Genomic DNA, 70888 nt, shown 5'->3' with positions numbered 1-70888 from the left:
CCACCATAACCAATATTTTAGTTGTATTAATCCACATCGGGAGATTAATAATGATTACAACCATTAAAGGTCTATCAAAGTTTAATCAATAAATAAATAAGAATTGGTGAGCTAGTTGTTCTAAGCATGGCTAAGCATTGCCTAAGCCTATTTCTAGTCAAATTAACCCTGGGATGGCAATAATAATGAGTGGGAATCAACGGGTATATTGGTAATTGCCCAATAGATAAGTAAAGTAAATAGATTTGCGTAAAACAATGCATGTTTGAATGTAAAGCGAGGAATTTTATAAACATTGGGACAATATGATCAAAGAAGGGTGCCACTTGCCTTGCTTAGACACACGAGGAACTTCAGCGACGACTTCGGGAACGGACGGCGCTGCGACGGGGTCAAAACGTACGACAAACAAGGCAAAACAAGAAAAAACAGGCTATAAAACTACTGAAACAGAGAAAGAAACTATTTTTAATGGATTCTTGGCATTTTTCTGGATTTAATGAAACTTGAATGGACCTAAACGGAGACTAGATGAATTACGTATGAATTTTAGAAGATTATCTGTGTTTTTTAACTAAACAGAAAACCTTAATTGAATTATTGCGCAATTAATGGGGCTGCTGACGTCAGCAAGGAGAGAGGAGGCGGCACTGACGGGTGGGGTTCACCAGTCGGTGAGGGAGAGAGGGGAGGAGAGGCTGATGGGTGGGACCCGCCGGTCAGTGAGGGGAAACAGGGGAACGGGGAAGGGAGGTTCGGCCGACGGCGGTGACCGGCGGGCGGCGGCAGCGGCTGCGCATGGTGACGGCGCACGGTGCTGCAGCGATGGCACGACGACGACCGGCGGGCGACGACCGATGACAGCGCGCGTCCGGCGGCAACAAACGCGGCGCACCGCGGCGGTGCGACGAGGATGTCGGCGACGGCGCACGGGACCAGAAGGTGACAACGAGCGTCGGCAGCAATGGCATGGCGGCCGCAAGGCGACGGCGACGACCGGTGGAGGCGCGGCGACGACGGGGTTGTGGCGCATTCGCCTGACGTCAATGCGATGAAAGGAGGCTCGACGGTGACGACACGGAAAGAGAGAGAGAGGAGAGGGGATGGCTCACCGACGACCACGGAGGGCGGCAGCAAGTTGACAAGGATGAGGCCGAGGTAGGGACACCGACGAGCGGCGGCTTGCGACGTTCGTTGGTGAGATCGGCCGACGGCGTCGAGACGACGGGGCACGGCGGCGGGAGGGACGAAGGGGGCGGCGACGATGCTCGGGTGCACACCGGCAGCGACGGAAGCCGGCGGGAGGTCAGCGAGGTCGAGGTGGCGGTGGCGACGCGGGTAGGCGGCGACGTCCGACGGCCGACGACGAGATCGGCGGCTGACGGGGACGGACGGAAGCTTCGGGCGGAGAGGGCGGGAAAGTGGCGGCGGGGCAGAAGCACGGGGATTTTATAGGGGTGGCGGTTATGGAGTCCACGGCGCGCACGCGCATGGCTTGCGGCGGCCGGTTCGGACACGGCGGTAGCGGCGGCGGCGGGCGGCGTCCGGCTCGGACTCGGCCAGTGCGGGGAGGCGGCGCGGACTTCGCACGGCACGGGCGCGGGCGCTGGGCCGAGCGGCTGGCGGCCCAGGCGGAGGGGAGGGCGCGCGGGAGGGGCCGCCGGTCGGTTGGGCTGACCGAGCGGGGAAGGCAGGACGGCTCGGCTGGGCTGGCCCAGGAAGGAAGAGGGAAAAAAAAAAGGGAAAAAGGAAAAGAGAGAGGAGGAAAATTGGACTTCGGCCCAATTTGGGAAGGAAGGGGAAAAAGAAAGAAAAAAGGAGGGAAAAAGGAAAGCCCCACTTTTGCCAAATTTTAAATTAATTTGTTTGGCCAAATTTTATACTTCTGCAATTTGAGTTTAAATCAAGTTAATCGATTTGTGAACCTCGATTTAATTAAATTAATTCCTTTAGAGGGATTTTTCCTGAGTTAATTAAGCCGATTGTTATTTACGAATTTCTTTTACAAATTTAGGCTTGGGATAAAACTCCGGGCGTGACACACCTCACCTATGTGCGATCTCCCCTCCTCCACCTGTAGTCATACTCCACCCCAACACCCGCCAGCTGTGTGCGTTCTCCCTCCCCTCCAAGCCGTGACAGCCTCACCTCTCCCCCTTCACGGTAAAATCGATTCCTTATCTATTAAGACTTCAATTCTTATCCCTTTGAAACCTTATCTGTTCCTTTTTAATAGAAGATGGATTCTAGATTTGATCTCTAGCTCTCTCCTATAAATACACCCCTAGAGCCATGCCTCTTTTCCTCGTCTCCCTCTCTCGTGCACCTCCAGTCGCCTCCTGCACCCCTACTGCATCCCTCTTCGCAGCAGCCCCGATCGGTTTTTTGCCACCAAATCCCAGGTTTGCATGTCTTTTCCTCGTGCGAATCAATCTAAATTAATCTACCGTTTAATTGTTTAAGTTTCCTAGCCAAACAACGAGGGAAAGCCGCAATCCGTCGCTGATCACTCCACCAAATCTCAGGTTCGCGTACGTTTTACTCATGCGAATCAATCTATCCTTGATCTACTGTTTAATTGCTTAGATTTTCTAATCTAATTAGCTAGCGTGAGATTGACCTAAAGTATGAAATCCAATTTCATACACGTAGATTGGTTTTACGTTAAAGTCATGAGATCCCTGTTTAGCAAGCCGTTAAATCTCAATTTAACGGGTCGTTAAATCCTGTCGCTATTCTGCTAACAGTTCATAGGTTTGCGTTTTAGTTCTGATTCGTCATACGAATCTTTGATTCGTGCATGATTTGGTTCTATCATGTGAATACGTGTGCTGTTCGCAAATTTCTCGAGCCACCGCCCAACCCGCGCTCGAAGTCCCCATCACCTCCCTCGGCCCGCTCCTTTCCCTCTCCACCCGGCCAGCAGGCCGCAGGCCTAGCCCGCCGGCCTGTCTCCCCTTCTTCTCCCTCCTTCCCTCTCCCCCACACCGGGCCGGCCGAAAGGCCATGGCCCAGCTGCCCAGCCGCTCCGGCCTCCGTCCTCTCTCTTCTTTTCCTCTCCGGGCCGAGCCAGGCTCTGGCCCATCGCGCTTGCGCCCAAGTCCTCTTCGTCTCCTCCCCTCCCGGGACACCAACAGGTGAGGCCCACCTGTCAGGCCCGTCTCCTTCCTCGCGATGCGTCCGCTCACCGCCTCTGCCGTGCCGCGCCCTAGCGCCGAGCTACGACGCCGCCTTGTGCACGCCGAGCCGCGTTGTCGCCGTGCAATGTTGCGCCGCCCTCCGCGTCGTGCGCCGCGCCACCGCGTCAGTGCGCTCGCTCGCCCGTGTGTGTCGCCGCCGCGCCGATGCGCCTTGTCGCCCGTGCCTTGTGCAACCACCGCCCCACATTTCCGGGCCGGCGCTGTGGCCACCTCGCCTCACCGCTCACGTCGCGTGAAGCCCGCAACCGCCGCCGTTTTCTCCGCGCCATCCGCCAACAACCTGCCCGCCTCATCTGCGTCGCACGCGCCGCCACCAACTGCCGCGTGCAACCGCCGGCTGCGATCCACGTGCCGCCGCGGCCAACCATCCCCGCCCTACGCGCTGGCTGCCACCCATAAATCCCCCTCTCCTCGAGCCACCACCACCTTTTTCCACACGTCCCTGAGCCGCCGCTACATCCATTGCCTCGCCGTCGCCGGCCGAGCTCACGCCTCACCACCGGTCGCCATCGAGGAGCCGCGTCATCGCCCATTCCCGCTCGATACCGACTCGCTGCCACCCTTCGCGCCGCCGGTGAGCATGCCCTTCTGTATCCCTCCATCCTCCTCTGCATTCCCGCGCACGCACCATGCCGCCAAGCCGTCGTCGCGCGCCGCTCCTCCATCATCTCCCCGGCCACGGTCGCCGCCGGCCATCGTCTCGCGTCACGCCACCTCACCGAGTCATCACCACCCTCGACGTCGCCGGTGAGCCGGGGACCCGTACTCCTCGCCCCCTCTTTTCCTCTTTTCGCCGCCGCCACCATCGGGCTACCCGCGCCATCGCCGGGCACCGAGAGCCACTCATTGCCGCTGCCTCACCTTTGCCCGCCGTCGCCGTCGCCTCGCGGTCGCCGCACCATCGCCACCGACCCACGCCATTGCCATCTCAGCCGCCGCGAGCCGCCATCGCCTCCCCACGCCTCGCCATCGGCCGCCATCGATGTGCCGCTCCGGCGCCGTCTCCTTCGCCTCGCCATCACCGACACGCTATCGTCGGTTCCCGTGCTTCCCCAGTACTCGCGCCCCGCTCGCTTGCTAGCCGCTGCGCCGCACACCTACTCGGCCGTGCGCCATCTTGCACCGCTGGTGTTCGTCCTCGCGCCGCTTGCCGCTGGTCTCCGTCCCCGCCGTTGGCCGGCCTTCGCTGCCGTCCGCCGCCGTAGACATGCCTCCAGCCGTTCACCACCACAGCCGCTCCCCGCTGCCGGCGGCCCTCCTCCCCTCCTCTATTCGGCCAACCCAGCCGGCCTTCCTCTCTCTGCTCCCTCTCTCTAGGCAACGGGGCCCGCCCGTCACTCTCTCCCTCCTCTCCCTTGTGTCACTGACAGCTAGGGCCCATGCTGTCAAGGGCTGTCCCCTCTCAGTCCCTTTCTCTCTCTCCTCATGTGCCCCACAGGTCAGTCCCTCTCCCTCTCCTCCCTGCCACTGATACGCGGGCCCCGCATGTCAGCAACACCTCTCCCCCTTGAGCCAGCCCGTGGACCTAGTCCACATTGCACCAACACACCCTTGAGTCACTGGTCAGTGGACCCGGTACGTCAGCACTCCCTCTCTCCTCGCTGATGTCATTGCCTTTGATTAATTGCATAATAAATCATTAAGGTTTTCTGTTTAGTTTAAAAACACAGTTAAACTTCTAAAATTCATAACTAATTCATCTAGTCTCCATTTTAGTCCATTCAAGTTTCATTAAATCCAGTGGTGTAACGTTGGCAGTGGTTTGGGTCTGTCGCAACATGGTGTAACGTTGGACAGAGGGTTGACCCTGTTGCTACGTGGTGTAATGATCGACAGCGGTTTGGGCCTGTTGCAACGTGTTGTAACGTTGGACAGTGGATGATTATTTTAACTGTTTACTTTACTATTGTTTCAGTCTATTTTATTTACCTGTTTTGCTAAATTACTGCCGCTTTTTGTGCACTTTGACCTTAACCTATCCTTGATACCCTATTGCATCTATTATTCTCCTCTCATGGGTGTTACTTATTGAGTACGGTGGTTTGTACTCAGCCTTTCATAGTTTTTCCCCCACCAGAGAAAGTGCCAGAGCCTGTGTCAGAAGAAGGTTGTTCCAAGGTTGAAGTGAGGTTCAGTCCACCATCAAGAATGCTTGTGGTGTGGAGTCGTCATCGCCAGCTGAAGCTGAAGATTAGATGGTTTAGTCTTGTTTCTTTTCGATAGATAATTGTTTTTATTTGTTTTTAAGTCGTGGAACTGTGTATTCATTTGTCATAGTGTGTACTCGGGCTGATTCCTGGACCGAGATTTAATACATGCTATTGTTAAGAAATTTGGTATAAATTTCTGGGCGTGACAGAAGGCCAATGCTGCAAGCGCCCCGCCCCCTGCGTCTACGGCCTAGACCAAGAAGGACACCGCCGCCCAGACCGAGAAGACCAACGTTGTCGCCGGCCGAAGCAAGAAGGCCACCGCCCGGAGCAAGGTCGCCGCCACCGCCCCCCGGAGCGAGAAGGCCCCCGCCACCGTCGCCGCCGCCCCGCAGAGCAAGAAGGCCACTGCCGTCACCGCCGCCCCCCAGATCGAGAACGCCACCGCCCCCCGGAGCAAGAAATCCACCGTCGGCGCTAGGTTTTTGCATCTAAACTTCATTTTCGGATTTTATTCCTGTTAGATAATTAGTTGCTTGCTATGATTTATATAGTTGTAAAAATTAGTTTCTTGCTATCATTCAAATAATTTTATGCTAAAATTAGTAATTGGAATATATAATTCGCTGTTAAACTAGTTTATTGCTGTCATTTCAATAATTAGTTGTTCAAATGAAATATCGGAATTTTCTGCTAGCTGTTAAATAATTAATTGCTTGCTGTCGTTCTAATAATAATTAGTTGCTTTTAAACTTTCACAATGCAAATTAGTATCTTGCTGTTAAGGTATATGACATGGTTTTTATTGTTAAATGTTAAGTTAATGAGATTTTTTTTGCATATTTTACTAGCTATTTATGAATCGCATGTGATGAATGGTTAACAACCGGATTATTTCCGGGTTTAGCAACATTTGTCTAGTCTCCTGAGACGTGTAACACATCTGGTCGCTGCCTTCGTGCGGTTTGACAGGCATGTCTTAGGCTGAAGTTGACTGGCACGCTAAGCCTGAGAAAAATGCTCTCTTGCTAACTATAAATTTTAGTTCTATGAATGTTGAGAAAACGGGCTTATCCGAGTTTAGCAACATTTGTCTAGTCTCCTGAGACGTGTAACACATCTGGTCGCTGCCTTCGTGCGGTTTCACGAGCATGTCTCAGGCTGAAGTTGACTGGAGCGCTAAGCCCAAGCAAAGTGGTCCCTTGCGATAGTCTATGTAGTCATGTTTATGTACTCATGTAAGTATGTTGTCAGGTGAGATTTAATTCGTACATCTCACTTGAACAACATATTTACTTACTTTGACTAAACAATATTGGTCTGGCAGTAACTACAGTCTAGTTAATGTACACTTCATGGGGAAAAAATCTATACCGTTCGCTTATTCGTGATGTGTTCTTAACGTATACATGTTGAGCAATGGTTTTATGTTTCCGCCTTTATTATTAGGAAAACTCATAGGACAAACAAGCTGACTGTGTCCGAAATGGCCGACCAACAGCCACAACCGTCCTCACCCACTAGTGCAACTACACCGTAGGTCGCAGAACAAACTTCCTAAGACCAAGTACACCATCACCGAGATCGATGGGACTGGAACACCCACAACAACTAAAATCGTGGCGAAGAAGTTTGCTAGTATTTGCGGCATTCTAGGTCAGCGGTACTTTAGTATAATCCACAAACACGTGGACCAGGTGACTCCGACGGAGAAAAACGAGGCCTGGGAAAGGTTCAAGGGATGTTATGACTTTCCCGAAGAAGCTGAGAGACCCCTGAAGGAAAGAGTGATGCAGAAGATGGGTACACTCTGAGTACGTGCTCAACCGCAAGTATAAGCTACACTCTGAGTACGTGCTCAACCGCAACAACCCAACCCCATTTGATGAGTACCCGCACATCACACCCGAAGTTTGGGAAGAATTTAAGCAATTGAAGAGCATGCCAGAGTTCCAAGCCATTAGTTCGGCTCACAAGGAGCTGCAAGCTAGGAATGAGCATCCGCACTGGTTAGGAACGGGAGGATACATAGAGAGAATGGACCAACAGCGCAAGGAGGACGAGGCCGCTAGAGATTCTAACATCCCGCCTCCTTTTGCTGACATCCCGGATGAGCGCGCGAGAAATTGAGCACTAGCACACGCAAAATCCAGTGCCGATGGGACGGTTTCCTTCCCGAACCCCACAGATGTGCCCCAGAACCTGTCACATGAACACTCAAGACAATCATCTGACTTAGCTGTTGATGAGAGCCAATCCACTACACCATTTCAAGGACAGATCAGACATAGCCGTGCAAAGAAATTACAACAAGAGGTCAACTCGTTACTAGCTGAAACATATTTTAATATTAATGAGAATTATATATTTCCTAAGTCGTCCATATTGCTAATGCTCAGGCTCACTAAGGAGGATGACAAGCACTAAGAAAGAGATGACTACAAAGAAGAGCAGCACTCGATGCAGTCCAGTCTATTTGAACCGATCAAAAGAAACAATCATAACTTTTGATTTCCAAAAGCTATGAAGTTCCATGAGGACTTTTTGGAAAGCTTATGAAGTCTAGTTTCCAATGGCACAAGTGCCAAGTGGTTTGCATTTATAATTTATGAGATCCAACTAGTTTAATACAGACTGGTCAGCAAGTCAGCAATCTGCATGATGGTCAACTTCTCATGTAAAACTGCATCATTATGCAATGTATCATGGTGCATGATGAACATGGTATGAAAGCCTATAAAGTTATCTTTCCAACACAATAAACGGCATGCCTTTTGGACTTTCTATGAAGGAGTTATGACCAAAACAATCAAGGCTGCGCTGAAGGCCAACAGCCACACAGAGAGCACCCAGGAAGGCATTTCGAGAAGACCTTTCACCTATTATGTCTTTTCATTTCTATTTTGTTTCTCTACCTATCTACGAGGGTTGTTTCTAATATAAATATCCCATTGCTTCATAGCTAAAGTGACTTTTTGACAGTGAGAATATTCAATCCTTTGTTTAGCTGTGTGCTAACAAAATCAGAAAGATCTCTACCCCTTTGCTCTTGTGATTTCTTTGTGAGATTGCAGAAGTGGCGTTCGACGCCTCCCAGTTGGTGCTCCTGGTCCCTTTGAGGATTTTTCCTTGATTGTTTCCAGGTTGTGTTGGTTGGTAACTTAGAGTGTGGTTGGGCGAACCCTCGATTCAGGTTGCCGTGATAGAGACGGTGGTTGGCTTTGAGTACGATCGTCAGGTTGCACTGTTATCTTGGCTGCTTGCAGCTAGTTATCTTGGTCTCTTTGAGGCTAGTAACGGTTCTTGATCCTACGACGTGAAGATCAGGACATCACCCTTACTTAGGTCATATCATCTGGTATCAGAGCCTTCGATATCACGGTATGATTTTTTATCCCTAGCTACATATATTTGTTTAATTCCTATCCAGAAAAAAAAAGTGCCTAAAAAATTTTCCATAGCCTTTGTTTGCATTTGTTATTCTAGTGACTTTGGTTAACTTTCAGTTCATTAGAGTCTTTGTTTAGTTGCTGATCTTATTTTCCTTTGCATGTCCTTTGAGCTGATCTACTATTGTCTGTAAGAAAATTCCCACAAAAAAATAGTAAAACCATATCTATCCTTTGCGTATACCTTGATCCTATTATATTTTAGTTGCTGGTTTTATATATTTTTTTTGGTTCAGTCCATCTTTTGTGCCCGTGTTATACATGTTATAGTGTTGTCGTTGGTGAAGAAAAAAAATGCAGCAAGAAAGGACTTGAGAAAAAAAAGTGAATAGATCAAAAAAAAAGAGGCGAAAAAAAAGGATTGTGAGAAGAGAAAGGTGGAAAGAACGATTTGTTTGTGTTATATGTGCTGAACCGTTTATGTGACATTGCAAAATCAGCTATTATATACTTTTGGTGCAAATTTTGACTAGGTCTGAAACGTAAGTCATCCATTCACTAGTCTAATCCTTTGTTTTGCATCAAAATATCCTATCTTTCTTCTTTTTCGCAATTTAATGAGCTGAGGCGGAATCTGGAGGCAAGACAAGATCAAATTGCACAAGATGTTCAAAATATTTTGGGTCGTTTGGAAAATATGAATCCTTCTGGTGGAGATGCAAGTGTACACAATGAAGAAGATGAGGAGGACAGGGAAGATGCTGCTGCACGGGCTGCTAGAGAAGCTCGAGAAGGAAGAAACCGTGTTCGTGGTAACAGAGGGAGAGGTGGTGCTCATGGTGGAGGCAGAGACCATGCTCCAAGAAACAATCACTATGCTGAATTTGATGAAGATGATGATGACGATGTGCACTATTGTTTTGATCGCATACCACGGCGAAGAAATAATGATGAAGAGAGGCTTGGTAAGCTGAAATTCACCATGCCAAAGTTTGATGGTGGATCTGATCCAGAAGCTTATCTTACAAAGGAATTGAATGTTGATAAAATATTTTGCATCCATAATTATTCCGAAGAGAAGAAGTTGGCAATGGCTTCACTTGAGTTTGTAGATTATGCTCTAATTTGGTGGGAGCAATTGATGAATGAACGGCAAGAGGCTGGTCAAGATGAAATTGCAACTTGGGCTGAAATGAAGGCTGCAATGAGAGCAAGATTTATTCCAAGGCATTATCGGCCTCATCTTTTTTATAGATTGCAGAATTTGAAGCAAGGTAATTGGTCTGTTGAGTATTATAAGGAGATGGAGAAGGCCATGATCCGAGCTAATATTTTTGAAGATGAAGAGCAATCAATTGCAAGGTTCATGTCAGGGTTACACTGGGATATTCAGCGGATTGTGGAATTTCAGCCATATCGTAATCTTGTCCAGTGTGTGCATCAAGCTAGCAAAGCTGAGCGTCAGTTGCAGCAAGATGCTAAGGCAAGAAAATCGGGTTCGTTCAGCACATGGGTTACCCCAAGTGGTAACAAATTTATGCCACGAGCCACTGTGAATCGAGGTACAACCGTAAACTTCAGTGGTGGTTTACGCTCAAATGTTTCTGGTTTTTATAGTGGTAAAGACGTTGCCATTTCAAGTGTGAAGAGCAAACCAACGGTGTCATCTACTACCTCAGTTCGCTCTACTTCTATGAGTCGAGATACCCAATGCTTCAAGTGTGGAGGCCGTGGACATGTCGAGAATGTCCAAACAATCGTGTCATTGTTGTGACTCAGCAAGGAGAGTATAATTCAGCTAGTGAGGTGGAAGAAGAATTTCTCGATGATGGAAATGAAGATGTTGGACAAGAGGATACCATGTGAGTTTGAACAAGGTGCTACACTTGTTGTGACTCAAGTTCTGAGTGTGCAACTTAAGGATGCTGAAAATGGATAGATGAAAAGGTGTGCAAGGTTATCATTGATGGAGGTAGCTGTCATAATCTTGCAAGCAAGGAGATGTGTGACAAGCTTGGTCTGAAATTATGGCGACACCCACACCCATATCATGTCCAATGGCTGAATGATAGTGGAGATATCAAGATTGGGCATCGGGTGAAAGTTTCTTTCAAGATTGGTGAATATAAAGATGAGGTTTTATGTAATGTTATGCCTATAACCGTGTGTCACTTGCTGCTGGGAAGACCATGGCAATTTGATCGATCATCACAACATTGTGGTCGAACAAATCAATTCTCTATCACGTGGAAAGGAAGGAACTTTGTGCTTAAGCCCATGACACCTCAACAAATCATGGCCGAGCATATGCAAAAGAGTTCTGAAGTTAGGATAGAAAGTGAGAAAAAAAGAGAGCAAAATAAATTGAGTGACATCCACAAATCGGTGAGTAAGAGCCACAAGCCGAATATGAGTGATAAAAAGAAAAGAGAGGGTGAGAACTTAGTGATGTTAGCCACCAAATTAGAAATGAGAATGTGAGAAATAACCCTGCTCAAGTACTGATTTTACTTGTGTACAAGGAAGTAACGCTTTCAGCTAATGACATAACATCTCTTCCAAGTATTGTTTCTCATCTTTTGTAGGAGTATGAAGACGTTTTTCCAAAAGAAACACCTGCTGGACTTCCTCCATTGCGTGGCATAGAACATTAAATTGATCTCATTCCTAGGGCTGCACTATCCAACCGAGCACCATACCACACCAACCCACAAGAAACAAAGGAAATACAAATGCAAGTAAAAGAACTTTTGGATAAAGGATATGTGTGTGAAAGCTTAAGCCCATATACTGTTCCTGTTATTTTGGTGCCCAAGAAAGATGGATCTTGGAGGATGTGTGTTGATTGTTGAGCCATCAATAATATCACCGTTCGATATCGTCATCCTATTCCAAGGTTAGATGATATGCTTGATGAGTTGAGTGGTTCCATGATATTTTCTAAAATTGATTTGAGAAGTGGGTATCATCAAATAAGAATGAAAATTGAAGATGAATGGAAAACTGCTTTTAAAACAAAATTTGGTTTATATGAATGGTTAGTTATGCCTTTTGGTTTGACTAATGCACCTAGTACTTTCATGAGATTGATGAACCATGTTTTGAGACCCTTCATTGGACAATTTGTTGTGGTTTACTTTGATGATGTTCTAATTTACTCCAAGTCTTTGAGTGAACATGCTAATCACATTAAACAGGTTTTGGATGTACTAAGAAAGGAGAAATTATTTGCTAACATTGAGAAGTGCACACTTTGTACAGAGAAGGTTGTTTTTCTTGGTTTTGTCATTTCAGGACAGGGAATTGAAGTTGATGAATCCAAAGTGGAGGCAATCAAGGATTGGTCAACCCCTGTGAATGTAAGTCAGGTGAGAAGTTTTCATGGTCTTGCTGGTTTCTATAGAAGATTTGTGAAAGATTTCAGCACCATAGTTGCACCCTGAACGAGTTAACAAAAAAAGGGAGTCAAGTTTCATTAGGGTGAATCACAAAATAATGCTTTCCAAAAATTAAAGAGATGTTTGACTGAAGCTCCTTTGTTGGTTTTGCCTGATTTCACTAAAACTTTTGAAATTGAATGTGATGCTAGTGGAATTGGCATAGGAGGTGTTTTAATGCAAGATAAAAAGCCCGTTGCTTATTTTAGTGAGAAATTGGGAAGCGCTCAATTGAACTATTCTGTTTATGATAAAGAATTATATGCTTTGGTGAGAGTTCTTGAACTTGGGAACATTACTTATGGCCAAAAGAATTTGTTATTCACTCTGATCATGAGGCTTTGAAGTACTTGAAAGGACAAGCCAAGCTGAACCGTCGCCATGCCAAATGGGTGAAATTTATTGAAACATTTCCATATGTTGTGAAGTATAAGAAAGGTAAGGAAAATGTTGTTGCTGATGTTTTGTCTCGAAAGAATGTTTTGTTGAATCAACTAAAGATAAGTGTGTTGGGACTTGAGAGTATAAAAGAATTGTACAAAGATGACGTTGAATTTTTAGAACCATATGCAAAGTGTCACCATGGAAAAGGTTGGGAAAAATATCATGTGCATGATAGATTCTTGTTTCGAGCTAACAAATTATGTGTTCCAAATTGCTCTATTAGACTCTTATTGTTGCAGGAAGCACATGCCGGTGGATTAATGGGTCATTTTGGATACAAAAAGACATACGAGGTTATGAGCGATCAGTTTTATTGGACAAAGATAAGAAGAGATGTTGAGAGATTTGTGCAACTCTGCACCACATGCCACAAAGCTAAGTCAAAACTGAACCCTCATGGTTTATATACTCCATTGCCTACTCCTAGTGTTCCATGGGAAGATATTGGCATGGATTTTGTTTTAGGATTACCTAGGACTAAGAGGGGGAGGGACTCAATTTTTGTTGGAGTTGATAGATTCTCAAAAATGGCACATTTTATACCTTGTCATAAAAGCGATGATGCTTCCCATGTAGCTACTTTGTTTTTTAGGGACATTGTGAGGCTACATGGAGTACCAAAGACCATTGTGTCTGATCGTGATGTGAAGTCCATCAATTACTTTTGGAAGATGTTGTGGGCAAAACTTGGACCAAGTTGTTGTTTTCTACAACTTGTCATCCTTAAACAGATGGTCAAACTGAAGTTGTGAACCGTACACTATCAACATTGTTGTACAATGATCAAGAAAAATCTAAAAGAGTGGGAGGACTGCTTGCCACATGTGGAGTTTGCTTACAACAAGGCAGTACATTCTACCACTAAAATGTGTCCATTTGAAATTGTTTACGGGTTCAAACCTACTGCACCAATCGATTTGTTACCTCTTCCATTGCAGGAAAGAAATAACATGGATGCTTTGAAGCGTGCTGCATTTGTGAAGAAGATTCATGAAAAGACCAAGGAAGAAATTGAAAAGAAGGCCCACAGTAATGCTGCAAAGGTGAACAAGCATCGAAAGAAAGTGGTCTACGAACCAGGAGATCTTGTTTGGGTTCATCTACGTAAGGAACGATTTCCAGAAAGACGCAAATCAAAACTGATGCCACGAGGAGATGGGCCATTCAAAGTGTTAGCCAAAATCAATGACAATGTAGATAAAATTGATCTTCCGGATGAATATGGTGTAAGTGCGTCATTCAATGTTGCCAATCTTACCCTATTTTATGCATTTGATGAAACAGAGTCGAGGACGACTCCTTTTCAAGAGAGGGAGGATGATGTGCCCTAGAACCTGTCACATGAACACTGAAGACAATCATCTGACTTAGCCGTTGATGAGAGTCAATCCACTACACCATTTCAAGGACCGATCTCACGTAGCCGTGCAAAGAAATTACAACAAGAGATCAACTCGTTACTAGCTGAAACATATTTTAATATTAATGAGAATTATATACTTCCTAAGTCGTCCATAGTGCTAATGCTCAGGCTCACTAAGGAGGATGACAAGCACTTAGAAAGAGATGACTACAAAGAAGAGCCGCACTCGATCCAGTCCAGTGTATTTGAACCGATCGAAAGAAACAATCATAACTTTTGATTTCCAAAAGCTATGAAGCTCCATGAGGACTTTTTGGAAAGCTTATGAAGCCTAGTTTCCAATGGCACCAGCGCCGAGTGGTTTGCATTTATAGTTTATGAGATCCGACTAGTTTAATACAGACTGGCCAGCAAGTCAGCAATCTGCATGATGGTCAACTTCTCATGTAAAACTGCATCATTATGCAATGTTTCATGGTGCATGATGCACATGGTCTGAAAGCCTATCAAGTTATCTTTCCAACGCAATAAACGGCATGCCTTTTGGACTTTCTATTAAGGAGTTATGACCAAAACAATCAAGGCTGCGCTGAAGGCCAAGAGCCACACAGAGAGCACCCAGGAAGGCATTTTGAGAAGACCTTTCACCTGTTGTGTCTTTTCATTTCTATTTTGTTTCTCTACCTATCTAGGAGGGTTGTTTCTAGTATAAAGACCCCATTGCTTCATAGCTAAAGGGACTTTTTGACATTGAGAATATTGAATCCTTTGTTCAGCTGTGTGCTAACAAAATCAGAGAGAGATCTCTAGCCCTTTGCTATTGTGATTTCCTTGTGAGATTACCGAAGCGACGTTCAACGCCTCCCAATTGGTGCTCCTGGTCCCTTTGAGGATTTTTCCTCGATTGTTTCCAGGTTGTGTTGGTTGGTAACTTAGAGTGTGGTTGGGCGAACCCTCGATTCAGGTTGCCGTGATAGAGACGGTGGTTGGCTTCGACTACGGTCGTCAGGTTGCACTGTTATCTTGGCTGCTTGCAGCTAGTTATCTTGGTCTCTTTGAGGCTAGCTATCGGTTCTTGATCCTACGACGTGAAGATTGGGACATCACCCTTACTTGGGTCATATCACCCGCGAATGCCCAAGTGTACCAAGATATAGTGAGTTTGCAATTTGATTAACATCACCTCCTCGTAGACATGCGTCGTTGAACTCACATTATCTAACCAAACTTGTCTTGTGTAGGTTACTCTAGTTACGGACTGTCACACCCAGAGTTTTGTCCTAAGCCTAAAATCGTAAAAGAAATCCGTAAATAATAATTGGCTTAATTAACTCAGGAAAAATCCCTCTAAAAGAACCTAATTTAGTTAAATCGAGGCTCGCAAATCGACTAACTGGATTTAAATTCAAATGGCAGAAGTATAAAATTTGGCCAAACAAATTAATTTAAAACTCGGCACAAATGGGGCTTTCCTTTTTCCCTCCTTTTTCCTTTCTTTTTCCCTTCCTTCTCAAATTGGGCCAAAGTCCAATTTTCCTCCCTTCCTTTTCTCTTTCCTTTTTCTTTTCCCTCTCCTCCTTCCCGGGCCGGCCCATCTTCCCGCTCGGCCGGCCCAGCCGAGCCAGGCCTCCCGCCCCTCCCGCGCGTGCTCCCCTCCGCCTGGGCCGTTGGCCCAGCTCGCCCGCTCCCCCGCCCGCGCCGCGGCGAAGTCCGCCTCGCCTCCCTCCTCCCTTGCGCCACTGACAGGCGGGCCCCGCCTGTCAGCGACCGAACCCGGGCGCCGGCCGAGTCCGCCTCCGCCCCGACTCCTCCGGACGTCGCGCCGCCGCTGCAACCGCCACCGCAACGGCCGCCGCCGAGCCCTCGCCGCGCCCGACTCGGTCTCCAACCTCCGCCCCGCCCTAGCCGGCGCCGCCCCTATAAAATCCTCGTGCTTCTGCCCCGCCGTCACTTTCCCCCTCTCCGCCCGAAGCTTTCCTCCGTCGCCGTCAGCTGCCGATCTCCTCGTCGGCCGTCGGACGTCGCCGCCTACCCACGTCACCACCTCCACCTCGGCTTCGCCGACCTTCCGCCAGCCTTCGTCACCACCGGTGGTCGCCGAGCTTCCTCGCCGCCTCCTCGCCCTTTTCGCCGTCGCGCCCGACTTCGTCGTCCGCGCATCGCCGCCCCGCTCCGTTCGCCATCGCCTGTTCCTCCTCCTCGCCGACGTGCTGCCGCCTTCCATCGACGCTGGTGAGCTCTCCTCTCCTCTCTCCCTCTTTCTTTCCTCTTCGCCGCCGCTGCAGACCTCCCCGTGCCGTCGGCAAGCGCCAGGAGCCACGCACCGCCGCCGCCGGGTCGCCGCCCGACGTCGTCGCCGTCACGCTGTCGTCTTGCCGCCCCCGCTTTCCCACACCGCCGCCCCGCTGCATCCCCCTCCTCTTCCTCCGTGCGCGCGACGCCCGGCCGTCGCCGCCGTCGCCGCGATGCGCCGTCACCGCCTCCTCGCCCTACGCGCGGTAGCCGCCACCTTTAATTCCCCCGCTCCCTCGTGTCGCCGACACTGCTCCGCCGCGCTGCCGCGCCACCGTCGCCCGGCGCCGATCGATCTCGTCGCATCGGTCGTCGTCGCCGCGCCACCCCGGTGAGCCTGCTCTCCTCCCTTCCTCTGTTTCTTCGTGCCACCGCGAGTGCGCCCCGCCGCTCGCCGTCTGCCGACATCCTCCGCCGCCAACCGATTCCGCCGCTCGTTGCCGCTCCGAGCCACACAACCCCGTCGCCGTCTCCGCCTCCTCGACGCCGACTCGTCGTCACCGTTCTCGTCGCCATCCCTTCGCCCGTCACGACCTTCTCCGTTGCCGCCGCCGATCTCCTTCGCCGCCTGCCGGTCGCCGTCCGCCGCGCCGCCCGCTTGTCGCCGCCCTCCGTCCGCCGCCGCCCGGCCGCCCTCTCCCTCCTCCGCTCTAGCCAAAGCCGAGTGCGTCGTCCCCTTTCCCTCTCTATTTTCTCTCTCTGCCAGCCGGGGCCCACCCGTCAGCCGGCCGGTCCCCTCTCTCCTCTCTCCCCCTCTCGGGCCCACCTGTCAGCCCCTCATCCACCCCTTTCTCCCACCGACAGGTGGCCCCCACCTGTCAGCCGTCAGCCCCTCTCTCCTCCGCTGACGTCAGCAGCCCCATTAATTGCGCAATAAATCATTAAGGTTTTCTGTTTAGTTTAAAAACACAGATAATCTTCTAAAATTCATAAGTAATTCATCTAGTCTCCGTTTAGGTCCATTCAAGTTTCATTAAATCTAGAAAAATGCCAAGAATCCATTAAAAATAGTTTATTTCTCTGTTTCAGTAGTTTTTAGCATGTTTTGTTTGTTTTGCCTTGTTTGTCGTAGGTTTTGACCCCGTCGCAGTGCCGTTCGTTCTCGAAGTCGTCGCCGAAGTTCCTCGTGGGTCTAAGCAAGGCAAGTGGTGCCCTTCTTTGATCATATTGAACCTATGATTATAAAATCCCCCGCTTTTACATTCAAACATGCATTGTTTTATGCAAATCTATCTATTTTACTTATCTACTGGGCTTTTACCTTTATACCCGTTGATCCCCATTTATTATTGTCATCCCATGGTTAATTTGACTAGAGTTAGGGTTAGTCAATGCTTAGCCATGCTTAGTTCAACTAGCTCACCAATTCTTACATAATTATTTGTTTGACTTTGATAGACCTTTAATGGTTGTAATCATTAATAATCTCCCGATGTGGATTAATATAACTAAAATATTGCTTATGGTGGGCTGTGGGTGCATGGTTTTGAGAGTCGTGCCCATGGCAATTAAGGACCGGTTCTCAGGAAACCCTGAAAGTCTTACACGTACTAACCACAAGCCAGAATGGGCAACGGTGAGACTCGTAATCTAGCTTGTCCCTATTCGACGTACCGAGGCAAGGGTAGGCGTGATGGAGTATGGACGGGCAATCGTGGTGTAACGAAAGCCTCTGCTGCTTCCGGATCTACCAAGGCACAAGAGGGGACTGCCCGACTTGGTGTAAAGGAGGGGGTGAAACCTAAAGTTTGGTGCGATTGTCTAGGGAGGGTTAGGTGAAAGGTCTTATCATGGTTTCCGTACTGAGGTATCGTGGTGATACGTTGGGGCATGGTAACATGCTTGGGAGCCATGTCTTTTGGGTAAAGTTGTACACCTCTGCAGAGTAAAACTATTCGAATAGCCGTGCCCACGGTTATTGGGCGAACTGACAGACTCACTGGGATTAGTTGAACCCCTTTAATAATTTTATTAATCTTAGAACTGGTTTGACCCTACGCAATGTGGTGTAACGTTGGCAGTGGTTTGGGTCTGTCGCAACTTGGTTTAGCGTTGGGCAAAGGGTTGAACCTGTCGCTACGTGGTGTAACGTTCGACAGCGGTCTGGGCCTTTTGCAACGTGGTGTAACGTTGGACAGTGGATGATTATTTTAAATGTTTACTTTACTTTTATTTCAGTCTATTTTATCTACTGTTTTGCTAAATTACTACAGCTTTGTGCAATTTAACCTTGGCCTATTCCTTGTACCATATTGCATTCATTATTCTCCTCTCTTGGGTGTTACTTGTTGAGTACGGTGGTTTGTACTCAGCCTTGCTTAATTTTTCCCCCCACCAGAGCAAGTGCCAGAGCCTGTGTCAGAAGAAGGTTGTTTCGAAGGTTGAAGTAAGGTTCAGTCCGCCGTCAAGAATGCCTGTGGTGTGGAGCCGTCTTCGCCAGCTGAAGCTAAAGATTAGATGGTCTAGTCTTGTTGTCCTCTTTCCGCTGCATTTCGATAGATAATTGTTTTTATTTGTTTTTAAGTCGTGGAACTATGTACTGATTTGTCATAGTGTGTACTCGGGCTGATGCCTGGACCGAGATTTAATACATGCTATTGTTCAGAAATTTGGTGTAAATTTCTGGGCGTGACACGGACCTAGAGTCCTTGCCAAGCGAGGTCCAATCTAAGCGGAGGAAGGACGACCTACTCACCAAAGCGCTTGGAAAACCTGAGCATCGAGGCTGCACAAGAGAAATTGGTTCGACCGTTCCTTGGAAAATTGGCCTCGCTCACTATAGCTGACAGCACAAGAAAAGGAATGTAAGGAAGGCGGACAAGGAAATCCGCTTGAAGGAGCAAATACGAGAGGAGTTATGGGAGGAATTTAGTCAAGAGCTTAATGCAAAGATGGTTAAGGTCGAGGCAAGGATAAGGCATCAGCTTGAACAGAGACTGATGGTTGTAGTTGACGAACCACCTCCCGTCGTCGTAGAAGAAGTATGCCCTTCATAGCGGAGAAGCAGCTGCGCGTCAGCAGAAGTTGGGGACGTAGCTCCTGCGGTGCCAGCCGCAGTTGATCACATTCAAGTAAGTAGCGAAGCGACCTATTCGAAACTTGATCATTTTTCAATATGTATATTCATCCTTACATTAAATACATGATTTCAATGCACGTAGGATACCGCCATGTACATCTTACGAGTAAGGGTGACACCCACCTGGTGTTGTGATGCTGCGGAGGGCCAAGCGTACAAGCCAACTGATACCACGAAGATGCACGGCACGAACTTGGTTGCTGGACACGCAAAGGTCCAAGTCGACATGGTTAAGGACGACTAGCTGACATGGCCGTTACAAATCACTCCCAACGACGAGATTATGACACTAGGGGCGGCTCGTGGGAGTTTCATCCAATGGCCCAAGGATCTAATTGTCATTAAGTTGGCTCCTAGATCTACTAAGCTGTCGGCTAAGCCTACTGCTCCATCTTGCCCATCACCTTCAGCTCCCACCGCTGTACAACAACTGCAGACGCAAGCCAGAGTGGAAGCTAACATTGATTTATGCCCTACATCCATGGCCGACTGTCGTAAGGAAACCCATGCTCAGTCGTCGCCTTCAATGGTTGCTTTTAGAAAGGGCCGTGGAAAGGGAAAAGGCAAGGGGAAGGCACCAGGGTCGTTAGCTCCCAAGAAGCTTAACATTGACATTGTAGTGGCCAATCCACATCAATTCAAGTTAGGCATGCCTTTGGTTGCAGACAGCGTCCTTGGCAAAATGGGGCCTTATTCCCAACAACTACATGGGTACTACATGGAGAGGACCAACGTGTCAAGAAAAAACAAAAATGCATCTATTGTCGGGTACCATGGTCCTGAGCCATTCCTGTCGTCACCCACGTACTTCATAGTAGGATTCGACAATTTATGCGACCTTTTTTGACAATGGGAGATCGACACAGAGTTGTTGAAGTGCTACTCCTTGTAAGTATCGATAGCCTTAGTACAGATTAATTATGCAAGTACAATGCACCGTACAATGCTAATTGTAGCTTCTTCACTTTTAGGTTATGATGGAAAGAGCCCCGACGGACAAGAAGCCAAGTAGGCTTTCTAGACCCTCAGCAGATTAATGACACGCAGCTGAACAATGCTTTGGAAGTGGCTGTCGAATATCTTAAAAACTGCTTGTGGGCACACCAAGACAAAGACTTCATCGTGTATGCACACAACCAACAGTAAGTACTCCATCCATAGTTAGAAACTATTTCAAAACATATATCCTCGATTCCTAACCAGAAAATACGTTATGAACGCAAATATTGTCCCTAAATGGAGTAGGGTTTACTACCTCAACTCTCAAAAGAGTGACAAGTACAACTTCTCTCCTCTAACCTCTGCCTTGGACTCTGCACGGGACTAGTATGTCCTAAAGGGGGGCAAGCATCAAGGAGGAAAAGCAAACCTACACCACCACCTTGAATTCCCTATCCAACAACAGGTTGGCGACACGTGTGGTTTCCACGTGTGCCACCAGATGCAAAATCTTATTATGCAGGTGAAGAATTCAGATCTTGAGGTTTGTGTAATGTTCCATTACTACGGGTTTACTTATAGTATTATAACCACATTATGCAACTTTTTATTGTTTCGTCGCGATCTCTGTTACAGGCAAATTTAAATAATATTCCCCCCTCACAACTTCGGCAATATTAGAGAAGAATTAGCTTCCTTCTTGCTTTCGGAAGTTATATCATCAAAATGATCTTTTCATGCCACATCGATGCCATCCTAAACAATTTTCCCTCTAGCTTGTGGTGTAAAGCTAAACAATTTTTCCATGTAGCTGTGTGTGCTATAAAGTATAACAATTTTAATTCCTGTAGCTTGTGGTGCAAAGCTAAACAATTTTTCCGTACCTTTCAGCTAACTATGTGTTTACAAATATTTGCCACTAAGATGTTGTACATCATGTGTTCTTGTATATATTTACATGATGATTGCTGACAAAGTACAATACTTGCAGTGCACAAATATTAGTATATATCTATATTGCTCACCAAATATAACTGTTGTGACCAAATATTTGTATTTATCTCTTCTGGGATTATATATTTATGCGTGTATATTCTAGAGGGCATGGCTAGCAATCCAGAGGCTAGCTGAAATATAAATTTTTTTTTGTATTTTATTATCGGTGACGGGCCGTAATAAAAGCGCATCGCTATTGCATTATTCGTGACGGGCTTAGAACCTACCAGTGACGGGTTGTAATTTTAGCCCGTCAAAGATAAGTTCATGCTCGTCCTACGTAATCGCCTGGATGCCTATCGGTGACGGGCTATAAAATGAGCCCGTCACAGATGACTAGTATCTTTGATGGGCTCTATTTCAAGCCCATCACGGATACATTATCCATGACGGGCTGTAACGCCTTCGGTGACGGGCCAACTTTGAGGCCCGTCAGAGATGCCTACGATCCGTGACGGGATTTTGCCCGTCAGTAATGTATCAGCCTCATCAGTGACCACTCAACACTGACCAGGCCAGCTCCGTCACCAAAAGGCCTTTAGGCCCGTCACAGATGTCAGGTTCCGGTGTTGTGCTTGGTGGTCGATCAAGGACTTGCTAGTGCCTAGGAGTGAATTCAAAGACCCATGTCGATCTTGTGTGAAGAAGCCAAGAAAGGAAAAGGATCGAGAGAGATCCCGCTCAGTGGAGCGCCTCAACGGAGACTAGGATCGAAGGATCCAAACTTCGAGTAAAAATCTCTCGTGTTCATATTTGTGCTTCCTTTCGTTTTTCGTTGTTCTTGTGTTCTTCTTGAGTTCATTTTAAACACACATACACTACACGTTCGCAGGAACTCCACCAAGAAAGGAGGACTGAAAAGTCCCTTCTTTCACTGACCGGATGGTTCGGTGTTCATACCCGGACAGTCCGGCCAGAGCTTTCGGTTCAACCCGAGGGCCCAGAGCTTTCGATTCAACCCGAGGGCCCCGACCGGACGGTCTAGCCCCTGAACCCAGACGGTCCAGCCCTACTAACCGCTGCTATTTCGAAAGATTTTTCAGGTCACCTATTCACCCCCCTTTAGGCTATCTCCCTAGGATTTCAATTGGTATCAGAGCCTGTTTTTCTGAAAAGGCTTAAATGCTTGAGGTGATCCAAGATGGGGAGACAAGGCTAGCAGAACTTCAAAAGACGTCAATGAAGGAGAAGGAGATGACTTGTCACAAAAGTCACACACCTCCAAGAAGGGAGCTACCTTTGAGTTTGATTACTCTAAACTCAACCCCTCTCCCTCTACTAATGTGTCTTTACCTTCCGGCCGCACCCCTTACTTTGATGGTACTTACTATGGGGCGTGGAAGCACAAGATGAAACTTTACTTGATCTCTTTGCATCCAAGTGTTTGGAAAGTTGTGTGTACAGAGGTGAACGACGTACCAGATGAAGGAGAAGAACTCACATCAGCACAAGAGCTTCTCATCCACCACAACGCTCAAGCAGCAAGCGTGATCCTCAACTCTTTGAGCCTGGAGGAGTTCAACAAGGTTGATCAGCTTGAAGAAGCAAAGGAGATTTAGGATACTCTCCAAGTGGCTCATGAAGGATCACAAGGGGTTCAAGAATCAAAAATCAAACTCCTTGAAGGAAAGCTCAGAAGATTTGTCATGGAGGATGATGAGACGACGCAAGAAATGTATGACCGGATGATGGTCATCGTGAATAATATTCGAGGCCTTGGGAGTGAAGACTTGACGGATCACATAGTGATGAAGCGCTTGCTCTGAGCAATAGCACCAAGAAATCCCACCTTGGTGACATTGATTCGTGAATCAAGCGGGTTCAAGAGGAGGTCCCCAAGTGATGTGCTCTCAAGAATCATCTCCCATGAGCTCCTTGAAGAAGAAGCAAAAGAAGTGAAGAAGCTTGCCTCGTCCACCGCTCAAGCCAAGAACAAGGAAGTGGCTTTCAAGGCAAAGAAGCCCACCTGCAAAGCAAGGGAAGAAAGCTCAAGTGACTCGGAGAGTGAAGATGAAGAACTTGCTCTTTTGGTTCACAAATTCAAGAGCTTTCTCCGCAAGAAGAGTTATGGAAGAAGAGATGAAGACAAATCCAAACGACAATCCAAGAAGGCTTGTTATGACTGCAAGGAATTTGGGTACTTCATAGCGGATTGTCCCAAGCTCGCCAAGAACAAGGAGTCCAAGCCGATGTATTGACTTCAATGTGAGAAATGTAAAACTATTGACTTAAAAGTGTTGTTGAGACTAACAATGCAGCTCTTAAGGAGTTGAAGAAGGAGAATGAGAGGTTGGAGACATTGGTAAAGTTCGGATGCATTCGAACTTATCAATCCAAAGAAGGCCTCTTCAAGACTATCACCACGCATCACAACATGGATAGGCGTGGTCTTGGGTATTCCTTCGACACAAATACTAGCTCAAAAAGGGTCATGATCAATGGAAAATCATGCCTAGTATTTGTGAAGGAAGGTGAGTAAGGTGAGTCCAAGAGTGAAGAGAAAGGTAAAAGGAGCACTGAGGTCAGGTAGGGCGGACAGTCCTGCCTAGGCTCTCTGTCCAGCAGAAAGGCCAGGCCGGACAGTCCGGTCCCAGGGGCTGGACGGTCCGGCCCAAGCCCTCTGTCCTCTAGAGAGGCCAGGCCACACAGTCTGGCTAGGGCCGACCAGTCCGACGAGATCCCTCTATCTGGCAAAGAGGTCCGGCCGGACGGTCCGGCCCCCAAGGTCGGATAGTCCGACCCCAATAGGGCAGGAGAGACAAGCAAAAGCCGACTTCAACCCATGAGGATCCGACTAAGCTTAGACTCATTTATGACTCATATGAGATCATATGTGGTTGCTCTCTTCATTGGATCAAGACATGAGAAGCAAAGGCCCATTGTATGGATTCCAAAAGAATTGATTGCCTACCTTTTAATTTAACAAACTCCAATGCATACACTCCCACTCTTGCAAATACAATGCATTTTTCCCTCTAGCAAACACAATGCATTTGTTCTTTTACTCTATCAAAAACCCAATAAATTTGTCACTTTGGCAAACATTAATATATTGATTCATTTAAGGATGAAATTTGTGTGTGACAAATAAGATAGGAGAAATAAATGAAGAATTCTTGTGACGTAGGTTGTAGTTAAAATTAAATAGAAGAATGTTGGGGTTGGTCAAGAAGACAAAATAGATGGAGAAATTAAATAAGAGATGATTGTGATTAGTTAAGATACCAGGTAGTTGAAGAAGTAACTATGTTTTGTGCTAAAATTTTAATTCTAGAAATAAATATATTATATGATAAAAATACTACAAATAACCATATTTTAGGATAGGGGAAGTGTATTACTAGTTGCAAGTTACATATAAATAAATTTCGTTTTACACGTAGGCAGTCCCAACATTTATTAATGCACATGTTTATTTGGGACAATTGCTCATTTGACCCTTGTTTGAATGTTTGAAGGCTAACTACCAAAATGGCCCTACTTTTTCAAATTTGCTCTTTTACCCTGTTTTTTAAAAATTAAGCTGCTGACTAACCCTGTTCCGTGAAGTATAGTTAACAATGTTATCTAGAGGATAAGTTGACTATTTTGCCCTTGCTCAGTGGACAGGGATGGGGAGTGGGTTAGGTTGAGAGACTTATTGCAGGGGTTGTTTCGCCATTCCATAATTATATTTTTTATATTTTATTTTTCTAAATTGAAACCCTAACAGTGTAAACATACCAGGGTTAGACAATGACTTGATTTTCGAAACGTAGGGCCAAAAAACAAACCTAAAAAGGGAAGGTCATTTTGTTAGTTGGCCTTTAAACAAAGGTCAAACGAGTATTCGTCCCTTTTTATTTCCACCTAACTCTGGCTCTGTACCAATTGAAGCTAAATGCACAAATGTCAGGAATGGATTAAGCCCGCAAATGGATGTGCTCTTGTTTTTATAAGGTATTTAAATGGTCATGAAAAATAAAAACATGTGATATGTTATCCATGAACATGTAAGTTCAAATTCAGTTTCTATACGTCGTCCCCGATCCACTCAACACAACATATAAGGGGACCTCGTTACCAATGACGACTAACGTGACTAACTTATGGAGAAGTTAAGTTATTCCAAATCGACGGATCGCGTTGGAGAGGACCGAAGGGTGAATTTTGTTCCCCAATCATCCTTACTCAAGATCACAAATTACATAGCATCTTTGGATCGACGTAATGGCTTCATCAAGTTGCACCGGTCTGTATCACTTTAATTCTGCATAATAAATAGGTGATCATGTAACCTAAGATTAGATCTAAGTATTATCTAAGGATTATTTCCAACAAGCAATGGAGTCCAAGATGGAAAAGTTGGCAGATGAGATACGAGCAATGGAGTTGCTCAAGCAGGCTCTGCTCATCAAGCAAAAAAGAAGCAACAACGAGCTGCAGGCTGTCCGGAAACAGCACATACATGTTTTTTTTAGATAATGAGCACATACATGTAATTCTCAAACAAATTTCGTTCTGATGATGAGCATCCTCTGTATCAATTTCTTCCACGAGATCGAATCCATCGTGCTAACTGGAGGAGTTGACAAATGGGCGAGCTTGACCCTAAAGCATTCGCCAATGGTACAAGCAAACACTTCTTGAAGACGACGATGATGATGCACGGCTTGATTCTACCATCCTCTATTCCGAGTTGCAGCGTGAAATCAGAAACTCGGCCTGGCACCCATCCAGAGTCATCACCGTCGATGGAGAAGACTACTAGACAAGGTACTACTACATGATCTGCTTGAGGCCTTGAGCCATCAGTTCTTGACAAATGGATGAAAACAACTGCCTTTATTAACCCCATGCAGAGTAACAGTTTTGTATGTGATTTTGCATGCTCTGATGTAGGAAATCCTCTCTGAAGATGATAGCAAGTTCAGGGAGCTAAAAGAAAAAACACGGTGAGGAAATCTACAGCTTGCTAAGAAGAACACTGTGTGAAATCAACGAGTACAATCCCGGTGGCCGCTATCGGGTGCTGGAGCTGTGGAATTATAAGGAGAAGCTGCAAGGCGACGACGCTACAGCAAACCTTTTGCTTGATCTGGCATTTTACTTCAGACCAAACTTTGCTGTGCAACTGCGCATACACAATTAGTTTTAGAATCAGTTGCTCTTAAGAGCGGTCAATGCAGCTTGATTACGATTTGCTGGGATCACCTTTTGATGGAACTGCTAGGTGTCTCCAGGGATGCAATTCAACAAGTATTGTCACTATGTACTCCTTTATTATCTGTGTGTTCCTGTGTATATGGTTTTTCCAAGTATACCTCCCTGTGTATATGGTTTTTCCAAGTATACCTCTCAACTGAACTGAACGTGTTCAGGATCAGGTATCTCAACAAGTATTTTCAGTTTCCAGCCTCCAATTAGTTTCGAAAATGCCTCTCAAAGCTAGATGCCATCTTGCAAAACTTGAAAAGTGTACTAGTGGAGAACTGTAGATTGTCGTACAAGAACTGTAGAATAAGACAAACTGACAAGGTTGTTTTCTCTATTCGATTCAAGATCGCCATTTAGTGATTCAGTGATCGTTTCTACTAACTCAACATGTGTGCCACCCTCGGGCACACATGCCTTATGCCATCTACAAAAACAATGATCCACCTAGTGATCAAACGTTTGAAAGTTTTAATTCTATCAATCAGATTCGGTCATATTCTATAAATCAAATCTGGTCACTGTGGTTGGATGATAATCTGAAGGTGTACATGCAAATCAAAAAGTCCATACATGTCCTCCCCTTAAGCCCACATACATTGCACGTGTGTTTGACAGAAGAAAAAAAATCAAAGGTTTGATTAATAGCAAAAGTGCAAAAACAATAGACATTCTAGAGAGAGCTTAAGGGTCTGTTTGGGGGAGCTTCTACCAGCTGCGGAGAAGCTGCTTCTGCCAGAAGCTGTCCCAAACGGTACACAGCTTCTTAGAATCTTACAGATTCTAGAAAATGAACTAAGAATCCAGAAACTGGAAAAGCTGGGTTTAGGAGCTTTTCCAGATTCTTCGAAGCTGGCTATCAAGCAGCTGCTTCTTAGAATCTAAATCTCCCCCAAACAAGCCCTAAATAAAATCCATTCCCTGTACTGTACATATAGCCTACCAGTACCAGTTTCAGTTTATATATGCCTTGCTGCACCAACCTCATGAACTCTGCGGATTCCCTGCACAGCTGAACAGTCTTGCAAGCTCTCGACATGGTGTGCAACAGCAAGCTACCGGTGCAGTGGAAGAAGGTCTGCGTCGTCGGGGCGGGCATGGCCGGCCTGGCGGCGGCGCGGGAGCTGCGCCGGGAAGGGCACGCCGTGAGGGTGCTGGAGCAGGGCGGCGACGTGGGCGGGCAGTGGCGGTACGACCCGCGCACCGACGGCGACGATCCGCTCGGCGCGGCGCCGGTGCGCGTGCACGGCAGCATGTACGCGTCGCTCCGCCTCATCAGCCCCCGCGAGGCCATGGGCTTCACCGACTTCCCCTTCGTGCCCAGCTCAGGCGGCGGCCGCGACCCCCGCCGCTTCCCCGGCCACCGCGAGGTGTTCCACTACCTCAGGGACTTCTGCGACGCGTTCGGCCTCATGGACGCCGTCCGGCTCAACACCAGGGTCCTCCGCGTCGCCGTGGCGCCCCGTCGTCAAGGCCCCGCCGGCGGCGAGCCGAAATGGGTGGTCAGGTCCGTACGCGTCGGCGAGCGCGATGACACCGATGTTCAAGAAGAGGTGTTCGACGCCGTCGTCGTCGCTAACGGAGACTACTCGCAGCCCAGCCTTCCAACCATCAAAGGTACACACACGTACGTGCTTGCTTGATTCGAAGAGCAAGTGATGCATGCATCCATTGACCTCATCGCCATTGGACAGGAATGGAGGTGTGGAGGCGACGGCAACTGCACAGCCACTCGTACCGGCTGCCTGAGCCGTTCCGCGGCGATGTGCTCGCGACAAAACCTTCTACCTGTCACAGTTTCACGTGTATGTCTTGTACTGCATGTATGCCTGCATCTGCGTGCAGGTGGTGGTCATGGTGGGCTGCAGCGACAGCGGCCAGGACATCGCGCTGGACCTCATCGGCGTCTCCAGGGAGGTACACCTCACGGCCAAGTCCACGGAGGAGGCCACGACGCCGGCGATGTCCAAGCTGCTCTCCAAGTACGCCAACCTTCACCTGCACCCGCAGATCGAACACCTGGGCGAGGATGGGACGGTGGTGTTCGTCGACGGCTCGTGCGTCGTCGCCGACACGGTCATGTACTGCACCGGGTACGTCTACTCGTTCCCGTTCCTGGAGACGGACGGGAAGGTCACCGTGCGCGACAACCGCGTGGGGTCGCTGTCGTTCGTCGGCGTTCCCAGGAAGGTGCCGGCGCCGTGGTTCTTCGAGGCGCAGGGGAAGTTGGTCGCGCAGGTGCTGTCCGGGAAGAGGTCGCTGCCGCCGGAGGAGGAGATGATGCGTTCCGTGGAGGAGCACTACCGCGCCAGGGAGGCCGCCGGCGTGCCGGTGAAGTACACGCACGAGCTCGGCAGCATCGAACCGCTGGTACACACAAGAACCGCTGGTATATCCTGAAGTGAACTACCCATGATTAATCTTTCTTGTGTTGATTTGGCGCGCCATGGATGAGCAGAAGTATATCGAGTTCGGGAAGAAGTATTGCGACTTCCCGCGCTACGAGGATTGGAGGAGGGAGTTCGTCCTGTCTACCATCAGGAACAGGGACGAAGACCTGGAGACCTTCCGCGATCAAGCCTTGGATCCTTCGCCTCTGCACGCCACAGGAGCAGCCATGGCCTCTCTAGCTCTCAACTGAACAGGTTCAGGTTCAGGACATGGCTGAATTTGTATCAACCGAAATCAAGTGTCATATTTTTAGGAGGAACATCGGCGGAGGATAAACAAGTAATTTTGGCACATGCATGATTACTGCTGATGAACAAGTGCTTCAGTGCCTTTTCTTTTCTTAACATGATACTCGTTGATAGCTCTGGAGACTGATGAATAAACTTGTGGGGGAAAGTTCACAAAGTATTTCTGTTTTATGAACCTAGGTGTAATGGTGCATGGCAAGCTTTTGTTTAGGGGTTTTTTTACTATCCTTGGAAAGCACATTAAGATACCAAGAATTAATACAAATTTTTGGTACCTTAAGGTGCAATGTACCTCAAGTTACCACACTTTTATACTAAAAAGAGTGGTATCTTGAGATACTTTTTCAAGGATGATAAAAAAAGCTCTTTATTTAGTGTTTCTTCATTTTGCTCACTTGTTTCTTGACTGCATCCAATTGGTATTCATGACCGCTAATTTGGTGATAACATTTTGTTAACTTGTGTAGAAAGTATAGATAGCCAGATGGGCCACCCAGCCTGGCACGGTCCAAGCGTGATTAGGCTAGGGCCAAAATTCATCGGGCCGGCATGGTCCAATTATATTGATTGGGCATATGATCGGGCCGTGCCATGCCAATAGGGGTCGCAACGGGGTGGGACGGGGGCAGGTTTGCCTTGAATGGTCCCGGCCCCGACCCTGACTTCAATACCTGAACCCAGCCCGATTTGCCTTCTCGGGCTAAATCCTATCTCAGCCCCGACCTCGAAGGGGACCCGACCCCCGACTAGAGCCCCGCATTGAGACGCCACTTGTTGAATTCAGCATGAAAGAAAGAAAGTACCAACTTAGCAAATCCAGAACTAGATCGTGTTTGCATGGTCAACAAAAAATTTTAACACTTCCTGGAGACTGCAGCTCACCTTGGCAACGAAGGGGTGGTCTACTCAGCCAGTCAACCACTCGGTCATCGCCTTGCGCACCGGCGGCACCCACAGTTCAGCAATCAACCGGTCCACCGTGCCCCCTGCCTGCCTGCCCCCCGCTGACAGACTATCGCGCCCTTTGCGTACCTGCTTGCCGTCCGTCGGATCTGGCCCCTGCTCGTCGCAACGTCGTCGGCCTGCTATGTCATCACCGCCCAGCCGCGCCTTCACCGCCGCGCCGTCGCAGGCTCGCCACGCCCTGCCTGTCTGACGGCGCCCACCTGCTACGGCGCAGCCTGCCTGCAACGCACTGCCGCCCAACCGCCGCACCCGCACGCACGAACTGTCGAACTAAGGCCTGAGGGAGTGAGGGTTAGCTAGGGTTTTAGATTTCTTGTCATTTATATATAATGGATGAAATGGGCTAGACTGAGAATTTACTATCCTCTAAGTCTAATACGTCTCATCCTGAGGCCCCGCGGGTATACTCATTTCCCTGCCCCTGCCAAGAACCGGGGCTCCAGCCCCGTCCCCGTAGGGGCGGCTCCTCGGTGGGTCCCCGGCCCCGCTAGGAAATTGCCACCCCTACGTGTCAGTCCACTGGCTGCATCGAAGGCTCTAGCATAGGCGTGGCCCAATAACACTCGGGCCAGTTTGGAGGCACGATTGTTGATTATGCTAATTTAGTAAATAAGTCTATATTTTTTTTCCCTCGTCTCTGTTGGGTGTGTGTATAAGTCTTGTATGGCTAGAATAAGTTTATTTACGTGCTATTATTTTCAAAAAGCCTTATATGACTAAATTAAATTTATTTAGGTCCCTTAATAATTATTTTTACTAACTAAACTGGGTTATGCCATATTGGCCCGGCCCATCATGCCAAGGCATCAACCTAGACACTGCCCAACCGTCGGGCTAGCACGGGCCCAACAATAGTCATGCCATGCTTGGGCCAGGCCAAATGACCATGTTGTGGGTCAGGCCGTCAGGCCTAGGGTCTTATGGCCACCTATAGCAGAAAGCTCGGTGAAAAATTTGAGCTTCCAGCCTGTCAGAAGATTTTTGACCCAATGAATATCTCCTATATCAGTCAGTCATAATGCATAATGTAATACTTTGGTATGCACACTAGCTTGTAGATGATCCAACTCTAGCAACCTAACTCCATTCAAACTCCAAACACACGAATAAAAGAGTTGGAAGTCAACAAATTAAACCACTCGTAAATCTTAACCGTAGTATCGACCTGAGAAAATTCTTTCTATGCCCCTGAAAATTTAGTGATAAGGACACAACTAGCTCGGATATAACCATGACTATATTATATATTAATCAACCAAAGGTGCATATGTTCTGTATTAGATTTACTTATTATATATTTGAACAAACGTTGCTACACATTGAGTTTCGTGTGTTTTTGTTCACAGAAGTACATGCTTGTGTGAAACAAAAGAGACCGAGCGTAAGGAATGCATGGATGATTGAAGAAGTTGATTGGGGACCAAAGCAAGACCTTCTCCAAGTCCACTACCATCTCACCACGTCACTTTTGGTCCATAGAAGATAAAAGAGAAAGTTTTACACGTTTGGATTCGGATTCGGCCATCCTGACAGCATCAACTTCAAACGGACCTAGCCGCTGATCTAGAAGGACTTTTCGGGCCCATGAGTACTTGTTGGAAAGCTTATGGAGTCTACTTTTAGAAGGTTTGGTCTCACGTCAAAATTCCTACTGAGCTGCCGGGAATCTGCAAAACAAGCCACATATGTCATCCAGTCCGAATCTGTTTTCGGTTTGGGCCTTGTAATTGTGTCGTGGGCTTAGCCCAAGGGGTGTGCACCCTAGGGAAACCGTAGGACGTCCCTAACCCTATTTATTCAGCAGCCGTCATTGTTTAGAGTCAGGTTTTGCTTAGATTAATCTGTCAAGAACAGTTTTCCCGCTAGATCGGTTTGTAAGACCCCAACTAGTGAGTTTAATCATTCATCTGCAATTTTGGTTTTTCCTTTCTTGTTCTTGTTTGTGTTCTTCGATTCGCAAATAGAGATTAGCCTTCTCGGCGAGGCCATATGTGTTCTGGCACGGTGGTAACCAGAGGAGACGTGGTGCTGCGATTGCGGGGCTCAAGAAGCCGGATCGATGTGTGTCGCGACTCCGCCCAAATCGATTGCTTACGAGAACCTTTCGGAAGATCGGGAACCCTAGTCCACATCAGTTGGTATCAGAGCTCTAGGTTCACCGTCAGGTTCGCTCAGTATCTTTACCCTAGTTTTAGTTTTTGTTTCTGCCTTTGTCCTGGAGTCTACAAAAAGCCAAAAAAAAAATAGTCGATAGTCTTTCCTTAACCTAGACCGTGTTTTAGCCTTTGCATAATTCAATTTTAGAGTCTGTAGTGTTGAGTTTGTGTCCTAGTTGAGTTTGTGGTCGCTAGTTTAGCTTCACGTTTTTCTGTTCTAGATCTATCTGTCGATTTACGCGAGAGCCTGCCTTGAGAGATCGAGTTCTACTTGTTTTCGGATTGCTAGCCGCCTTGTGTTCATAACCCGCTTTCGCAAGCCGGATTAGATAGGTCGCAACCGCCTTGTGTTAATCGCCCTGCTTCCGCTAGCCCCCTTGTTAGCCGCTTGCTAAACCTACTTGCAATCTGTACGTGAACCGAAGTTGCCAAGCCGCGAAACCCTGATTCGCGCCCCCTTCGGTAAAACGGCTCTAACTTTCTCATACGGACTCCAATTTGGACGTTTTTGTACTTTTCAGACATCTACAGAAAATTTCGCATTCGTTCGTCCCCGACTTTGTCAGGTTTGACGAATTTCCCATTGTGAAATTCAGCTTGGAAAATTGAGCTTTCACCCTCGGAAGTTTGTACCACAACTTTGCACCTACTTGAGAATTTTTCCATAGGCCACATCTTACATCGGTTTAAGATATAACTTTAGGAGTTTGTTATTGTGTACTCCTGGTTGAGAAAAAATATAAAAAAAAAGAAGAATAAAAAAGTGTGAGAAAAAATTGAAAAAAAAGAGATCGAAAAGCTGTTTACTCTTGTGGTGTGCTGAGTACAACTTTCAGAGGTGTTTCCTTGTTGAGAGACTTTTGAGAGAGAGCATATTTCCTTTGTCTCCACTCTCGCTTGATAGACTAGTTCTAGGAACGTGTCTCTTCCAGCAACTGCTACTTGTACTTAGGCCTTTTATTCAGCATTACTATCTGTTATTGGATTGTGTACCACTCATATATTTGGCCTTCCTAGCTCTACATAACGACACAGGTTCTTGATCCTTGCAATCGCTGCCTACGTTCTTTTCGGTATCCTTTGTTTCCTGGTAAGAACCTTATAAGAGCATGGTAAGGAGTAGAGATGGCAATGGGGACCCACGACCCGAGACCCGACGGGTATTTACTCCATTAGGGTACAGGTATGGGTTAAATGTATTACCCGTGGGTAAGTAAATGGGTAAATACCTTCATCCAATGGGTACGTGGGTGTGAGAACGTTCCTATGATACCCATACCCATTTACCCGTCGGTAATAAATACCCGGAAGCCCAAATGAACATTCTGGCTCATATATGAAATTAGGCTAGCCCAATATGAAACCCTAGGTATTTAAGCCTCAACCCATATATAAAATTACGTGGATTTATATATTGTCTACTACTACTTAAGTACTACTTGATGAGATTTATGGTATTGTGTGACTGATACAGATGCATTGTCGTTGGCTGGTTGCTACAATTGGATCAAAACATTTTGTGTTATTTTTATTGTCATGTCAAATTTGGTGGGTAAATGGGTGACCCACGGGTGAGGCTTACCCAGGCGGCTACGGGTATGGGGAATTTTTTATACCCGTGACGGGTTGGGGATTTTGATGGGTCTAAATTTCAATGGTGGGTATGGGTATGGGGTACCACCATATTGCCTGAGGTATTGAGAGGCACCACTAAACCGTGTAGTAGATTATTAGGGATAATCTTCATTGTTGGTTGATGTTTTTAGTTCTCATCTTGTGCCTGAGCACATAGAGTTCAATATTCTAGTAGTGGGTTTAAAGATGTTACTATCATTTGGTGGATTGGATTAGTTGCAGAGGGTGCTTTACCTACTACTTGGGAAGAACTTAAGATAGCTATGCACGATAGATTTATTCCTCCATCTTATCATACAGATTTACATATAGACTGATGCGTTTAGAACAAGGGGATAAATCAGTACATGATTACTATGATGAGCTACAAAAGGAATTAATGCGTTGTAGCATAGTCGAGGGAACTAAAGATTCTATTTGTCGTTTTTACATGGGATTGAGGCACGGAATTCAGGACATAGTAGATAATAAGGAATTTAACACTGTCAACCAGTTGTATCAGTTTGCTATGCTTGTAGAGAAGGATTTGCAGGGACGTGATCAACAGGTCAAGAACAACATGAGCACGTACATGCTACGGGCGAAGCCATCTTCGGGGCTGCCAAAGCCCATCTCTTTCTTGGTGACCCCACCAACAAGCAAGCGACCAGTTGTGTCCGAAGTTTCTACAGCGTCAAAACCACCTTCCCCACGACCTGCAGAGTCAGGTAAAGGTTCTTCAGAGGCTCCATGCATGCTTGAGGAATGTTTAATTGACCAAGCGCCGATAATTTCTAAAGATGAGAAAAAAGGTAATGATAATGGTGCTACAAATACTCAAGGTATGCATATTTATGATGTGCCAACTAAGTCCACTACTTGTGCTACATTAGAGCAAACCATAGTGAAAACAATTGTTGAAATGCCTTTATCACAAGACAATTTGCTTAATGTTTCTTGTGACAAAGAAGAGTTGTGCGATGCTTCACTTATATCCATGCCACAACTAGTGAATGAACATGTTAGTTCTATAGTAGAGCCACCATGTGTTGAGTTTAAACATGTTATTCACATTGCTAGCGAGAATGAAGAGCTTAAATTGCTAACTTCTTTAAATACTTGGGGTTATATTCAATTTGGTGATCTTTGTCCACTCAACTGTTTAGAGAAGAAACTATTTGCTAGATTTGAATTGCCATGCCCTTCTAGTATGATTTTTCATATTATTGGCAATTATGATAGTAAAGGAGAATATAATGTGCACCGAGTATATATTTGTTCAAATTTGACTATACCTTGTTTTCATGATGAAATATATTGTCTAGAGAACCTCATGCGTATAAGTAATTCTCTATCTAGTTCCTCTAGTTGTTTAAATGAGTTACAGGTTGGTTTGCAAGAAGGGGAGTGTTGTGATTCTTCGACTACAAAGATTTATGAATCTAACCATATGGCTAGTAAAAAATGGTCCTCACCTGATGTTGTGAAAGATAAAGATAAGTTCAGTACGCTTTATCACAAGGTGAAACCGAGGACGGTTTTCAATCAAGAAGGGGAGAATGATGAGGACACAACTAGCTCGGATATAACCATGACTACATTATATATTAATCAACCAAAGGTGCATATGTTCTATATTAGATTTACTTATTATATATTTGAACAAACGTTGCTACACCTTGAGTTTCGTGTGTTTTTGTTCGCAGAAGTACTTGCTTGGACGAAATAAAAGAGACGGAGCGTAAGGAATGCATGGATGATTGAAGAAGTTGATTGGGGACCAAACCAAGACCTTCTCCAAGTAGAGATGGCAACGGGGACCCGAGACCCGATGGGTATTTACTCCATTAGGGTATGAGTATGAGCTAAATATATTACCTGTGGGTAAATAATTGAGCAAATACTTTCACCCGATGGGTACGCGGGTATGGAAACGTACTTATGATCCCCATACCCGTTTACCCATGGGTAATAAATACCCGCAAGTTTAAATGCATCTCATGGCCTAATATCAAATTAGCCTAGTCTAATTAACCAAAATCGTAGGTATTTAAACCATCCATATATTTTCCACCACACTATATGAATGTGTGATGTCCTAAGTATCTAGCGTTTATGCAATATACTATATGAAAACCGTGATATTTAGGTTGTTTTGAACTTTTGCGGGTATATGGGTGACCCGACGGGTAAGGTCTACCCAAGCGGGTATGGGTATGGGGAAATTTTCTTACCCGTGATGGGTATGGGTATTTTAGTGGTACGAAATTTTACTAGTGGGTATGAGTATGAGATAGCAATACCCGATGGGTATTTACCCATTGCCATCTCTATCTCCAAGTCCACTATCATCTCACCACGTCACTTTTGGTCCATAGAAGATAAGAGATAAAGTTCTACACGTTTTAGATTTGGATTCGGCCATCCTACATTAACTTCAAACGGACCTAGCCGCTAATCTAGAAGGACTTTTTGGGGCCATGAGTACTTGTTGGAAAGCTTATGGAATCTATTTTCAGAAGGTTTTGGTCCCACATCAAAATTCCTACCAAGCTGCCAAGAATCTGTAAAACAAGACATGTATGTCATCCAGTCCGAATCTGTTTTCGGTTTGGGCCTTGTAATTATGTCGTGGGCTTAGCCCAAGGGGTGTGCGCCCTAGGGAAACCCTAGGACGTCCCTAACCCTATTTATTCAGCAGCTGTCATTGTTTAGAGTCAGGTTTTTCTTAGTTTAATCTGTCAAGAACAGTTTCATCGCTAGATCGGTTTGTAAGACCCCAACTCGTGAGTTTAATCATTCAGCTGTAATTTTGGTTGTTTCCTTTCTTGTTCTTGTTTGTGTTCTTTGATTCACAAACAGGGATTAGTCTTCTCGGCGAGGCCATCTGTGTTCCGGCACGGTGGTAACCAGAGGAGACGTGGTGTTGCGATACAGTGCTCAAGAAGTCGGATCGACGTGTGTCACGACTCCGTCCAAATCGATTGCTTACCAGAACCTTTCGGAAGATCGGGAACCCTAGTCCACATCATTTAGAAGGGGTTTGGGAGGTGGGTGAGCGAAGGAGGGGTGATCGGTGGTGGACAAGGGGAGGAGAGAAGTGAATAGGATGGCTGGAGCTCGCAAGCAGGGAGCATGTTAGAGTTTGGAGTGGCTCACCAAGTCACCAGCCAGGAGAAAGGTCACAAAAGATAAGGAAGAAAGAAGAGATGAATGGGGTAAAATCGAGATTGCACGTTCAATGAGATGTTATTTAGGTGATTTGGCTGCATACCGAGTAAAAATGGTATTGAATCAAAAATCTGTGGGGTCTCAGCGGTGAGAAAAAAAATCAATGTTTTTCATTAGAGTGATATTTGAGAATACGCACCCACACCTCACGGTTGATCATCTTTCACCGAGGAGCATTTAATTAAGGTACTCCATCATTCCTCTAAGAACTATGACAAATTTTATTCTAAATTAGGATTGTTTTTCCTAGTAAAGTATATTTTTTTCTTTCAATCAATGAAATAGAGTATAAAGGAAACAATTTGTTCACCCAGCTATCAATTTAAGCTCAATTAGCGTGTATGCAAGCATTAGAGATTTACCAAACTGGAAAATGCAGTAGCATGTAGAAAAAGACGTGCTTGAAACAAATAAGCAACGAGATAAGTTCATTGCTCAAATATGAAATATCTCTAAACAGAAAGTAAAAACTGTCCATATCAATGAATTGTAATAAAAATTTATAAAGTACAAATAGAAGTCATTTGAATTGATTTATGGCTAGTTTGAAGGTTTGAACTCTATTGTTTCAATAACAATTCTATCACTCAAAAAAAATGAAATTCTTCAGTTGGACTTTCATCACATAATCTGATATATAGATATATATAAGACTCGAGATAGAAAATGTCAACAGCGTAATCCAGGTTTTAATACATGCAGCAAGTGATATCGAATAAGTGCAATTTTGTTTCAAACAGCCCTCTGTACGTAATTGCATGCTAAATTTAACTGTTACATACCGTGCGTATATTGCATTACAACAATTTGTGATTGTGCCTACTTACTTTCCCTAGGCATTATGAATAGACCACAAACTAGCTATTTGATCCGTTCGATATTAAAGTCTTTCCGGTTTACTTAAATTAATCCGTATATTAATGTATATGTACCTGGTATGTATTTAGATTTATTAGCACATATATAAATCTAGTCGATAACAAAAAAAAATCTTATAGAGTTGAACGGAGGGAATACATCTTAATTTCTCTGAGGTGCATCTGCATTACCATGGTTCGAAATCAAAAACACAGACAAGAACACCACCATCACCACCGTGCTCATCCCGGTTTTGCCATGGGCGTCTCCCTCCCTTCACCACAAGCTCTCCCACTAAACACGGGAGCTCTCTCCCCTCCTCGATATTGCTTAATATAGCCCTCTTCCTCCCCATGCACCGAGCCCCCCTCACCTCCTCCTCCCTCAACACCTGGTTCGCGGACCAGCTCGCTCTCCGTCGCCATGGGCGAACGCTGTGCGAGAGCTAGAGGCTAGCTATAGCGCAGCTAGGGAAGGAAGTAAAAAAGAAAGAAGAATGTCGAACGCGCCGGGGAAGAAGGGGTTCAGGGGCGGCGGCGCCGGCGGCCCTGGGCCGTCTGCGGCGGCCGGGGCGCGGGGGACGGCGGGGCAGGCGGTGAAGTTCGCGCGGCGGACGTCGAGCGGGCGGTACTTGAGCCTGTCGCGGGAGGACATCGACCCTGACGGCGAGCTGGCGGCGGACTACACCAACTACACGGTGCAGATCCCGCCGACGCCGGACAACCAGCCGATGATGGACGGCGCGGAGCCGGCGTCGGTGGCGATGAAGGCCGAGGAGCAGTACGTGTCCAACTCGCTCTTCACCGGCGGCTTCAACAGCGTCACCCGCGCGCACCTCATGGACAAGGTGATCGAGTCGGAGGTGACCCACCCGCAGATGGCCGGCGCCAAGGGCGCCCGCTGCGGCATGCCCGCCTGCGACGGCAAGGTCATGCGCAACGAGCGCGGCGAGGACATCGACCCCTGCGAGTGCCACTTCAAGATCTGCCGCGACTGCTACCTCGACGCCCAGAAGGACGGCTGCATCTGCCCGGGCTGCAAGGAGCACTACAAGATCGGCGAGTACGCCGACGACGACCCGCAGGACGGCGGCGGCGGTAAGCTCCACCTGCCGGCGCCCGGCGGCGGCCTCAACACCAACAAGTCGCTGCTGGCGCGCAACCAGAACGGCGAGTTCGACCACAACCGGTGGCTCTTCGAGAGCTCCGGCACCTACGGCTACGGCAACGCGTTCTGGCCCAAGGGCGGCATGTACGACGACGACCTGGACGACGACGACGACAGGCCGGGCGGCGGCGGCGGCGACGGCGGCGTGCTCCCGGAGCAGAAGCCGTTCAAGCCGCTGACGCGCAAGATCCCGATGCCGACGTCGGTGATCAGCCCGTACCGGATCTTCATCGTGATCCGGATGTTCGTGCTCCTCTTCTACCTCACGTGGCGCATCCGCAACCCGAACATGGAGGCGCTGTGGCTGTGGGGCATGTCCATCGTCTGCGAGCTCTGGTTCGCCTTCTCCTGGCTGCTCGACATGCTCCCCAAGGTGAACCCGGTGAACCGGAGCACCGACCTGGCGGTGCTCAAGGAGAAGTTCGAGACGCCGTCGGCGTCGAACCCGCACGGGCGGTCGGACCTGCCAGGGCTGGACGTGTTCGTCTCCACGGCCGACCCGGAGAAGGAGCCCGTGCTGACGACGGCCAACACCATCCTGTCCATCCTCGCAGTGGACTACCCCGTGGAGAAGCTCGCCTGCTACGTGTCCGACGACGGCGGCGCGCTGCTGACGTTCGAGGCCATGGCGGAGGCGGCGAGCTTCGCCAACATCTGGGTGCCCTTCTGCAAGAAGCACGACATCGAGCCGCGCAACCCGGACAGCTACTTCAGCATCAAGGGCGACCCGACGAAGGGGAAGCGGCGGTCGGACTTCGTGAAAGACCGCCGCAAGGTGAAGCGCGAGTACGACGAGTTCAAGGTGCGCATCAATGGCCTCCCGGACTCGATCCGGCGGCGGTCCGACGCGTTCAACGCGCGGGAGGACATGAAGATGCTGAAGCACCTCCGCGAGACGGGCGGCGACCCGTCGGAGCAGCCCAAGGTGAAGAAGGCGACGTGGATGGCGGACGGGACGCACTGGCCGGGCACGTGGGCGGCGCCGGCGCCGGACCACGGCAAGGGCAACCACGCCGGCATCCTGCAGGTGATGCTGCGGCCGCCGTCGCCGGACCCGCTGTACGGGATGCACGAGGAGGAGGAGGAGGCCGGGCAGCCGGCGATGCTGGACTTCAGCGACGTGGACATCCGGCTGCCGATGCTGGTGTACATGTCGAGGGAGAAGCGGCCCGGGTACGACCACAACAAGAAGGCCGGCGCCATGAACGCGCTGGTGCGGTGCTCCGCCGTGATGAGCAACGCGCCCTTCATGCTCAACTTCGACTGCGACCACTACATCAACAACGCGCAGGCGGTGCGGGAGGCGATGTGCTTCTTCATGGACCGCGGCGGCGAGCACATCGCCTACATCCAGTTCCCGCAGCGCTTCGAGGGCATCGACCCCTCCGACCGCTACGCCAACAACAACACCGTCTTCTTCGACGGCAACATGCGCGCGCTCGACGGCCTCCAGGGCCCCATGTACGTCGGCACCGGCTGCATGTTCCGCCGCTTCGCCGTCTACGGCTTCGACCCGCCGCGCACCGCCGAGTACACCGGCTGGCTCTTCACCAAGAAGAAGGTCACGCTCTTCTCCGGCGACCCGGAGTCCGACACCCAGCAGCTCAAGGCCGAGGACTTCGACGCCGAGCTCTCCTCGCACCTCGTGCCGCGCCGCTTCGGCAACTCCTCGCCCTTCATGGCGTCCATCCCCGTCGCCGAGTTCCAGGCGCGGCCGCTCGCCGACCACCCGGCCGTCCTCCACGGCCGGCCCCCCGGGGCGCTCACCGTGCCGCGGCCGCCGCTGGACCCGCCCACCGTCGCCGAGGCCGTGTCGGTGATCTCCTGCTGGTACGAGGACAAGACGGAGTGGGGGGACCGGGTGGGCTGGATCTACGGCTCCGTCACCGAGGACGTGGTCACCGGCTACCGGATGCACAACCGCGGGTGGCGCTCCGTCTACTGCATCACCAAGCGCGACGCCTTCCTCGGCACGGCGCCGATCAACCTCACCGACCGCCTCCACCAGGTGCTCCGCTGGGCCACCGGCTCCGTCGAGATCTTCTTCTCCCGCAACAACGCCTTCCTCGCCTCCCGCAAGCTCATGTTCCTGCAGCGCGTCTCCTACCTCAACGTCGGCATCTACCCCTTCACCTCCATATTTCTCCTCGTCTACTGCTTCATCCCGGCGCTCTCCCTCTTCTCTGGCTTCTTCATCGTCCAGAAGCTCGACGTCGCCTTCCTCTGCTACCTCCTCACCATGACCATCACCCTCGTCGCCCTCGGCATCCTCGAGGTCAAGTGGTCCGGCATCGAGCTCGAGGATTGGTGGCGCAACGAGCAGTTCTGGCTCATCTCAGGCACGCATACACAGACGCGAGCGCGCTCTCTCCCTTCCCTCCGCCGCCATCGCCATTGATGCGATCGAGCTTCGATTTGATTTGGGAACTCGCTAAATATTGCAGGGACGAGCGCGCACCTGTATGCGGTGGTGCAGGGGCTGCTGAAGGTGATGGCCGGGATCGAGATCTCCTTCACGCTGACGGCGAAGGCGGCGGCGGACGACAACGAGGACATCTACGCCGACCTCTACATCGTCAAGTGGTCGTCGCTGCTCATCCCGCCCATCACCATCGGCATGGTCAACATCATCGCCATCGCCTTCGCCTTCGCGCGCACCATCTACAGCGACAACCCGCGGTGGGGGAAGTTCATCGGCGGCGGCTTCTTCAGCTTCTGGGTGCTCGCCCACCTCTACCCCTTCGCCAAGGGCCTCATGGGCCGCCGCGGCAAGACGCCCACCATCGTCTTCGTCTGGTCGGGCCTCCTCTCCATCACCGTCTCCCTCCTCTGGGTCGCCATCAGCCCGCCGGACGCCAACGCCACCGGCGGCGCCCGCGGCGGCGGATTCCAGTTCCCTTGATCCCGCCGCCATCCACGCATGACGATGATTTGATTAGGTTGCCTATTAAGCTGCTGATTAATTGACCATGCATAACAACAAAAAAAAAGGGTGAGGTAATTCATGGTGCAGTGCAAATAGACCAGTTGATTAGGTGTGTCAAAGTAGTTGGAAGAGATTTTGAGTATTAAATTTGAGTTCCAAACACTTTTGCGAGTTTTTGATCGGTTCTCCTATAGTAAATTGAAGGGTTTATGTAGCTCAAGTTGAATTGAAAAATGTATCAGAGGGTGTGATCATACAAACACTGAACTTGTTTGTCCTTTTTCATTTATACTATATATACAAAACTTGTATGTTCCATTTTCCCTGAAATCATATAGCAGTAAATACTACAACAACTGTTCCAAAAACTAAACATTTCTTCAAACACGTTTCAAAATGTAACTTCATCAGATATATTTTAGAAAACGCACATAAATCCTTATATTTTGGAATAGGATGATTGTTTGGCTTATGTTATATTTACAAACGAGAAATAATTTACAAATAAAAATATTATATGTATCCTTAACATCGTAAAAGAAACCCTAAAATCAGTGAAATCCTTAGGAGCATGCTAGAGAACAATGCTCATTCCTAGCTGAGGGGAGTCATACACTCCGGTCTGATTTTGACCCACAAGGTTACTCCCATTCGCTTACTACTACAAATTAAAGGGTACAACAGTAAACATCTATTGCACTGTTAGTTCTAAATGCAGTTGCTGGCAAAAGAGTCCTGTTATCACCATTTTCTTTGGCTATAACCAGAAGCACGTAGCCTATTACTCCCTCCGTTTCGTAACATAAGACTTTCTACCATTGTTTAGATTCATATGGATGCTAATAAATCTAGACACATATATTATCAATGAATGGATTTAGTCAATACTAAAAAGTCTTACAATATAAAATGGAGATAGTATTATTCATGATCACGTACCACCACCATAGCTTCTTACATATATATGAACCAGTCACAAGGTCAAAATTTTCTATACAGGGACAACATATTGTAGAAAAAGGTCATACGTATGCTGTAGAATGTAGGATGCCATCGGTGATTTAAACTTTGCTGATTACTCGATGGCCTTCTGAGTTGAAAAAATTGTGGGGAGTTCAGATGTTGAATTGCTGACCAAGTGCCCATGCTGATAAAAGCCACTGTCCACACCTTGCCAGCCAAATACTGTACTAAGTACTGATAATTCCAGGTTGTGGAATTCCTCCAGATTCTAGTGCAAATCGGTTCAATCCAATTGCCAGAAGTGGTTCTAAACCTTCTATACATGTCATCTTCACATAACCAAAACTTTCATCAATCCTCATCTACATAACTGTTATTTCTTCGGTTCATCATCTGATGGACCTGCTGCCGCCAGCAGAGAAGAGAGTGATGGTCGCAGCAAAAGATACAATGAAGGTCCGACAAAAGGGATGAGTGCTACGGGCAAAAACCAAGAGCCATTTTTCCTGTCAGCCAAATAGCAATTCAGCAAGCCCATCCGATGCATGTGTTTGATATTTTTTGTGTTAGGCAAAGTACAATGTTATTCATGGTAATTCTCTACACAAAGTAAAATATCAAGGTCAGCACTTTTACCATCTCCTTGCTGTGATGTCATTGTAGACCCAAAATGGTGAAAAGGCTGAGAGCAAACAAAAATCAAGGCCCGTGACATGTATCTGATGTATGACATGAAACAAAAAGAAATTAGTTTGATGCTATAATCTTCTTGCTCTTTAAAAACCATCTGTGACTATTCTGTTACAATGCATTGCAATCACACCCATGGGAAATACAAGATGATCCATGGGAAAAGTCACTCAAGAACTTGGAATTATAAAATAGAGAAAAAACAAAACATGCATTTGAAATTTTGCCTATGTTCTTCCGTGAACTCTACCTCAAGCCCAGACATGTTCATTTTTTAATGTACCTAACTGTACCTAACTCGCAGGTTTCAAGCCTAAATTGGGATAAAAGAAGTATTTCATGTGTTAAAACTTGTTCATGTGTTCAATGTATATAATCAGTATATACTTGATGGTGGAACAAAGCAATGGCTTCCAGTGTTGGGTGGTGTGATTGCAAAACTTTTGAGGGGCATAAGTATATACTTGATGGTGGAACAAAGCAATGGCTTCCAGTGTTGGGTGGTGTGATTGCAAAAACTTTTGAGGGGCATATTGGCAAGAATTTAGCACCCTAACTTGCTAAAATGGAAAGAACATATATAATGTGTAAAAACAAGAAAGTTGCATCTGCCCCCAGAAAATTACTAGAGTATGTTGTAATGAACTTATTGTTCATCTCTAGACTCTAGCTTGGGGCTGATTAATATTAAAAAACTTACTAATTTGCTTTCTCTAAAGTATCGAGTAAATTCATGCCAATCTTCACCACCAGCTTTGGCTGCAAAGATAAACAGTCCAAGGCCCACAACAAAAGTTACCTGCGTGATTTGGAAAAAAACCTTGTCAGACGTTAGGAAATTGACCAGCTAGAATCTCAATGAAACCTCAAGCTACTTAAACAATTTATACTTTTGAGAGTGTGATCAACGGTAAAACTAGAACATACTCCTGCAGTTAATTTTGATTCAAGAAATTTTAGTGGCCATTGTCCAATTTCATCCTCGTCAATGGAAGGTGGAGGAGGCTTCCATAGAACAAAGTAAGGGATCAGAGCATATGCTCCCCCTATGCATGAAAGTACCAGGAATGGCCAGACAGGAATCTTGCTTTTTGAACTGCAATACAATTGTCTATCAGCATGAATAATCCCAAGAAAAAATGGTATTGCCAATGAAAAGATGCCATTTGCATTAGAATTGTGAGCTTCTTTAGATGTGCTGAGCAAGAAAAGCAGAACATAACAACGCAGCTTGTGAAAAATGCGTAAATCATGAAAGCAGGTACTGGTTTCTCCAAATCTGCAAATTCATCATAATCATAATGAAAGGCCAATTGCGTTGACAAAGATACACCCTCCTAAGTTTGCGATATTATAACAAACCAAAAGTTAAAAATGCTAACAAATACAATTACACTACAACATTTTGCAGTACTTGACTACAACGTTTCGCAGTACTTGGCTGCTTGTCATTGATCACAGCCATCTTTAAGTGGACATAACTCATATAATGATTGAAATGTGATATGCCCACCAGGATAAAAGTGTCATGTGTGCCTTCGAAAACAAAGCGGTTTAACTGGAAGATAACTATGATAATATAATGAACAGAATTAATACAATATATTTTAAACATCCTTTCAGAAATATAACAAAAATTATCTTAAAACATGTAATTAGGTACATCAGCTAAAAGATACAAAAGACAACTAATTCAAAATACATAGGAAACATTCTACGGTTCCTGGCTGAAACTACAGCAGATAATAAAAAGAAGTTTCACTGAGTAGAAATATGCAGATTCATATACCTTCTGCCAGTAGGAAGAAGCAACATGCTGTACACTAGTGGCCAGAGGCCCATTATATACCATAGAGAAACAAGAACTTCGTTCATTCGAAAACCATCATCACCTTTCAGATTAGAAAGCTTTTGCAAGAAGTATGTGTCTCTGTACTGCACCAGAATGGAGTAGAGAATTAGTGATTTCTGTTGAGCAAAGACAACACTAACAAAATTGATTTTACAATTAAAATGAGGTCGATGATGGTTCTAATATTTAACATGCATTTTTTTCTTATTCCCTCTGTTCCATACTATAAGACGTTTTGAGCTTGTCCTAGGTCAGAATTTTGTAAGTTTGACCAAGTTTATTGAAAAATGTAGCAACATTTAGAACACAAGACAGGTATTTTACAAAAACTATTAAAAGGTGGATTTAATTAAACTAATTTGGTCTTGTAGATGTAGCTAAGTTTTTCTATAAACTTTGGTCAAAACGTCTTATAATACAAAGTGGAGAGAGTATATAACAACTAAGGCCCTTTCTGAAGTTTCAGAATGCTAATAATTGCAGCAACTAAGATTCTAACAAACTTAGTATTACAAAAATTTCAAAATATCAAGACTAGTGTTGAAATTTCACTTTACATGACTCCAAAACTTTCCATCGGAACTATCATTTCAAAAACATCGTGACTGGTGTTGGACTTTCACTCCATATGACTCCAAAAATTATTTTTCATTGCCACTTTTACTTTGGTTTTGCTCTCGTATGCATTAAATATGCACTAGAGAAGTCTGAACAACATTCTTGACGAAATAAGTGATTGATTGCCGGAATTTTATAACACACTTCACACGCTGCACATAGTAATATTCGTTTATCATTGGCTAATTTCCACAAACTGCTGGCTTAACAATCTACACAGTTCATAAACATCAGCATACAGGAGAATTTTTACCAATCTGAGATACCAATATATTATTTTGGCAAACATACAACACGGAAATAACTAACAACTCCCAAATCAGCGCCGGGTTATTGCGGCATCTCTTTACTTCTATGTTTTTAAAGCAATACAGGAGTAGCAACTAGTAAGTACTAAGGTACGACTTGAGATCAACACCAGAAACTCTTTAAGACTCGCAAGCGCTCTCATAGCATTCATCACTATCCACTTCAAATTCGTTGCGGAAAAATTTGCTGGCCAGCAGAGAGAGATAGAGAGCATTGAAAGATTTTGCCTGATCAAATTAGGCTACCATGGCCACGAACACGCGGTTTGTGGCATGTGTGAGACAATAATGGCTAAAGCAGTTCTGACGTGCGCAACAATGGTGCTAGAGTTCAACTCGTAGCTATCCAATAAAGGATTCAAGCTCACAGAAAGAAGCGGAACAGCAAGCAATTAGACAGAGAAGGCATCGTGTTCGTCCGTACCGGCGTCTGGTTGGGTGCGAGCTGGAGGACGTAGTACATGAGCCCCGCCCAGATTCCGAAGAGAAGCACCGAAGTCGTCCAGTCACTAATACTCCCCCCGCCGCCGCCGCTGCCGCTACTTGCAACCCGAGCCGCCGCTGCGGCCGCCACCGCCTCGGCCTTGCTCTTATTCTTCTCTTCCTCGTCCGCGACGGGGTCCACCCCCGGTGGGCCCCGGAGGGAGGAGTCCCGGCATATCCAGCCCCGCCGCGCTCTCCCCGTTCCCGGGCAGGGAGCGGGAGCGGCGGAGCTGAGGTGGAGGAGAGGAGCGCCGCCGGCGACTCTCGCAGTCGCAGCGGCGGTGGTGGGGCGTGGCGCTCTGGGGAGAGGGAGGAGGAGGGCGCGGCTGCAGGTGGTGAGCACGAGGGAGGGGGAGAACATGGTGGCGGTGGCGGTGGCGGTGGCGGTGGTCGAGGAGGGGAGGTGAGTGAAGCAGCGAGATGATAGAGCAGAGGATATCCCGACGGCGTGACGCTCGGATAGGACCGCGTCGCGCGGTTGGAGGAGGCTCACGATCCGCGCGAATGCTCGCCGTTTCTATTTTGGCCTATATCATTTTTTGTTTTATATAAAGTTTATACGTGTATAGTTTTTACCATCGATATTTATAGAGAACTGTTGCACGACGGCATTCCGTCGGACGAGATACGTAAAATACAATGAAGAAGAAAACCTGCGTCCGCACATCCGTCCCGCCTCCGCACGTCGCTGCATGTCGCCCACGTTCGCCTGCCTCCACCATCGCCATGTGCCTCTCGCCTCCGCGCTCAGATGCATCTCACGTATGATACTATCATCTGGTACCAGAGATAAAAACAATTGGTATCATCTGGTATCATAGCGCCGCGTGACAAAGTAAGCTAAAAAAGTATAGGTATCACATGGTATCAGGCGTCCCTCGCCTCCGCGGTCGTCGCGCTCTCGCCGTCGTGTGCCGCACGCCTTTTGCCTCTGCGCTCAGATGCGCCTCACGTATGATACCAGATTATACTACTTGGTATCATCTGGTACCAGATGAAACCAAGTGGTATCATCTGGTATCGTAGTGTCACGTGACAAAAAAAGCTCAAAAAGATGTAGATATTACGTGGTACTAGGTGATAGCTTATGGTTCTTTGGGCGAGTTGCTTGTAAGAATGGGAGAACTACAAGGAATTATGGCAAGAATGCCTGACACCGGTGCGAGGCAACGTCGTTAGGAGGCAGTGTCAGGGGAACGAGGCATGGTGGGCCACGGGCGGCAACGAGATGGGTGGCATGGTAGTGGTGTGACACGACGACAATATTGCGCGGCGCAGGCAACTGCTGGTCGCATGAGAGAGAAATATGGAGAAGCGCATGTACCTGTTGGTCAAACACGAGGGAGAAATATGGAGGAGGGAGATAGAAATAGACCTGCGGTTGGTTTGTTATTCATCCGTTCTAGACGGAAGGATGTGGAGCAGTTTTTCTGTTGTATTAAAGACGTTCTTCAACTATCTCATGCTCGGGACGACATGTTGTACTACGGACTTTCTGACGTTTATATATTTGGCACCATTTCGAGATAGAATTTGATTTCTAATTTTAAATCTTTATGTTTATATATCTATGTTAAAAATTATAGAAATTATATCGCATAGTATTCGCCACGACGAATATAAGAGCATCTCCAACAGACTCTCTAAATTTAACTTTCCAAATATCTATTTAGTCACTCTCCATTTTATTTGTCGAATCAAATTCATTTTTTACTCCAATAATTTCTCCATCCATCATCTCTATTGTGAGTCTATAACATGGGACCCACGTGTCAGCCTCAGCCCTCTCCCTCTCCCTCTTTTTCTTTCTCTTTCTCTCAACGGTCTGGCAGCAGCCGGCAGCGCGGCGTCGGAGCGACGTGGGGAGGCAGTGGTGGCGACGGTCGGGAGGAGGCTCCGGGTGGCGCAGTGCGTGAACGCATCCTCCTTCCTCGCACTGACAACGACGGCCTTCGACGGCGATGATGATGGCCTCGCTCGGATGAGGCAGCGGCGACGGAGCAGCAGATCTGGCGAGGGGCTGGCCGGACGGCAACGATGGCAACAGCGGCGGTCGGGTCGGACGACGTCGACGGCAGCAGCAAATCTGGAGGCGCCAAACGGAGAGCTAGAGGGATGGGAGCAGCTAGGAAGAGGGATGGAAGAGGTACGAGCTTCGTCATGACGAGGATGTTTCCAGGAGCAATGACAACCTCTCTGCTCCCGCTACGGCCCGTGGTGAGGCGACAAGCTCATTCAAAATAGCTCCCCATGGGTGGATCCATGTCATCAGCGTCCTTTTCTCACAAGGAAACAATGTAGGTACAAGGATCTCGACGAAGCCACCCTCCACCCACCTCCTATCTCCTCCACGACAGCATTGTACACACATGGTAATAAGCTGAAGCCACGTAACCACGTAGGTGCAGGCGTTAGACAATGAAATTTGGTCCCAACATGAGTTGTTTCTATTGTCAAAAACTTTCCATTATCTCCATCATTTAGAAATAAGAAATTCGAGCTGGCTACTTAGCCCTTTATTCATTTGATGATGATGAACACATTCTTGAGAATCCAAATTGTTATTATAAGATTGTTATATTCACATGCTCAGGCTATAGCGCGTCATAGCGTCCAATGGCAGTGATGAATAATTGTTATGCACTGAAGAAAAATCGAAAAGAACAGAAATCGGATGAGAGATGGATTTTTTTTAAGATTTGATTTTGAAAGAAGTAAAAGAACATATTCTATTATGAAAACTGAAAAAAAGAAAAAAAAAACATCAATGTTTTGTTAGTTCCTTAGAGAAACCATAATGATCATTGCAAAGGATTGTGACAGCAATTGTCATATAAATAAATAAATTAACTATTTTAAACATGAGAAATGAATTTCAAATAGTACTATAAGAAATTAAGTATATTCCACCTTGTATCACCTTTTAATGTATTATCTAAGTTTTATTTTAAACCATCCTTAAACTTATCTTTTCACTTTTGGTACCGAGTAAAATTGTTATTGTTTTAGGTTAGACCACCTCAAACAACTTTTCTCGCCATGTCTAACATCTCCTTCAGGAAATACATGGACTGCACATAGACGAGAGTTCACTGGTGTAACACGGCTAATGTCTTTGAGATATGAGATAGTTGACGTGTATTAAAAATATTGTTAGAGATGGTCCAAACCGTACCAATGACAATTTTCCTTGGTCTAGAGTAAAGACATGTGTAAGGATAAGCCAAAGTGAAACTTCGGTAATAAAATATGGCTCAAAGTGCAATTTACTTAAACACCTCCCTATTTTTTTTAATTGACGCGGTTGATTTTTTAATCTACGTTTGACCATTTGCCTTATTCAAAAAATATATATAATTATTAATTATGTTGTTATTATTTGATTTATTACTAAAATAACTTTAAATATGATTTATAATTTTGCATATTTGTACAAAACTTTTGAATAAGACAAAGGGTTAAATAGAAATCCAAAAATTACCACGTCAATTAAACGAAACCTTAAACGAAACCGGAGAGAGTATATTGTAACATAAAGTTAAGCTTAGAAAGCATGTTGTATGCTTATAAATTAACTATTTTAAAGCGAGTTATGGATATTAGGGCAATTCTTTTCAAGGAAATGAATTTGAATCTTCCCATTTTTTGTTAAGTTGTTCTAAGTCCATTTTAACTTTATTTTGTTCATTCATTTGTTTATACCTTGAATATCTTTTCACTTTTGCTTATACTTATAAACTAAAATTTAAATTTTATACTTATAAACTAAAATTTAAATTTTATCTTAAATTTATAGTTAATTTTTTTTCAATGTAGTTTAATTTCCATCCTTAGCTTTTTAGCTTTTAGATCACTTTGAAAACATATAAAAATTTTATTCATAAATTATTTTTCGTTTGCAAATATACAGTTTGGTTTTTTCCCTAAAAAGGCCAAACAATCGCCCCATTAATTATCGCAAATCATTATCTATGAAGTTATTCAGCATCAAGAAACATACATGGCATTAATTGGAGACGAAACTTTATAGCAGCAATACGCGCGGAAATCTGCTCATGTACTTCAAAACCCTGCTTTTAACTGTAAGAGTTAGACCACACCACATACAGATCCTACGCATCAACGTGAAGACAGTTTCCTTCTAAACTAAATGCACTATAATTTTTCCAAAGGTGTGCTACCACAATTCATCCAGAAAGACTATTATAAGATGGCAACTGCATGCTTCAGTTAAGCAGTCTTGGGCTTGGGCTTCAGTCTCTTCAGCTGCGAGTACAGGAAAACTCCGGCAAGTGCAATGGCAGTGCCTACCATAGGGAAGTCATGCAAACGTGTGGGTTTTACCAGAGAAATCAATGGACCAGAAATAAAGATCAAGATGAAATGGCAGACTTACCAAGGGAGTTGATAGGAGAAACAGGTGTCCTGAAGAACAGAACCGATGTTACAATGACCACGACACGTTTAACACAGTTGCCCACGGAGTGCGTGACTGGAGATACCCTCGCCAGGATCATGTAGGACACCTTCAACGAAGTTGTACACAAGATCGGTAAGTAACGAATCATGACATGCATCTTTCCAGCTTCTCCACCAGTCACAAGGCGCTATGGATGAGTATATTGCAGAAACAATACAAGCACGTCTGACAGTTTGTGCTGCACAGTGATGTGATTTCTATCTTTTCTATTTTCTACTTTGTTTAGGTTGGATTGCTATTGGATCTCTAGTAGACTCTAGTTTCCATATCTAGATTGGCCCTGAGAATGATGGTAGAATTGGTTGCATCAGTGTATCAAGCAATAAAAGAAGAATTTTATCCTGACCTGGCTACAAACCAGAGCTTCCAGCCATGCAGGACAAGACTGCATGACATGAGGATGCTCAGGCCTATCCTTGAGTCCTACCATACGTTCCCTCAACCTGCTGTCGCAATAAAGGCTTTTCTACATATAATAGTACTGCAGATTGCAGAAACACAACTGCCACTAGGGCAGGATAGCGTGGAACCCAACTGCCAGTTGAAGTCTGCTGGTTGCTCTACTGAAAAAGAATAGTTCTGCACTAACCTATCAGTCAATTGATCAGGAAATACTCTATACCAATAACTTTAACTATCAAAATATAGGGTGTATTTTGTTTCATTAGACCAAGGGTTTAACCAAAAATTACTCTGTTAGAATATAATTTTTATTATACAAAATTGATGATATTAGATTCATAATTGATATTACTTTCTTATGATTATATGTTTGTGTCATATTAATGATATATTAATATAGTAATATTTGGTAAACCCTTGTCCTAACAAAACAAAATATACCCTATATTTCGAAATGAAGTAAAATTGAAAGAGAAGAAAGTTTATGACTTATAAATTTTCAGCAATCTTGCAAATATGCATTGGTTTTGTAAAGTGGAAAAAAGAGTATATAATACAGGCAAGTAATTGAACCCCATGACTCCTAAAGTACTGATCAAAATGTGCAGTTGTACCTTTAGGCACAGTTTGGAATGTAGAAATTTATCAGGAAAAAAAAACAATTTTGGGAGATTCTCGTGTTCTAAACTAGGTTGTAGCAGTTCACTTTCCGTACAGGAACTTATGTGGTTAAGCTTGGAAGAACTAGAAGTAATTAAATTACTTACATCTATTGGATGCATTGCTGCAATAAACAAAATTTAATTCCCATGGACTTAACATATGCACTTTCAAGCCTTTGAACCACAAACAGCCAAACAAAACTATCAACTATCCCAACTCAGCATGTATAACCCAACATGGAAAAACAGCAGCATGACTAACCTGTTGGTATGCGTGGAAACAAAGTGCAGCAAGAAAAGACCTTGTAAGCACCTGCTTTACATTCAAACCCTACATCACAAGCCACTAAACCAGTCAGAAATTTCAATAGGAGTATGCAAGGTGGAAAGGTGCAATCATTTCGTTATCAAAACCAGCAAAATAAACTGGGTAGCATAATACTCACAGCAGACTGCAAAGCAGTAGGAGTGATTTTAATGCCTTCTGTTAGGAAGGCAACAGGGGCCAAGAGGAAAAAAGACATCACAGTGATGATTGAGAAAAGATTAATGTTGTCCAGAGATTCCTGCTTGAGTAGGAATATAAAGTGGATTAGGAATAAGTACAGCAATGAAAGATAATCGATACAAGAAACGAAAAGCCTATGCAAATTCACATATAAAACGGCCAATCTAATATATCACATAACTTTGCATTTTTGCAATGCAAATATATATATTCTCAATCACCTCTTTTTTAACCATGAGTTTCTTGCTCAGCACATTCCTCGACTGGAAGGTAACATTTGAAGCCATTGCACTCCAAAATCCTGCCCTGTTGTCATCAGGTTACAAGAAAGTAAATATTATAGCAGGAGGTTGATTATATGTCCTTCATTCATATGAAATTTGAAACAATGACAATATTCAACATAACAGAACAGAACATTAAACACCATTTAGGAGAGACATGTTTCTTCAAACAATTTAGTTGGGAAAAAAAATCTGGACATGGCCAAGCCAACACTGTATAGAATGAAGTTCTGTAGTTCTGCACAAAGTAGTTTGATGTTGATTGAGTAGAACAGTTTGCAAGCCATCCTAGTGTTGTTCAAGAACTATGCCACTGCCATTAGTTATTACATTACATCAAAATTGTTTTCACAATAATAAGACTGCACTGTATCAGTGATCCTTGCATAGCATTCAGGAACTAGAATCCTCATATGAGTTAAAACTAATAATCGCTGGGAATATGCAAATGTATTTGTTATAGAGTAAAAGACTGCTCTTGAAGTGCTAATTCACACATGGACCATCTGGAAAAATTAGGATGACTCAAATATAAAGGAAAGAAAAGATGACAAGAATAAAACATTTTTGTTTATACGAATATACAAGGGATCTGATGCATAAAATCCCTTTGAATTTGATTTATTCAAATTTCACCATATACCTCTGAGATACTATTAGCAAGTGACAACATAAAAGATGTGTGGTGTGCAAGGCGTTAACTATGCATTCCTTGCTTTATCAATTGTAAATAATTCACTTCACATTTTTGCCATAGATTTCAATACTCCAAAGGTCAGATGATATAATAACATCATTATGTTAAAACCATAAACATAAATATGCCAAATACATTCATAAAAAAATATATGCCAAATACATCAATTATGTTACTTATGTCCATGTACATCATGCCATGGTCAATAAAAAAGGAGTGAAATGAGACATAATAGCAGAGACATGAAAGCTCAAAATATATTGCATAAACATTAAGAGTTCATTTTGCTAAGCTTGGATTCAAATGCTTATCACATACCAGTTGAAGGAAGCCTCAGTAAGTGATGCCAATGCCACACCACCAACAATTGGAAGAAGTGAAAGTACAACCCAAACTGTAGGCAACTGCCATGCTATTCAAGTATTAGAAGAGAAACCCAGATAGTCCTCTCAGATGTATATAAATATATTGCAACATATATAGGATATAAAACGTTACCTCGCCTAGGAAAAGTGCAGAGAGGAGAACAGAAAAGAAAGGTTCCATAGCCTTGATGGTATGTGTGAATGACACAGCAACCTTCCCCAGGCTCATGTTAGTGAAAAGATTGCCCATAGTGTGGACAATAGCTAGAGGAAGGATGGCAACAAGCTGAAAAGAAATACAGGGGAAAGATGTAATCCCTTTTAATACTACCCATTTAAACAATCAAAGTGTCATTTAATATCAAAGAGCTACCTGTGCACCAGAAATCTTTGGTCTCCCAAGGATACCAGTGATCCACATGAACAAAGCAACGGTAGTACCAACAGCAAATTGAACTGTTGTGATGTTTATTGGATATGGGAAAACCTTGAGGACCTGTCATGCATTGTAACAGAAAATAAGTTATAGTTTATCTTCAAGTAAATCAATATAACCATCTAGCATATCCGGCATGAAGAATAACACAATGTAATATAAATTCCCTTTCCAAAAGAAACGCAATATTGACAACAATCAACAAATGCATCTAGGGAAAATTTAGTAGAAAGATTATGATCACTCTAGTAAATGCTGATACCAACTGAAGAGCAGAATAAACAAGCAGAATGAATGTGTAATTTCACCACAGAGAGAAATATGTATTACAATGATTAAGTGATTATCAGGTTGGACTCTTGCAGGATAGAAGTACCTAAGAAGTCACATCACAACATGTGTTTGCAACTTCGTATCATGGTTCAGAATGCAAGAAATAAATATGTTGTTCTAAACAAAGATGCAGATATACGCATGCCTTTCTCTGGCTCTTTGGTCTTTAAAACTTCAGATTGCTATGCAATTACATCTTCTGCTTGATCTCATCAAAAGTAAATAATCACAACATGTTGGAATTTATTTTAGTTAAGATATAAAAGAGCATATTCGACATCCTTCCTTATAGCTACCTCGCACCAAAACAGACAGGCCATTCATATTGTCATACGTAACATAATTAGTTGCAGCTATGTAGATGTAGGAACCATCATCATACAAAAGCTTTAGTAAGGGTACTCATTATATGAAAGCAACTACAACTTTTACATGAGACCTTTTGGCTAAACTCAAAAATAAAGGCCCAAAGGGCAAAACAACATCACAATGCATTTCAAAACATTGACGAACTAAATGTCCACTAGCAAACATACAACCGATTCAACCCACAAGAAGACAACAAGACATGCACTAAAAGCAATCAAATTAATCACCGTGCTGCGCAGTGGGTGAAAATAAATTGCACTGCTCATATACAGATACAGGGACAGATATACTACCGTCACCATTTTTTCTCATTTCAAGCACAAGAATCCCAAACAAACACAATAATCCGCAAAACCCAAATTTCGTAATGTGAATTGCGCAATACCCTGATCCGAATCTGCATAGAAACAGATAATTCCCGCATTTTGCTAAATCTATAGCTCTAACTATTTAATTGGCGTTCATTCGCATCAGCCCACCTGCTTGTTGTAGATGTTGAAGTAGATGTTGAAGAGGTACCAGAGCCCGAACAGCGCGCCGAGCTGCAGCGTCTTGACGAGCCCGCCTTCCTCCTCCGCCGCCGCCTTGGCGTCGTCCCCGGCAGCCGCGCCGCACGCCACGTAGCGCGCCCTCCCCTCCCGATCCGGAGAGATCGGCGGCGGCAGCAGCCGCCGCCCGAGCGAGCGAGCCGCCACGGCGCCCCCTCGCGAAGAGGACGCGGCAGCCGCCGCCGGGGCGGCCGAGACGCGGATCCCCGGGCGGGCCGGGAGGAGGAGCGGGCGCCGCGCCGGCGCGGGGCACGGCCGCACGAGGCCGAACGCCGCGGCGCTCTGCATGGCGGCCCGGAGAGAGCTTCCTGGTTCCCCTTCACGGTCGCCGAAAACGCTCGCGCGAGCGCCGGAGAGTTTTTGGAGGAGGTGGAGGCGGCGGCGGCGGCGGCGGGGAGGTCGAGGTGGAGGAGGAGGAGGCGAGTGGGAGCGGCACGGCGAGGGGTTTGGTGGGATTTAGCGCGGCGCGGGGGAGCGAGAGGCGCGAGCTGAGCAGTGAGACTGACATGTGGGGCCGGTGGTGGGGTGGGGCCCACGTGGCAGTGGGGGTGGGCGGATCTACCGGAAATATCGAAGGTGGCCGCGGTTGGTGGTGATTGGTGAAGTGGTGAGGAGGTGAGGTTTGGGCTGTGGGGGTTGTTGTACGGGCCCACCTGTGCAAAGTGAATGAAAACAGTAACGGCACAATGCCACGCTTGGTGGGAGCTCGCCAGTTTGCCTCCTCACCGCCAAATGACTGTTCCATTCATTATTTCTATGCATAAAATTTCGATAGGTGGTATGTTAGAATTTTGTATACAAAAGGAAGAGAAAACTGTAAGGTTGTATTATAGTTTTGCTAAATTGAAAATATGATATTCTGATCTATATGTCATTCACTTATGTGTGTCTCATATATCAGTGAGATATCATTTACATATCTCAAACTTTACAAAATTATAATGGTATGGTTATAAATTTGCCTAAAAAAAGTACGTCGAGACCAAAAGCCATGACCTAACGCATTGGGATTTTACGTCAAATACAAATTAACCACATATTTTAATACTCCCTCTATTTCATAATATAAGATATTTGACTTTTTTTGTCTACAATGTTTGATCATTTGTCTTATTCAAAAAATTATGGAAATATCGTTTATTTTGCTTGTGACTTACTTTATTATCAAAACAACTTTAAGCACTACTTGTCATTTTTTATATTTATACTGAATTTTTAAATAAGATGAATGATCAAACATGGCAACAAAAAAAGTCAATCATATTACGTTATGAAATGGAGGTAGTAACAAACCAGGACAATCAAAATGAATGGCATAGAGTCCCTATATCTTCCACCCATAATCTAGCATACTTTCCATCATACAACCATATGACAGGCACGACTCACGAGAGACAAGCTGGTGCTCGTGCAAGGCTAGGGTAGCAGCCGCAGAAGGGGCCTAGAAGGTGACAGCTGTAAGGGGCTCGTGCAGATTGCGGCGGCATTGGCATTGGAGCAATTCGCCTTATCCAAACTGAAATGTCTGGTTACACATGCTACTTATCGTATAGAAACTAAAAAAACTTGATATTAATAAAGGACCTAATTTTAATTAAATAGGTAGAAATGAGGATTCGAACCTAGGCTGGCTAGTCCTCCACCTCGTGGAGCTAGCGAGAAGACCTCTAGGCGTTTCTCCTATTGCATAGAAACTGGGTGATCTGCTCCCTTGCCCCTTTTAATGTTTGCAGCAAGGAAGCTCAAAAAGCAGTATTTGCATGAATTAATTTGAATAGATGCCGACTAATGGTCGAGAACAAATTTATTCTGATCTAGTCCCGCGACGCATGCTAGCAGAAATGAGGTTGCTCTAAGCAGGATGCTATAGAGGAAAGTGAAGTTGAAAGATCATATCACAGCAACGGACTTGAATCCGCTGGCCTCTGCCTTTGAAGCAATTATGTGGTGGTCAAAATATTGAATACTGAAGTCATGTAACAACATTGTAGTGGTATGTTGTCAGAACTACAGAGATTTATATAGTTTATTGCAGGGTCTACGGTTACTACTGCGCGCTTCGAAATCACCGTCCGATAGATCATGATTATCATGGTTTTTCTCCAGTTTTGAGCAGTTTCTCGCCGCGATAATCGTGGTAACCGTGGCGGAGAAACCACCAATTTCGTCTCCCTGGTTCATTGTAGTGCAATACTATGAATGTAGAACTCTGAAGCATGTATGTAGCTCGCTGTCAGGACTATTAACTTTAGTGCAGATAGTTGTATACATATGTATCTGATTTGTAAATTTGGTGAACCTGAACCATTCTAGGAGTAGTAATTTGCAGTGTGTGCAGCCTTAAGTATGTAGTGCTTTTGTGTGTAACTTCCCTACTTATCAATATATTTTTCAAGAATTATCTTAGAGTTATTTGAAATCAATCCCGCGTCACTCTGATTATGAAATGGCACCAAATATGTATAATACCGTTCTATGTGTTATATAATACTATTGTGGCTTTAACATGGATGGTATAATCCAGAAAAAAGCTTATCAAAAGAATAGTTGTTTACCATATGTCCTTCCAAAACCTAAGTTGTTCGCTATCATGAGCCCTAAAAGCTCTCTAGAAAAAGATTTAGTCCTTAACCATGATAAGCCCTAACCAAAAATATGAGTCCTCTTGTTGTTTCTTAGCCTGAGTAATTGTTTTCCTAGCCAAATATTATTTTCTCCTAAGATTGTTTTGCTAGACACTTTCTTTATTAATCAATTTAAAGTTCATCACATTGCCACAAAACTTTAGACCTATAATAGTCCAGCTTCTTGAGAATATCTTCAGGCACTTCAAAGAAGAATAACACTCTATCATGTTTTAGGAATTGATATCTTACATATTTGTACGTGAGATAGGTAGGAAGTGCTCACTAAACATGGACATCACACAGATTGAGCCATTGACGACTTATAATAGCTCTATATGCCATGTTGTATTGACACTAGCAAGGACAACCACATGATATTACATGAGAGGATGTATACGCCATAATCTCTATGTCAGTGTCATCCTAGCTCTCTAGGATATCTAATCTAAGGGCTACTGGCACTCTGGCAGAGGGTTACTGCTAAAGCAAGGAGTTTTGACAGACTCTCTTCTAGGGTTCAACCAAGAGGAATAGTTGCGAGAGGATAAAAGCATAGGTCAGTGGGAAGTGAGGGGTGCCTTTAGGGTGGACAGGAAAACAAGCAGCTGAAGTCCCAGAGAGACAACCTAGAGGGGGGGTGAATAGATGTCCTAAAAAAACTTTCAAATCACAGCGGTTAGTACAGAGGCCGGACCGTTCGGTCGGCACTCTCAGGTTGAGCCGAGAGCTCTGGCCGGACCGTCCTGGTTAGAACACCGGACCGTCCGGTCAGTGAAAAATAAAGACTTAACAGTCTATTTTTTTGGTGATGTTCCTGGGAACGTGATATGATTATGTGTGTAATAAAACAGCAGAAATATCGCAGGAACAAACAGAACACGAAATCATAACAAAGACACGAGAGATTTATCCCGAAGTTCGGATCTTTCGATCATACTCTCCGTTGAGGCGCTCCTGCGAGCGGGATCTCTCTCGATCCTTTCTCTCTTTTGGCTTCCTCCCACAAGGCCAACACGGGTCTCCGAATTCACAACTAGGGACTAGCAACCCCTTCGATCGACCACCAAGGTCAAGATCAAGGCGGTTTGCCCAGCCCTAGATTGCAATTCGCTCTACCCTGCAGCCTTCTATGAGAAAGTACAAGAATCCACTATCAATCTTACCTATTCCCTTGCGGAGGTTAGGTACCAACCTTCACAACTTGCTCCCGGGTGATCCACACGAATCGGAGGCTCACGGGCGACGCCTATCCGTCTAGGAGATCAATCTCCAAGAGTAATAAGCCACCTTGACTCCACATGCATCCATCAACGCCCGAGAATGAACACTCTATCACTCACTAACCTTAACACTCTCTCTAAGACATGATCCAACGATTAATCTCTCTAGGAGGTGTATTGGGTTAGTGGGGAGGCTTGAGAGGTGCTGAACTTGTCATAGCAACCAGAAAACTCGAATAGAAAGCCTCACCAACGGCTAGATCTCAAGAGCCCCTTTTATAGGCTGGCAGACGTCACTTAGCCGTTGGAAAGAAACCTAACCGGACTGTCCGGCTAGGGGGCCGGACCGTCCGGCCAACACTTAACTCACTCACTCAGAGCAGGGGCCAGACCAAGGTCCGGACCGTCCTGCCACTGGATTGTCCGGCTTGGGGCCGGACCGTCCACACACTCGACTTGAGCAGGGGCCGGACCAAGGACCAGACCGTCCTGTCACCGGACCAAGGGCTGGACCAAGCAGAAACCAGACATCAATCCCGTCGCCCGCAGCTCCCGCCGGCTGCCGCCGTCCGCCCGAGCCGCGCGCTCTGCTCCCCTCCTCTCTGTTCCCCTCTCGCTGACGAGTGGGCCCCACCCGTCAGTCACACCGTGCCCCTCCTCCCTCTCTCCTCCCGTGGGACCCGCATGTCAGTCTCTCCCTCCCCCTCTCTCTCACCGACAGGTGGTCCCCACCTTTCAGCCGTCAGCTTCCTCTCTCCTCGCTGACGTCAGCAGCCCCATTAATTGCGCAATAATTGATTTAGGACTTTTCTGTTTAGCTAAAAACCCAGAAAACTTCTAAAATTCATAAGTAATTCATCTAGTCTCCGTTTAGGTCCATTCAAATTTCATTAAATTCATAAAATTGTCAAGAATCCATTAAAAATAGTTTCTTTTGCTGTTTCAGTAGAGTTTGTGCCTGTTTTATTTATTTTTGTGCTTTGTCGCTTAGATTCGGACCCCGCCGAGGAGCCGGTTTACTTCGAGATCGTCGCCGAAGTTCCCCAAGGGCCAGAGCAAGGCAAGTGACACTCATCCTTGAACATATTGAACCCATTATTGCAAATTCCCCGCTTTATTATTTCAAATATGCATTGTTTTAATTAAGGTATTTACTGTATGTTATTTTCGGGTAAACCTTATTATTATGCCGTTGTTTATCCAACTTTATTCACTGCTGGACCAGGGGTAACTTGATTAGAGTTAGGCCTAGGTTAATGCTTAGCCGTGCTTAGAAAAAATAGCTCATGGGATCACATTTGATCGTGCTTAGTTCTGTTTAGCTGAGATATTGATTCACTACCCGGTTCGGGTTAATGTCAACTAAAATATTGATAATGGAGGGCTGTGGGTGCATGGTTTTGAGAGTCGCACCTATGGCGATTAAGGACTGGTTCACGGGAAACCCTGGAAGTAATTAAGTGCTAACCACATGCCGAAATGGGTAAGGTGGGATTTGAAGCATGACTTCGAACTATTTGACGTACCCAGGCAAGGGTAGGCGTGATGGAGTATGGACGGGCAATCGTGGTGTAACGAAAGCCTCTGCTGCTTCCGGATCTGCCAAGGCACAAGAGGGGACTGCCCGACTTGGTGTAAAGGAGGGGGTGAAACCTGAAGTGTGGTACGATTAAATAGGGAGGCTTATGTGACGGGTCCTATCACGGTCTCCTTTCCGGTATACCATGGTGGTTTGTCGGCGCACGTTCAAGTGTAGTGGAGTCGTGTCTTGTGGGTACAGTAGTACACCTTTGATCAGAGTATAAACTATTCGAATAGCCGTGCCCACGGTTACGGGCGAGCTCACAGCTTCACTGTGATTAGTGAACCTTTAATAACTGGAGTAAATTGGTTATCACTCGGGACTACTGCAACGTGGTGTAACGTTGAGTAGTGGTTGGGCCTGTTGCAACGTGGTGTAACGTTGGACAGTGTTGTGGTATTTTACAACTGTTTATTTACTTGTGCTTTACTGTATGAAATTACCTTTATTCTTTTTAATCTCTGTTATTGGTTTAACTGCTGCTTTATCGCAACTAACCCTAGCCTGTCCTTGTTAATCCCTATGCATCATTTATTTTCCCCCTTGTCCGTGTTACTTGTTGAGTACGGTGGTTTGTACTCAGCCTTGCTTAACTTTCCCCCCCAGAGCTAGAAGTCGAGTCCGATGGAGGTGCCTCTCAGGAGTGAGCTGTTCCGCCGTCGAAGCGTTGCCTGTGGACTGGAGCCGTACCCGCTGGAGTGAGTCTACCCCTTTGTTTTTCTTTCCGCTGCATTTCCGCTAGAATAAGTGTAATTTTCAGTTGTTTCTAAGAACGATGGTTATGTAATCAACATTGTCTTTTTGTGTACCCTGGCTGGTCCTGGACAGGGATTTAATACACAATTAAGTTCAGAAATTTGTGTGAGGAATTTCTGGGCGTGACATTAGTGCATCCTCTATCGATCACCCAACTCGAGCCACCGGAGGAGTATGCCGACAAGAAACAGGTCAAGCATGCAATTTAGGTACCCAAACTTATTTAAGTTTGGGTCCCTTAACAATATTGATCAACTCCTTTGGGATCCATATGCTTGGCCTTCGCTTCTCTTGACTTGATCCAATGAAGATAGCAACCACACGTCCACGGTTGTCCTTCATGATCACATGAGAGCCATAGATAAGCCTGATTCGAGCTGGATCCTCATGAACTAAGGAGAGCTCAAAGTCAACCTTTCTGCTCGGCTGGGGTCGGACTATCCGGCCCGTAGGACTAAACAGTCTGGCTGGTACTCTCTGCCAGGCAGACAGCTCAGGTCGGACCGTCCGGTCTTTGGGACCGGACCGTCCGGCCGAACCCTTCTGCCAGACCGAGAAGTCTGACCGGACTGATCGACCCAGACCAGACTGTCTGGTCTACCCTCTCTGTTGAACAGAGGGGCCGGACCGGACCGTCCAGCCTGCCTTCTCTGTTGAACAGAGGACTCAGGCAGGACTGTCCGGCCCTGTTTGGACTGTCTGTCCTTAGGGCTAATTTTTGTGTCCTCTTCAGCAGTTGACTCTCTTTTCTTCACAAATGCAACACATGGTTTACCATTGATCATTACTCTTTTTGGGCTTGCATTTGAGTCGGGGAAATATCCAATACCCCTCTTATCCTTGTTGTTATAAGAGGTGATTGTCTTGAAGAGAGCATCCTTGGATTGGTAAGTTCGAATGCATCCAAACTTTACCAATGTCTCCAACCTCTCATTTTCTTTCTTCAACTCTTTGAGAGCTGCATTGTTAGTCTCAACAACACTTACATCAATAGTTTTGCATTTCTCACAATCAAGAATAGTATTGACTATTGTGTTGTCCTTAGAGTTGGAGAGGTTGTGCTTAAGATTGTCAATTTCATTCTCAAGACCATTGTGCCTCACATTCATGTACACAATAGTTTCCTCAAGGATTCATTGACATCCTTAAGATTGGTTATGGTTTGATTTGCTAGCGTGAGCTCCTTAGACAAATCAACCAACTTTTCATCCTTTCCGGCAAGGACCTTTTCAAGAGATTCATTTTTTATCCTCTCTTGAATGAGGAGATCCTCTTGCCTCTCGAGAGATCCTTCCTTTTCTTTTAGCACTTTCATGAGTTTAGCGATATGAATGAGAGCGGGTTTGCTAAAATTTTTAAGCAAAGCATCATCATTATCATGGTCTATATCATCATCATCACTAGAGTCAACATGATGCTTGGGAGCTAGATATACCTTGCGCCCTTGCGCAATGAGGCACAATGGCGTATGATCACCGTCGTTGTCGCTCAAGTTGGAGAACAATCGCTCCGTGCTTGATGACGATATGGCCATGGTAGCGACGCCTTTGCTCTTGGAGTCGCTTGACTTGGGCTCCTCCTTTTGTCGCTCTCATTTTCGCTTGAGAACCATTCTTCACCAATGTGAGCTCTCCCGGGCCTTTTCTTGAAATACTTGGTCTTGCCCTTGCCCTCCTTGTTCTTAGCGAGCTTGGGGCAATCCGCTATAAGGTGCCCAAACTCCTTGCACTCGTAGCATGTTTTCTTGGATTGCCTCTTGTACCGGTCCTCATCCTTTCTCCCATAGCTCTTCTTGCGGAGGAATTTCTTGAATTTGTGAACCAAGAGAGCGAGTTCTTCATCCTCACTCTCCGAGTCACTTGAGCTCTCTTCTTGAAGCTTGGAGTTAGTCTTCTTTGCCTTGAATTCAATCTCCTTGTTCTTGACTTGGGCGGCATTGGTGGCGTATTTCTTAACTTACTTGGCTTCTTCCTCCAAGAGTTCATGCGAGATGATCCTTGAGAGCACATCACTTGGAGTCATTCTCTTGAAACCGCTTGACTCATGGATCAAAGTCACCAAGGTAGGATTTCTTGGTGAAATTGCTCGGAGCAAGCGCTTTGTTGTGACCTCGCGTCACGAACACAAAAAAATGTATATGCAACTATAAAAAAGCCAGCCACACATACACACAAGAAGTTCAAATGGAAGATGCCCGAAATGTCTCGGTGCTATATATCTCATTAACCCTTCAGTTCAACAGGGCAGGGGTACGGGCTTTTATAGCCCCGGAAAACCCCTTATACAATGACCCATAATACCCCTGGGTAGTTACTAATAGAGCCTAAGGGTACAAGGGTAAAATAAGTAGCTTCTTGGGGACCACCGCACCAGCTATCTTCAGCACTCGAGTGCACTTGAGAGCCGGTCCCCAGGCATCTTGGCTAGAATATCCCTCGGAGTCATGACGGGCAAGCTTCCGTATTCTGACCTGGTCCGAATCGTCGAGGGGGTGCCGGTAGCGCCTAAGTGTTTGACTCGAATACCCAAGGCATCTTGGTCGAACATGCCACGGAGACACGATACTCGAATACCCAAAGCATCTTGGTCGAACATGCCACGGAGGCACGATACTCGAATACCTTCCAGGCTCGCTTTAGGGCGAATAGGATGGGAAGGAGGGGCTGATACCAACAAGCCCCTCACGGGTGAGGTTGAAAATTTGCTTCGGCCAAACACGTGCCACTTCGAAAAAATCGGGCTCGTCTTCCCCCTATTCGGCCGAAATGGGTCTCGGGTTGCGTGCTTAGATCAAAAAGGGAGATGAAAGTTATAACATTCTTATTGTTCTTCTTCTGTTTTCTTTTATTATTATTATTATTATTATATATATATCCCCTCTTTTTTTTAATACTTCATTTATTATTATTTATTTGACACGCTTCTCGAGGAGTCGTACCGTTACGCGGTTCCCGACGTTCTTCTCACTACAAAAGGGGGGCTGCCTCCTCCCAGCGCTCCCCTCTCCTCACTTGTGCCTTCCAACCTGCTAGTTTTCTCTGCCACGCACTCCCATCCTTGTCAATTTCGAATTCCCCCGATTCGATCAGGTGGCGTCACCATGAAAAATACAAAGTTGCCCGCTTCTCGATCGAAGTCAAATTCTTTGCCTTCCTCTCCCAGATCGAGTAGCCGAATGCTCGGTCGTTCTAGTATGGACTCGTCTATCTTATCTCGGATGGTTAAGCTCAAGCAGATTTGGCATGAGAAAGATGTTATTCTTCCTGGCGAAGAGGATTTTCCTGTGTCTAGCCATTCTGGCTATACTGTCGTTTTCCAGGTTTATTTCGATGCTGGCCTTCGCTTCCCTTGCTGCAAGCTTATTAGCGAAGTACTCGACCTATACCAGATCGAGCTGTGCCAGCTTGCCCCGAGCGCCTTCATTCGTCTTGGCGTTTTCGAGTGGATGGTTCGTAGCTGTGGTGGAATTTCTCAGGGAGTCGACTTCGCCTACATTCACAGTGTAAGACACTACAAGTAGCGCAACTCCTATTTTAGCGAGATGAATTTCGTTACTCGGAATGGGCAAATGCACCTATGGCCCATTCCTGGTATTCGAACCAAGTGGGGTACTGATTGGCAATCCCGCTGGTTCTACCACAAGATAGGTACGGCCACTGACTCGACTGATTTCAAGCTTCTGAGTTTTCAAGGCGATCGGTCGAAGTTTGTGCCCGAGCCTAAAGTGACGAGGTCCACCGGTTTTAAGCAGATAGAAAAAAGGATTACTGAGTTGTGCTTACAGTTTAGTGTTCGAGACCTTGTCGAGGAGTTCGCCTGTCTTAATATATGGCCGACCTCTACTGGATGGCGTGTTCCCCTTGCCGAAATTCCAGATGGGCACATCATTCCACTGTTCGAGCCTGTTGAAAGCTCGAAATGTAAGTTTTCGACTTGTGTGTGTTGTTGTTTGTTTGTTTTTTTTATTTTGTTTTCTAGCTTTCAACCGTATGCTTATTGTCTCTTAGGTCTCTCCCTTGAGGTGGCCGAGAAGGTTGGCGTAAATCTTTTAGGACCTTACAGCGCCACGGAGCATGGTTGCCACGTTGGCTTGCAGAATCATATTCGACACAATCGCATTCTCGCTGCTCGTGGTGTGCATGCTCCTAGTCGCGAGTATATTGACCGAAGCCGTAGTACTGGCGTCAAGAAGCGTAAAGTTGCTTCGAGCCCTCGACGCACTGCTGGCAGCGACCTCGAGGAAGATGTTGACGTTGATGGGGATAGCTCGGAAACTGATAGTGATGGCTCATCGTCTTCTGGCCACACATATTCGAGTCCTTCTATTCCTGTCAGATCCATTCTGTCCCGCCCTGGTAAAGAGGTTGCCGAACCTTCTTCAAAAGCGAAAAGGGTCCGGGTTGCTCCGCCGAGTGATTATCGGGAGGACCAATTCGACTTTGTGCTACCTGCCTGTCCCTCTCCTTCGGTCGACCCTGCCGATTCTGCCCAAGGCATTGTCACTGAGTCAAGTACTGCTGTTGTCGAAAAGGCTTCCGAGGGAAATGCTAAGACCACTGCTTCCCAGGTTATTATCCGAGTTCCTGAACTTGCCGCTACTTCCCCTCCCAAGACCGCAGGTAAAATAGTTCCGTCTTTATTGGCTGAGGATTTCGGCAAGGCCTCCACTTCCGCGGCTCCTGCTTTCGGTCTACGACGCATTGCCGAAGTTTGTTCCGTGGAGATCGAAAACCTCTCACCACGGATTGCAACTCCGAACGAGGATCTTGTTAACGAGGTGTTGTGCAGCTTCACTCGCAGGTCATGCGGGCCCGGGTGTGAACTTCTTGGTATTCCGACTTTCCCGGATATTGTCAGCTCTTCGGCGCAGGGGGAACGCTTCTCGTTAAGTGATTTTGACTACTGTTCTCCCCTCCGTGGTCTTGCTAGCACCACCGCTTCAAGCCTTGTTTGCCCCGAGCTCGAGAAGGATTTTCTCAGCAAATACCCTCTTGGAGTCGCCTTTGATGCTCTCGAAGTCGCCGCTGCTAGGGTTTGTTCTTTTTGACTGTTGTCGACTTCACCGGGCTATTATCATGTTCCATGGTCGCGTGCTAATTGGTTTTTTTTAGAACTTATGTTTGGCTCGGCTTCAACGCTCCGTGACCGAGAAATTTCTACGGGATATTTCTTCTCGAAGCAAGGTTAGCAAAACTCGCGAGGACTAACTCGAACTCGAGCGCAATCACCTGCGTGGGCGGCTTGAACAGATTACTACCGAGCGCAACGAGGCGCGTCGCTTGAAGCACGACGCTCACCGCGATCGAGACGAGGCACAGACTAAGTTGCAAGATCGTGACAATGAACTTAGTCGGATTATGGCGGAACACGAGGAGCTTAAAAAGAAAAACGCTGCACTCATCAAGGATAATGACCTGCTTAAGGAAGCCGCCGAAAAGGATTTGAAACAGCTTGAAGAATATGGTGTTGCTCTCGACTCCTTGAGGCGGCAGTTATCTGCTTGCTGTCAAGATGTACAGAAAGCCTTGGAAAGCATTGGAGTCGAATCCATCCTTCCCGAAGGTGCTCAAAGCCTCCCTGAACTTGCTGATTGGCTAACTGAAGCTTCTGCAGGTTTACAAGCTGGAATTCCTTCTCTGGCATCCAAGTGCTCGAGAGTCACCGTCGACGCTCTCCTCGTGGCGTAGTACTCTACTGGCTGCCAGCATATACAAAGTCTGTCAGGCGCCCTTGGTCGAATCTTCGAAGATGTTGCCAAATTCCAAGCAGGAAGGATGCTATTGCTCCTGCTGTTCGAGCTTTCTAGACACTGTACTGGCGTCGGCAGGGCCTCTCCGATGCCCTTGATGCCTTAAGGAATTCGATCTCAAGGGATTCAGCATGTACTCCTGATGATAATTCGAAGTTGCCTCCCCAGGGCGAGCCTGGCCGGCAGGTGTGAAACATGATTTCCTGGCAGCGTGGTGTCATATTCGGGCAGGGTGTTGTGCCTTTTTGTAACTTAAACTGCCTTTTGCTACTTGTTCGAATTGCTAGTTGCAGGTTGAATATCAATGGAAACGAACTGTCGGGCGATGCCCTATTTTGGCTAAGTTTAATCTGAAGCATGTTGCCTCTCGTTCACTCGAGAAGTGTTACCCACCCGATGATCGTGCTCATGGAGTTGCTTGTGCGCACTATGACGAGCAGAGTTTGTTTACCCTTCGATTTCTACGCTGGTCTCGCGAACACGAAAACGGTAGTTTGAGGCAATATGTACTTGAGTGTCGTCGCCAGCGTGAAGTTACCGCGGAGGGTAGCGCCAGCTTTTGGCGTTACTTTGTCCCGTCGCTCAGGCAGCTAGGTATTCGATCGAGACGCTATTCCATTGTTCCCATTGAAACAGACGTTTTTCCACTAAACGTTTATTTTGATTTGGATGCTTGACCCATGTACCTGCTGTATTCTAATAATCTCGAATAATACGTCATCTTGCTCTTCATCCTGTTTGTGTATGTCCATGCTAATCGTATGTTGTTTTTGGCAGATGATAAGTATGGTATTCGAGTTTCGTCATGAAAACTCGACTTCAATCAACGTTTTTAGCGCATTTCGACTACGCCACGTACTTAGTTAAGTCTTTGACAATTCGAACTCGACCTACGAGCCGGTCGCGGTTCGACTACGCCGTTCACTTAGGAAATTTGGCGAGAGCATCTTGGTGCTCGAGCTCGCCTTCGCCCTCACCCTTTCGAATAGGCGTAGGGGATAGTTCTTGAGTTCGTCTTCGACAATTCGAACTCGACCTAAGCACCGGTCGCACTTCGACTACGCCGCTCACTTAGGAAATTTGGCGAGAGCAACTTGGTGCTTGAGCTCGCCTTCCCCCTCACCCTTTTGAATAGGCGTAGGGGATAGTTTTCGAGTTCATCTTCGACAATTCGAGCTCGACCTAAGCGCCGGTCGTAGTTCGACTGCGCCGTTCACTTAGGAAATTTGGCTAGAGCATCTTGGTGCTCGAGCTCGCCTTCCCTCTCACCCTTTTGAATAGGTGTAGGGGATAGTTTTCGAGTTTGTCTTCGAGAATTCGAACTCGACCTAAGCGCCGGTCGCAGTTCGACTACGCTGTTCACTTAGGAAATTTGGTGAGAGCAACTTGGTGCTCGAGCTCGCCTTCCCCCTCACCCTTTCGAATAGGCGTAGGGGATAGTTTTCGAGTTCATCTTCGACAATTCGAACTCGACCTAAGCGCCGGTCGCAGTTCGACTATGCTGTTCACTTAGGAAATTTGGTGAGAGCATCTTGGTGCTTGAGCTCGCCTTCCCCCTCACCATTTCGAATAGGCGTAGGGGATAGTTTTCGAGTTCATCTTCGACAATTCGAACTCGACCTAAGCGTCGGTCACAGTTTGACTACGCCGTTCACTTAGAAAATTTGGCGAGAGGAACTTGGTGAGGGGAATATGCTTCTTGTGCATATTCAAAAACTTTTATGCCTCGTCTTGTTGAGGCAATGTGCTTCGAGTTACACAATATTAAGTTTTTGTCCCCATCTTGCTAGGGAGAATATGCTTCTTATGCATATTCAAAAACTTTTCTGCCTCGTATTGTTGAGGCAATGAGGCAATGTCCTTCTAGTTGCACATTATTAAGTTTTTGTCCCCATCTTGCTGGGAGAATATGCTTCTTATGCATATTCAAAAACTTTTCTGCCTCGTTTTGTTGAGGCAATGAGGCAATGTGCTTCTAGTTGCACAGTATTAAGTTTTTGTCCCCATCTTGCTGGGGAGAATATGCTTCTTATGCATATTCAAAAAACTTTTCTGCCTCGCCTTGTTGAGGCAATGAGGCAATGTACTTCTAGTTGCACATTATTAAGTTTTTGTTTTCGACCACTTGTTTTATACAGGTTCAGGACTCCATTATGGATAATAGCCCTATGTCTTGTGTTTGTTTACCATAACTTCTGTGAGTATGTACACCGCGTGCCTCCTACACAAGTGATCTACTTTCGCTCTCTCTTCTTTTTTTTTCTCTCTTCTTTTTTTTCTTTTTTTTTTTACATATAGAACTTCTTGAGTGACATTGCGTTCCAAGTGTGGTCTAACTCTCTTCCTTCAAGGGTCGCCAACTTGAAAGTTCCGAGCCGCACTTGTTCTTTGACGATGAACGGTCCTTCCCACTTAGATTCCAACTTCCCAACTGATACTTCATTGAGTACTTTCTTCAGCACCAGGTCACCCTGCTTTATAATTTCTGGTTTCACTTTGCTATTGTAGTATTTTGTTGTTCCATCGGCATAACGTGCCATTCTTTGCAATGCCTCGATATGAACTTCATCCACTTCATCCAAGGATATCTTTCTACCTTCCAAGGACCCTTGGTCAAAAATGACTCTGGGGAAAAAGCTCCTATCTCGCTTGGGGTCATTGCCTCATCTCCATATACCAATCTGAAAGGGGACGCTCCGGTCGCCCTTACTAGTGTTGTTCTAAGTGCCCATAGTACTGAGAGCAATTCCTCTGGCCACTTGCCCTTTGCTTGATCTTGTAGCCTTTTCTTGATTGCCTCTACAACTTTGCCATTTGCTCTCTCCACTGCACCATTGGTTTGAGGATGTCCAACGGA

At 46.1% G+C, this 70888-nt stretch overlaps 4 protein-coding genes across 4 annotated transcripts; 2 read left to right on the top strand and 2 right to left on the bottom strand.

The window, feature by feature from the left end:
• Positions 1 to 27519: 27519 nt before the first annotated feature.
• Positions 27520 to 29123, top strand: LOC102717460 (flavin-containing monooxygenase FMO GS-OX-like 8). Its single transcript, XM_006660007.2, has 4 exons — positions 27520 to 28099; positions 28177 to 28247; positions 28328 to 28852; positions 28941 to 29123. The coding sequence occupies exons 1-4, from the start codon at positions 27520 to 27522 to the stop codon at positions 29121 to 29123; spliced, it is 1359 nt and encodes a 452-aa protein (XP_006660070.2).
• Positions 29124 to 38384: 9261 nt separating this feature from the next.
• On the top strand, positions 38385 to 42376 carry LOC102717180 (cellulose synthase-like protein D3). Its single transcript, XM_040526555.1, has 2 exons — positions 38385 to 41512; positions 41618 to 42376. Exons 1-2 carry the CDS (start codon positions 38503 to 38505, stop codon positions 42073 to 42075), a joined length of 3468 nt encoding a protein of 1155 aa, XP_040382489.1. The 5' UTR covers positions 38385 to 38502; the 3' UTR covers positions 42076 to 42376.
• A 556-nt stretch (positions 42377 to 42932) lies between these two features.
• On the bottom strand, positions 42933 to 47530 carry LOC102716896. The gene is made up of 6 exons (XM_015840088.2): positions 46955 to 47530; positions 45542 to 45687; positions 44680 to 44848; positions 44453 to 44551; positions 43699 to 43781; positions 42933 to 43568 (listed from the first exon to the last, which is right to left on the bottom strand). The coding sequence occupies exons 1-6, from the start codon at positions 47372 to 47374 to the stop codon at positions 43436 to 43438; spliced, it is 1050 nt and encodes a 349-aa protein (XP_015695574.1). The 5' UTR covers positions 47375 to 47530; the 3' UTR covers positions 42933 to 43435.
• Positions 47531 to 51014: 3484 nt separating this feature from the next.
• On the bottom strand, positions 51015 to 56511 carry LOC121055227 (phosphoenolpyruvate/phosphate translocator 2, chloroplastic). Its single transcript, XM_040527225.1, has 9 exons — positions 56029 to 56511; positions 54785 to 54907; positions 54545 to 54697; positions 54365 to 54450; positions 53287 to 53371; positions 53004 to 53123; positions 52820 to 52888; positions 51410 to 51539; positions 51015 to 51320 (listed from the first exon to the last, which is right to left on the bottom strand). Exons 1-9 carry the CDS (start codon positions 56383 to 56385, stop codon positions 51244 to 51246), a joined length of 1200 nt encoding a protein of 399 aa, XP_040383159.1. The 5' UTR covers positions 56386 to 56511; the 3' UTR covers positions 51015 to 51243.
• Between the last annotated feature and the right edge of the window lie 14377 nt (positions 56512 to 70888).

The sequence above is a fragment of the Oryza brachyantha genome, chromosome 8, assembly GCF_000231095.2.
Source record: "Oryza brachyantha chromosome 8, ObraRS2, whole genome shotgun sequence".
NCBI classification, from domain to species: Eukaryota; Viridiplantae; Streptophyta; class Magnoliopsida; order Poales; family Poaceae; genus Oryza; species Oryza brachyantha.
This window is presented reverse-complemented; position numbering and strand designations above follow the sequence as displayed.

What these genes read in the sequence shown, in the direction of transcription:
- LOC102717460 (XM_006660007.2), top strand. Translation starts at nt 27,520, where the DNA reads ATGGTGTGCAACAGCAAGCTACCGGTGCAGTGGAAGAAGGTCTGCGTC. An exon ending in CTGAGCCGTTCCGCGGCGAT is followed by an intron (nt 28,248 to 28,327) that starts GTGCTCGCGACA and finishes ATCTGCGTGCAG; the next exon opens with GTGGTGGTCATGGTGGGCTG. An exon ending in TCGGCAGCATCGAACCGCTG is followed by an intron (nt 28,853 to 28,940) that starts GTACACACAAGA and finishes ATGGATGAGCAG; the next exon opens with AAGTATATCGAGTTCGGGAA.
- LOC102717180 (XM_040526555.1), top strand. Translation starts at nt 38,503, where the DNA reads ATGTCGAACGCGCCGGGGAAGAAGGGGTTCAGGGGCGGCGGCGCCGGC. An exon ending in GCAGTTCTGGCTCATCTCAG is followed by an intron (nt 41,513 to 41,617) that starts GCACGCATACAC and finishes TAAATATTGCAG; the next exon opens with GGACGAGCGCGCACCTGTAT.
- LOC102716896 (XM_015840088.2), bottom strand. Translation starts at nt 47,374, where the DNA reads ATGTTCTCCCCCTCCCTCGTGCTCACCACCTGCAGCCGCGCCCTCCTC. An exon ending in CTTCTTCCTACTGGCAGAAG is followed by an intron (nt 44,849 to 45,541) that starts GTATATGAATCT and finishes ATTGTATTGCAG; the next exon opens with TTCAAAAAGCAAGATTCCTG. An exon ending in GACATCACAGCAAGGAGATG is followed by an intron (nt 43,569 to 43,698) that starts GTAAAAGTGCTG and finishes TTTGGCTGACAG; the next exon opens with GAAAAATGGCTCTTGGTTTT.
- LOC121055227 (XM_040527225.1), bottom strand. Translation starts at nt 56,385, where the DNA reads ATGCAGAGCGCCGCGGCGTTCGGCCTCGTGCGGCCGTGCCCCGCGCCG. An exon ending in CAAAGATTTCTGGTGCACAG is followed by an intron (nt 54,698 to 54,784) that starts GTAGCTCTTTGA and finishes ATTTCTTTTCAG; the next exon opens with CTTGTTGCCATCCTTCCTCT. An exon ending in CTACTGCTTTGCAGTCTGCT is followed by an intron (nt 52,889 to 53,003) that starts GTGAGTATTATG and finishes CTTGTGATGTAG; the next exon opens with GGTTTGAATGTAAAGCAGGT.